Here is a 72,089-nt window from a genome sequence, read left to right as displayed (position 1 = left end):
TCTGGCACATATGGCATGTTTTACAAAACTGCACCATGTCCTTGAAAAGACCTGGCCAGTAATAATGTTGACTTATACGTGATTCGGTCTTCCAGATCCCCATATATCCTGCTATAGGAATTTCATGCGCTAACTTTAATATTTCTCAGCGATACATAGGCAGTACCTCTTCGAACAACCATCCATTCTTTGTCTAAAGGTCTGTGAGGTGGTCTCCACTTCCTCATCAGAACCCCATCTTTAACATAATAGACTTTCAAAACTCCTTTAGCCTCAGCTTGTCAGAGCTGATTGTGCCACTTTGTTTAACTCTAGATTAGCTTGCTGAGCTGTGATCAGAGAAGATTTATTAAATATTTCATTTGTATTATCTAAATCCCCAAAGAAAGTTTCATATATTCGACTGGTTAACTGGGGAAAAAAAGGATTTTTGATTACAGCTGTTACAAAGAAATAGAAGGATTAAATAAAATATATAACTTAGGCTGCAACGATATGGAAGGAGGTCCTTTTATTTTGGCAAGGTGTCCAAAGTGGAATAGGTGGCTGCCAGTAGGAATCTTTCCAGGCGATGGTGAAGAAGAGTCTGCTTTGGTAGGTGTTCAAAGAAATTAAACTACAGAAAGCTTCACAGAGATCTTACAGCAGGTGAGCAGCAACAAAGGTTTCAGTTCTCACACATTTGATGCAAAATCCTTTTAAGGATGCAAGGTTTCTGCAAATATTCAGGATGCTTTCAAACTACAGGAGACAAGAGTACAACGTCATACAGGCTTTTGCTTTTCAAGAGCAAGGATTCTTCAGAGAGAGGTAATAGTGGTCTAGATTTTCTTCGCTTGGTAGATCAATATGCAGATCTCCAACTGCCTCCTTTAGTCCAAAAACCAACTGGCTTTTAACAGTTCAAAGTGCAACGAAACTTTTTCCAGGCAAGTCCCATGATAATCATAAACTCTGTCTTGTCACAACAAAACCCACCACTAGGTTCACTTGAAATCATATGTTTTCCAGTAGAAACTCATCTACTGGTCAACCTTTTGTTGAATTTCCTTAAAAAAAAACCCAAAGGTCAGCCTCTTCAGTTTTAAAATATAGATTCCAGATGAATCAGTGTCCACAATCTAACTATAATTTCTGATCTGATCTGATGAAGGGTCACTGACCTGAAATGTTAACTCTACTTCGCTCTTCACAGATGCTGCCAGACCTGAGTATTTCCAGCATTCCTTGTTATAATTGCGCAAAGATAGGAGGCAGGTCAGAAGATCGGACAGAATATAAAAAACAGCAAAGAATGACTAAAAGATTGATAAGGAAGGTAAAATTAGAGTACGAGAGAAAGCTAGCTAGAAATGTAAACACAGTTAGTAAGACATCATCGATATTTTAAAAAGATGTGTTAACAAAGTGAGCGTTGGTACTATAGAAAGTGAGTTTAGGGAATTAATAATGGATAATAAGGAGAAGGCAGATGAACTGAACACATATTTTGCATTGGTCTTCACTATTGAGGATATAGGTAACATCCCAGTATTAACTGTAAGTCAGGAAATGGAAGGGAGGGAAGAACTCAAGAAAATTACAATCACCAGGGAAGTGGTACTGAACAAATTGTTGGAGCTGCGGGCTGACAAGTCCCCGAGTCCTGATGGACTTCATCCCAGGGTATTAAAAGTAGTGGCTAATGAGATGGTTGATACATTATTTTTAATTTTCCAAAATTCCTTAGATTTGGGGAAGGTTCCGTTAGATTGGAAAATAGCAAATGTTACCCCTTTATTCAAAAAGGGAGACAGAAAGCAGGAAACTACAGGCCAGTTAGCTTAACATCTGACTTAGGGAAAATGTTAGAAGCTATTATTAAAGACGGTATAGCAGGGCATTTAGAAAAATTCAAGGTAATCAGGCAGAGTCAACATGGTTTTGTGAAAGGGAAATCATGTTTAACCAATTTATTGGCGTTCTTTGAGGGAGTTACATGTGCTGAGGATAAAGGGGAACTGGTGGATGTATTGTACTTAGCTTTGCAGAAGACATTTGATAAGGTGCCACATCAAAGGTAATTGCAGAAAATAAAAGCTCATGGTGAAGGGGGTAACAATTTGGAATAGATAGAAGATTGGCTAGCTAACAGGAAACAGAGAGTAGGCATAAATGGGTCATTTTCTGGTTGTCCAGATGTAACGAGTGGTGGGCCACAGGGATCTGTGCTGGGGCATCAACTTTTTACAATTTATATAAATGACTGAGATGAAGGGACCAAAGGAATGTTTGCTAAATTTGCTGATGACACAAAGACAGGTAGGAAAGTAATAAAAAGAAATGCTTTCCGAGTGAGTGGAGGTGTTCTGCAAAGTGATCACCCAATCTGTGTTGGTCTTCCCAAAAGCATGACTCCGAGTTTCCAGTTGCTTGCCATTTCAACACCCCACCCTGCTCTCATGCGTACATATCTGTCCTGGGCTTGCTGCACTGTTCCAGTGAACACCAACACAAGCTGGAGGAATAGCATCTCATTTACCGATTAGGCACTCTACAGTCTACCGCATTGAACACGGAGTTCAATAATTTCGGAGCAGGACGGCTCCCCCCTTTTATTTTTTTAAAATTATTTGTTTATTTTATTTTAATTTGTTTCATCATTTTTTTTTTTAGCCATGTGCCGACCCACTTTTTTTTTCATGTTTGTGCTTTGGGCCAGGGCTGTTCATTTTTCTGTCATTTAACACCCTCTCTGCAGTAACACTTTGTCTTTCAGCACACCATTAACACACCCTTTGTCTTTACTCCATGACCTTCTGGTCAGTTATTCTGTGTGACCCTCTGCCCTATCACCACCTTTCCTTGTGTTATCTTTTGCCACACCCCTGCTTTATTTGCTTAAAACCCATTACATTTCTAACATTTGCCAGTTCTGATGAAGGGTCACTGACCTGAAACATTAACTCTGCTTCTCTCTCCACAGATGCTGCCAGACCTGCTGAGTAATTCCAGCATTTCTTGTTTTGATTTCAAATTTCCAGCATCTGCAGTATTTTGCTTTTATTTTAGGTAGGAAAGTAATTTGGGAAGACAACATAAAGGGGGCCTCAAAGCAATATAGATAAGTTAAGTGAGTGGGCAGAGACCTGGCAAATGGAGTATAATGTGGGAAAGTGGGAAATTATCCACTGACAGGAAGAATAAAAAAAGCATATGATCTAAATGGTAAGAGATTGCAGAGCTCTGAGAAGCAGAGGGATCTGGGTGTTCTAGTGTATGAATCGCAAAAGGTTAGTATGCAGGTACGTCACGTAATTAGGAAAGCTAATAGAATGTTATTGTTTATCACGAGGGGAATTGAATACAGACGTAGGGAGGTTATGCTTCAGCTGTATAGGGCATTGTTGTGATCACATCTGGAGTACGGTGTACAGTACTAGTCCCCTTATTTCAGGAAGGATGTAAATGCATTGGAGGCAGTACAGAGGTTTACTAGACTAATAGCTGGAATGGGTGGGCTGTCTTATGAGGAAAGATTGGACAGGCTAGGCTTGTAACCACTGAAATTTAGAAGAGTAAAAGACGACTTGATTGAAATATATAAGATCCTGAGGGGTCTTGACAAGGTGGATGTGGAAAGGATGTTTCCTCTTGTGGGAGAATCTAGAACAAGGGGTCACTGTTTAAAAATAAGGGGTCGCCCATTTGAGACAGAGATGAGGAGAACTTTTTTCTCTCAGAGGTTCGTGAGTCTTTGGAATTCCCTTCCTCAAAAGGCAGAGGTAGATAGATTCTTGATAAGGAAGGGTGAAAAGTAATCAGAGGTAGGTGGAAATGTGGAGTAATCAGTTCAGCCATGAACTTGTTGAATGGCAGAGCAGGCTCGAAGGGCCGAGTGGCCTACTCCTGCTCTTAATTTGTATGTTCCCAGAAGGTTAACTGCCATGGATCTCCACCTCTGTCTGGCCTGTGCTGTCTTTACACATTATGCATAGCTCAACTGCATCCAGTCCATTATATGTCATCCCATTTTCTTCTCTACTTCTCTCTCCTTTGCTTTCCCTCGATCTTTCATTCCAATCCAAACTTTATATATACTTGATGCATCAGAAGCATTAGATTTATGATTAAAAAGAATGCAAAACGCAGAGAGGCAATATTTAGACATTTAGCTGAATTGTTCTGAGAATCAATCCTTTCGTCCATGCTTACAAGACACTGAGCCGGATCTTGTGCACATTTGGAAGGCGGGGGAGGTAGGGCGGCGGCCGGATTATCGGAGCGGAACTGTCCACCATGGAACCCAATGCTGGGATTCCTGTTTCCGATCTTCCTGTGGGCAGGACAGGCAGACGACGACCTTCCTGCCCAGAGGCCAATTCAGGCCCTTACGTGGCCTATTATCGGCCAATTAATTAATTTTATTTTTTATTTTTATTTAGAGATCCAGCACTGAAACAGGCCCTTCGGCCCACCGAGTCTGTGCCGACCAACAACCACCCATTTATACTAACCTTACAGTAATCCCATATTCCCTATCACCTCCCTACACTAGGGGCAATTTACAATGGCCAATTTACCTATCACCTGCAAGTCTTTGGATATGGGAGGAAACCGGAGCACCTGGCGAAAACCCACGCAGACACAGGGAGAACTTGCAAACTCCGCTCAGGCAGTACCCAGAATCGAACCCGGGTCCCTGGAGCTGTGAGGCTGCGGTGCTAACCACTGCGCCACTGTGCCGCCCAGATTAAGGGTCTCTACCCACTGCTGCTGGGATCCTGGGGGTGGTGGGGGAGGTCTCTCTTTCGTGGGCAATTTGTAGCCTATTTTTTATTTTTTTTTTGGTATTTGTGGCCTATGGAGGACCCTCCTGGGAACTGTACCCCTCAGGCCCCCCTCCCTCCCTCTAGACTGAACAACCCACCCCCACTTTGCTGGGGTGTTCTTTTTTCCGGGGTTCCAACCCTGGGCTTGGGTCCGAGGCCTCTGCAGTACAAGCAGTGACCACCGCTGCCAGTGGTGCTGCCAAACCTGCTGAGCTGCCAGCCATCTGATTGGCCGGGAGCTCTTGGAGATGGGATCCCCATCCCTTTAAAGACTTTATAGGGACCAGGATCCTGCATCCTAAAACATTGAAACCAAAAAGACCAGAGGATCCGGTGGGTGAGGGGCTGACAAAATGCAAAGCCAGGGCCCCTACCTTTTCAGCATGGTGCGAAGAGTACCATCTCCTGCACAAAATCCAGCCCATCATGTCTGAAGTTGAAAAGATTGAAAACAAGGCAGCTATTATTCGAAGAGAAGTCAGAATGCATTTTAAAGCTGACAATGGAAAAAGATTAAAGACATTACAATAATCCAACAAGTGGTTTATCAGACATAGCAGCAGTGTCTGTGGGCGAAGGTTGGAACCCTCCTGATATATATAATTATCCCTGTGGAGATACATGGCAGAATATAACGTTTTATGTCCTAACTGCGAACCCATGACTTATCCTTTACTATTTCCATACAGGAAACATGGGTGGTCGGTTCACTTGGAACACAAGGAAGAGCGAAGTACAGCAGTCAGAAACAAGGTAACAAGGTAATTTTATGAATGCAGACTTGCTGTAGGGAAAAGCTTCAACATACTTCATTGTAGTGGAAAACTTTCAGCAGTATATTGTCAATACTTATAATTAAGCCTATTGCCTTCAACTTTATCAAATACAATCAGAACTGTTTATGGGTTGAGCTTTATCAGGGCCGGTTAGATTATGTGCATAACAGAGCAGCCATATGCCACACTAAGCCTGGCAATGTTTATTTAGCCATCGACATTTCAAGGCAGCCAGAGAGCAATACAGCAGAATTATCAAGATGCCATAGCAATTCTAAGAAAATTTTGGAAGCCAGATCTATTAATTACATTTACTTGCAATCCAAGATGGACTGAAATTGCTGAAAGCATTGAACTTCATGAATCTCCAGGACATAGGCCACATATTGTAAGAGTTTTTCACGTGAATCTAAAACAGCTGCTTCATGATTTAATAAAACACACTCGGGAACACATACATTTTTGTATGTACTCAAATTTCACTAAAGAGGGCTTCCACATGCCCATACTTATAAACGAAGTAAAAGACAAAATACGCAACTAGGATCGACAAAATTGTTACAGTAGAATTCCCCAAGCAAAAAGGAAGGCCCTTTAAGATTGTTAAAGCGAACACTGTATACGGCACTTGTGGTACTCTCAATCCTAATTCACCATGTTTGCGGGGTGATCAATGCAGTAAAAAATTTCCAAAAGAATTTATAAACAAAACCAAAGAACTCTCATAGTTATCTCCAATATAGGCGACGCAATATAAACATGACAATAAAAGTTGGAAAATATGGACTTGATAATTGTTGGGTAGTACTTTAAAACCCGTACTTAATCTTCAACATTAACTGGAGTATCATATTTTAAGTTTGTTCATCTTATGAAAGTGATTCGTTATTGTGAAAAATTATTTTTAAAGGAATTTATGGTTAAGCTGAATAAATGTTGGAATAGGTTTTTAAAAAAAAAAAGCCATCAAGAGGACACTGAGGGAGCCGGGTTGGAGATGGAGTGGAAACCCTGGTAACGGGGCAGAAAAGCGACAAGCTCTCCTTTGCTTGGACAAGCCCAGTAGTAGCAGAACATCAGGGATGGGAAGAAAGACTGACAAGCTTTCTGGTTGTGTGTCAGCGTGTATGTGGTTTTACCTTCTGGAAGGAGATGAAGTCAAGTCTGAAGAAAAAGTAAAGAAAGACTACAACCCAGCACGCTTTCCAGAAACTCCCAAGATCCTGTGAAGTCCACTGTATCAATTCATCTTATTTCCTGTATTTCGAGAAAGCCTGCTAAAAATAATTCTCAACGCTGCCTGAAGAGAACTGTTCTAAAGATTTCAGTGACCTGCCTGCATGTGCTCAGAAGTTAGACTGTATGCCAGTTTGGAACAACATATCGCATCTGCTGTTTCCATCAAAAACTAGCAAGTAGTTAACGCAAATGCTTTTTGTCTGTAACAGAGCTCTGCTCTAAAAATCCTTTTTTTTTGGTTAACTGGTGTATGTGTGTGAGTGTACGAAGGGACTAAGGTAAAAAGGGACTTTAAAATGTCATGTTGGGTTTTTACTTCAGTACTAGTTAAAACTTGTTTTATAATAAACTTAATTTTGTTGTTCAGTATAGAAACCTGGTTAATATGAGCTATTCTGGTAAAAATAGTGTATCTGATTGACTGTTTCAGTAAGTGGGAAAATTTAAAAAATATATTGTGATCTGTGGAGAAGTGGGACTGAATTAACAGTGCACTCCTCCTGCCTTGGTCGTAACAATCTATAAAAAGCGTGAAGTACCTATACAAGTATGTTCACAAGGGACATGACTATGCAAGTATAGAAATGAGAACACACAGAGGAAAATGGTGAATTGATATGGAATGAAGCCACAACATATTTGGATGCCAGTTATGTTTGTGGCCCCGAAGTGATATGGAGACTGTTGGAAAACAAAATGCATGATCAATCTCATACAATCAGAATGCCTGTACATTTACCTGACATGCAAGCAGTTTACTTTCAAGAAAACCATGAACAAGAAGCCATCGCATGAGCAGCAAACAAGAAAACAATGACAATATATCTGTGCATGAGATACCAAATCACTATTTGATAAACAGCAAGGCATTTGGAAGAAACGCAAGCAAGAAGGTAAATCAGTAATAGGAAGAATGATTACAGTGGGCCCAAAAGGTGAAGAACGTTACTTTTTAAGAATGGTGTTGTTACATGTTAAGGATGCAAAATCGTTCCAGGATCTGTTAGGAAACCGAATGGTGAACAAAAAAGTACGTTCTACGTACAAGTATGCAGCGATTAAATAATGTCTTTTGGATGATAATTCTGAATGTGAAAATACTTCATTATATGCAAATTTGCATTCAATGTCTTCTCAGATTAGGACATTTTTCACTATTTGCATTTTTAGCAATCATAAAAGATCCTCTAACGTATGGAATATGTTTAAGCAGGCAATGAGTGAAGACTTTTTAAACACTTAGAAGAAACAGCTTATTCTCATTCACTTTATCAAATTCAGGAATTTTTAAAGTGCAATAATACTTATTTACAAAACCTTGGATTGCCAGCATGCACTTTGACTAATGCATTACTCAATGCAGAATACTTCGAGACATTTTGGAAGAGGAAGCTAAAGGCAATCTGGATAAAGAAAAACTTAATCATAATCTAAAGGCGATTGTTGGTGTGCTCTTCCATTCCGTCTACAGTAAAATGGCAGAACCCTTAGGAGTATTGACAGGCAGAGAGATCTGGGCGTACAGGCCCACAGGTCACTGAAAGTGGCAACGCAGGTGGATAAGGTAGTCAAGAAGGCATACGGCATGCTTGCCTTCATCGGTCGGGGCATAGAGTATAAAAATTGGCAAGTCATGTTGCAGCTGTACAGAACCTTAGTTAGGCCACACTTAGAATATTGCGTGCAATTCTGGTCGCCACACTACCAGAAGGACGTGGAGGCTTTGGAGAGGGTACAGAGGAGGTTTACCAGGATGTTGCCTGGTCTGGAGGGCATTAGCTATGAGGAGAGGTTGGAAAAACTTGGATTGTTTTCACTGGAACGACGGAGGTGGAGGGGCGGCATGATAGAGGTTTACAAAGTTATGAGCGGCATGGACAGAGTGGATAGTCAGAAGCTTTTTCCCAGGGTGGAAGAGTCAGTTACTAGGGGACATAGATTTAAGGTGCGAGGAGCAAAGTTTAGAGGGGATGTGCGAGGCAAGTTTTTTTTTTTACACAGAGGGTGGTGAGTGCCTGGAACTTGCTGCCAGGGGAGGTGGTGGAAGCAGATACAATAGCGACGTTTAACAGACATCTTGACAAATATATGAATAGGAAGGGAACAGAGGGATATGGGCCCCGGAAGTGCAGAAGGTGTTAGTTTAGGCAGGCATCAAGATCGGCGCAGGCTTGGAGGGCCGAATGGCCTGTTCCTGTGCAGTACTGTTCTTTGTTTTGTTTTGAGGAAGCAAACCATTTGTTTTGGATGGTCCCACGGGAACAAGGAAAACCTTTGTTTACAACACTCTGATACATATGATACAAGGGAAAGGAGATGTAGTTTTGCCTTGTGCTCCAACTGGCATAGCTTCTACTCTTCTCATTGGAGGTCAAACAGCACATTTGCTTTTTAAAATTCCAATTAAACATGCAAACTGAAAGCAACTTCTAGAGAAGCAGAACTCATTAGGAAATCAAAGCTTATTATATGGGATGAAACTTCAATGATGCAAACATATTGCTTCCTCGCGGTTGACCATTTACTTAAAGATTTAATGAATAAAGATATTATACTCGGAGGGAAAATTATTTTGCTGGGAGGTGATTTTCGACAGCTCCTGCCAGTTAGAGTGTTGAGAGGATATATTTTAGGAAGTTGTATTAACAAAAGTAATATATGGCTACAATTGAGGAAATTCAAACAAACAAAATGAGAGTAGCACCCAATGGAAAAGCATTTGCATGTTGGCTTCTTAAACTAAGGGATGGAAATTTGGGAGATTTAATTGAAATACAGTGGAATTGTTTTTTGGAGGAGTAAATTTGTGTTGGTTTCCCATTTGGTGAAAGCACTGATGTATTCAATACCACTCATTATTTGAAAACTATTCTTTGCGCGAAAAATGAAGAATGAAAAGGGTTGAGAAAAACTGTCAGGTGAATTAAAATACATCAGCATCAACTCTGTAGATAAAGATGATAATAGTCTGAATCCTCCAGAGTTTCTACACAGTCCAATTCCAATGGGCATACCACCGCACAAACTTAGAATGAAGGAAAGAACAGTTACAATGTTGATACAAAACTTGAATCCTAAACAAGAACTTTGTCATGGACCAAGATTGGTAGTTAGGAAGCTTTTTTCTTCGATGATTGATGCTGAAATTATAACAGGCAGATTTCAGGGAAATAGAATGTTTATTCTTCGAATAATATTGAGCCTATCAGATGTAAACCTGCCTTTTCAACTCAGGAGAAAGCAGTCCCCGATTAGACTTGCATATTTAATGACAATGACCAGGTCACAAGACCAGACTCTTGACAAAACCTGTATTTATTTTCCTCGGCCTGTTTTTACACATGAACAGCTTTACGCCGTCCTTATCCAGTCTGGCTTACATGTGACTTCAGACCCACAGCAATGCTCTCTGAAATGGCCTAGCAAGCCACTCAGTTGTATCAAAAATCTTAGGAAAAGTTGAACAATAAAACCCAGACGGACCACCTGGCATAGACCTTGGCAATGGAAACATCAAAGGTACACACTGCCCAGTCGATCCTGCAAAGTTCTCCTCACTAACATCTGACGACCTGTCCCACAGACTAGTCAAGCAACAGTCTAACAGTCATACTCTCAGAATCATACCTTACAGCTGATGTCCCAGACTCCTCCACCATCATCCCTGGGTGTGTCTGTCCCACCAGAGGTGGTGGCACAGTGGTATACAGTCAGGAGCGCATGGCCCTGGGAGTCTCATGGCATCAGTTCAAAGATGGCAAGGAAACATCCTGATTACCACCTACAACCTTCCTCAGCTGATGAATCAGTATTCCATGTCGAACACAACTTGGAAGAAGCACTGAGGGTAGCAAGGACAAAGAATAAACTCTGGATGGGGGATGGGTGAACATCAATGTCCATCACCAAGAGTGGCTCCGCAGCACCACTACTGATCAAGCTGGCTGAGTCCTGAAGGACATATCTACCAGACTGGACCTGCGGCAGGTAGTGAAAGAACCAAGAGGGAAAAACCTACCTGACCTAGCCCTCACCAATCTACCTGTTGCAGATGCATCTGTTCATGACAGTGTTGGTCAGAGTGACCACTGCACAGTCCTTTTTTTATTCATTCATGGGATGTGGGCATCGCTGGCTAGGACAGTATTTATTCCCCATCCCTAATTGCCCTTGAGAAGGTTGTGGTGAGTCACCTTCTTGGACTGCTGTACTCTTGCAGAGACAAAGTCCCGTCTCAACATGATGCAGGGTGTCCTCAGTGTGAAGAACTTAACATAAGAAATAGGAGTAGGAGTAGCTCAAATGGCCCCTCGAGCCTACTCCACCATTCAATACAATCATGACTGATCTTCTGCCTCAACTCCACTTTCCACCTCGCTCCCCATATCCCTTGATTCTCTGAGTGACCAAAGATCTGTCTATCTTAGCCTTAAATATATTCAATGATAGAGCATCCAAAACCTGCTTGGGTAGAGAATTCCAAAGATTCACAACCCTTTCAGTGAAGACATTTCTTCTCATCTCTAACTGATTGGTCCCTTATCCTGAGACTGTGCTCCCGTGTTCTAGATTCCCCAGCCAAGGAAAACAACCTCTCAGCATCTACCCTGCCAAGTATGCTGTGTGGTATTACCACCGTGCTAAATGGGATAGATTCAGAACAGATCAAGCAGCTCAAAACTGGACATCCATGAGGCGCTGTGGACTGTGAGCAGCAGCAGAACTGTACTCAACCACAATCAGCAACCTCGTGGCCTGGCATATCCCCCACTCTACCATTACCATTAAGCCAGAGGACCAACCCTGGTTCAAAGAAGAGTGTAAGACAGCATGCCAGGAGCAGCACCAAGCATACCATAAAAATGAAGTGCCAACCTGGTGAAGCTACAACACAGGACTAAGCAGCATGCAATAGAGTTAAGTGACCCCACAACCTATGGATTAGATCAAAGCTCTGCAGTTCTGCCACATCCAGTCGTGAATGGTGGTAGACACTTAAATAACTAACCGAGGAGGCTTCACAAACATCCCCATCCTCAATGATGGGGGAGCCCAGCAAGTCAGTGAAAAAGGCAGGCTTGAAGCATTTGCAACCATCTTTAGCCAGAAGTGCCGAGTGGATGATTAATCTCATCCTCTCCCTGAGGTGCCCAGCTGTCAGTCTTCAGTCAATTTGATTCACTTTACACAAGATCAAGAAATGGCTGAAGACACTGGATACAGCAAAGGCTGACAACATCCCAGCTGTAGTACCGAAGATAAAAACAAAAATGCTGGAAATACTGGAAGATTCCATGGCAATATATAAAGATCAGGGGAGTTCTGAATGCAACAAAAACAGAAAGTGCTGGAAATACTCAGCAGGTCTGGCAGCATCTGTGGAGAGAGAAACAGAGTTAACGTTTCAGGTCAGTGACCTTTCATCAGAACTGGCAAAGGTTAGAAATGTAATAAGTTTTAAGCAAATAAAGCGGGGGTGAGGCAAAAGATATCACAAGGGAAGGTGTTGATAGGACAGAGGGTCACAGAGAATAATTGGCCAGGTGGTCATGGAGCAAAGACAAAGTGTGTGTTAATGGTGTGCTGAAAGACAAAGCGTTAGTGCAGAGAGGGTGTTAAATGACGAATAATGAACAGCCCTGGCTAAAAGCACAAACATGAAAAAATAAGTGGGCAGGCACATGGTAAAAAAATGAAGAAACAAACTAAAATAAAATTAAAATAAAAAGGAAAAAATGAAAAATAAAAATTAAATAGGGGGGGCCAGTCATGCTCTGAAATTATTAAACTCAATGTTCAGTCCAGTAGGCTGTAGAGTGCCTAATCGGTAAATCAGATGCTGTTCCTTGAGCTTGCGTTGATGTTCACTGGAACACTGCAGCAAGCCCAGGACAGAGATGTGGGCATGAGAGCAAGGGAGTGTGTTGAAATGGCAAGCGAGAGGAAGCTCGGGGTCATGTTTTCGAACTGATCGAAGGTGTTCCGCAAAGCAGTAGCCTAATCTGCGTTTGGTCTCCCCAAGGTAGAGGAGACCGCATTGTGAGCAGCGAATACAGTATACTAAACTGAAAGAAGTACAAGTAAACCATTGCTTGACCTAAAAGGAGTGTTTGGGACCTTGGATAGTGAGGAGAGAAGAGGTAAAAGGGCAGGTGTTACATCTCCTGTGATTGCATGGGAAGGGGATGAGGTGTCACGGGTAATGGAGGAGTGGACCAGGGTGTCGTGGAGGGAACAATCCCTTCAGAATGCTGACAGTAAAGGGGAGAGGAAGATGTGTTTGGTAGTGGCATCACACTGGGCGTGGCAGAAATGGCAGAGGATGATCATTTGGATGTGGAGGCTGGTGGGATGGAGTGAGGACAAGGGGAACTCTGTCACGGTTCTGGGAGGGAGGGGAAGGAGTGGGGGCAGAGGTGTGGTAATTTGGCCGGACACTGTTGAGGGCTCTGTCAACCACAGTGTGGGGGGTGGGGGGGAGCGGTTGGACAGAATCCTCGGTTGGGGAAAAAGGAAGACACATCAGAAGAGCTGTTGTGGACGGTTGCATCAACAGAGCAGATGCGTCGGAGACGGAGAAACTGGGAAAATGGAATGGAGTCCTTACAGGAGGTAAGGTGTGAAGAAGTGTAGTCGAGGTAGCTGTGGGACCCGGTGGGCTTATAATGAATATTAGTAGACAGTCTATCCCCAGAGATGGAGACAGAGAAGTCGAGAAAGGGAAGGGAAGTGTTGGAGATGGACCATATAAAGGCGAGAGGAGGGTGGAAATTAGAAGCAAAGTTGATAAAGTTTTCCAGTTCGGGGCGGGAGCAGGAAACAGCACTGATATAGTCACCAATGCACCAGAAAGAGTGTTGGGGGAAGGGGCCCCCCCGAGTAGGACTGGAAGGAATGTTCGACAAATCCCACAAAAAGACAGTCATAACTAGGACCCATGCAGCTACCCAAAGCAACACCTTTTACTTGAAGGAAGTGAGTGGAGTTGAAGGAGAAGTTGTTTAATGTGAGAACAAGTTCAGCCAGGCACAGGAGGGTGGTGGTGGATGGGAACTGGTTGGGCCTCTGTTCAAGGAAAAAGTAGAGAGCCCTCAAACCATCCTGGTGGGGAATGGAGGTGTAGAGAGAGTACCGAAGACATGTGCTCCAGAATTAGCCGTGCCCCTAGTCAAGCTATTCCAGTAGTTACAACACTGACATCTACCCGACAATGTGAAAAATTGCCCAGATATGTCCTGTCCACATAAAAATGGACAAATCCAATCTAGCCAATTACCACCCCCTAAGTCTACTCTCACCTTCCATCACTTTGCTGATGATGGTCAATGACAGCGCTATCAAGCAGCACTTACTTTGGGTTCTGCCAGGGCCACAGCTCCAGACCTCATTAGAGCCTTAGTCCAAACATGGACAAAACAGCTGAACTCCAGAGGCGGGGTGAGAGTGACCGCCCTGGACATCACGGCAGCATTTCACCAAGTGCGGCATCAATGGGCCATAGCAAAATTGAAATCAAAGGAAATCAGGGGAAAAACTTGGATTCATACCTAGCACAAAGGAAGACGGTTGTGGTTATGGGAACATGAAGGCCAATCATCTCAGCCCCAGGACATCCTTGCAGGAATTCCTTAGGGTAATATCCCTGGCCCAAACATCTTCAGCTGTTTCATCAATAACTTTCCCTCCATGATAATGTCAGAAGTGGGGATGTTTGCTGATGATTGCAGAGTGTTCAGTAACATTCGCCACTCCGCAGATATTGAAGCAGTCTGTGCTCTTATGCAGCAACATTGAGGCGTGGGCTGAGAAGTGGCAAGTAACATTCGTGCCACAGTCATGTCACACAAGTGGCAGGCAATAACCATCTCCAACAAGAGAGAATCTAACCATCTCCCTTTGAAGTTCAAGGGCATTATCATTGCTGAATCCCCCATCATCTTGGGTGTAACCACTGACCAGAAATTTAACTGGACCAGCCATATTAATACTGTGGCTGCAAGAGCAGGTCAGAGGCTGGGAATTCTCTGGCAAGTAATTCACCTCCTGACTCCCCAAAGCCTGACCACCATCGACAAGGCACGTCAGGAGTGTGATGAAATACTCTCCATTTGCCTGGATGAGTGCGGCTCCACTCAAGAAGCTTTACACCATCCAGGACAAATCAGCTCCCTTGATCAGCAGCTCATCCACCACATTAAACATTCACCGCCCTCCATCACCAGTGCATACCATCTATAAGACAAACTACAGCAACTCACAAAGCCTCCTTTGACAGTGCCTTCCAAACCCCCAATCTCTACCACTTAGAAGAACTAGGGCAGCAGATGCATGGGAACACTGCAAGCTACGCACCATCCTGACTTGGAATTATGTCGCTGCGTCAAAAATATGGAACTCCCTTCCTCGTAGCACTGTAGGTGTTCCTACCCTACGTGGACTGCCCCAGTTCAAGAATGTGGCTCACCACTACCACCTTCTCAAGGACAAATAGGGATGGGCAACGAATACTGGCCTCGCCAGAGACATTCACATCCATGAAAGAATAAAAAAAATCAATTTACTCACTGTTTATGGAAATATGTGCAGAATTGACTATTCTACATTTCCAACTGATTGATAACAGGCCATTTGCCTCTATAAACCAAACCATAATATTTTGTGATGGCATTTCATAATTCAGTAAACAGTCTCAAAGGTAACAAACCTGCCGCAGAAATCAGTTTAAAAAAAGGTTTGAATCTATGGGTTAAAAAAACATATTAAAGCATTACTGTATTTTTATTTTAAAAATTCCAGAATGGAGGCAAATTTTGTAAATTTAAAATACAATTAAGGGCAATTAGCAAAATGAAATTAAGTAGGGGTGGGTAGAAAGAGAAACTGAAAATGTGATTCAGGATCCTTACAATGAAGATATGAAAATCACTGTACTTTAAATAAGATTAGGTGATTAAGATTAATTCTCTGTGTAACTGTTAACTTGCCCAGAAATAAAGCAAATGAATTTTCAGTTTCATGCAGCAGCATTGAAAATATCAAAACTTTTGTGAGGAAGTACATCAGACGTTCCAGCAATGTCACAAGCAATTCTTACTCAGACTGATTATTTCAATAATGGGAAAACAATCTTTGGCTGCTGGGACCATGACAGCTAAAAACAAAAGGACTGGTAATACAAAATTATTACCGTTAGGATGGTGTCAGCCACAGTACCTGATAAAGTAATCCCCTGCACTTCTACCAGTGGAACGGAGTCATGATAAATTCACTAGTAGGTTATGATGAGCCTTAAACCTTCAGATAGACCTTAGACATCTGGTTGGGACACATTCTACAACATTGCTTGCAGACTTACAATTTGTATCCATCTATTAAGATACTCTTTAATATCATGTCTATGGAAGTAATACAACTATGATTTCCCATTAACATTTCCACACACATGGTCAATTTGCACCTCACAGTACAGCCTAACCAGTTAACTCAGTGAAGGTCACTACAGCACTTGTCATCTGTCATAGTGATGTCTATTCATCACTGTGGCAGCATGAAAGATTCCTCCTGGAGATGGTATCCATAACACATGTACATTTGAAATCAACTTACTGGATATTGACAAACCCGATTATGAAATTCAGAAATCAACACCTCTCAATAAGGAAAATAAGTTGGCATTGCCCTTTTACCAAATAAGTAATTTGTTGTATCAACTTGGATTTTATGCCTAGCGCCCAGAGCATTCTTGTACAAAAGTTTTTGCCATTTTTCCATAAGTGCATGACATAGACCATGAAATTATATCAGTGTTTAGGAACAGCTGTATGCAAAACTCATACCAACACAAATCAGAAGTATAGGCATGACAAGTTCAGTTTACCTTAAAAAATTGAATTTTGGAGTGACACTGGATATTTCTCCACAAACACAAAAACAATAGCCATACAGAGCACATTTAAGATGCTTATCTTTAAAAAGTATCTATATTTAGTGACAATTTAGTTTGGCACATTTGATCCTTTCAGGCAGGTTCCAACCTCCGTTTCTTCATAAACTGCCCCAGTCGGAAAGGACTGGACTCCACTGGGAAGAAAAAAGAAAGGCTGCATTTCAGATCCATTTTACTGAAACGAACTTTGAATTTACTCTAGCTAACAATTAATTACTGCAATCACTTATTTAGATTCAGAGTTCTATTTTAGGACTAGGGCTCAATCACACTCCTCAAACAGCATGGAGAAAATACTTCCGTTAAGAAACAATGTAGTATGTTAAATTTTAAAGTATCACTTAAATGGCACAATCAATATAACATTAAAAAAAGACAATATTCTCAAAGTCTTGGACTTCTCCAATTGGAGTATTGCATCCAGTTTCAGTCACCACACTTCAGGAAGGGTGTGAGGGCCCTTGAGAGGGTGCAGAGGAGATTTACCAGAATGGTAATTTACCAGAGATGGAGAATTTTAGTTACAAGTTTAGTTTGGAAAACTGGGTTTGTTCACCTTGGAATAAAGGAGATTGAGGGGAGATTTAATAGAAGTGTACAAGATTATTACAGGTTTACATAAGATAGACAAGGAAAAACTATTCCCATTAACAAATGGTACAACAACTAGGGACACAGATTGAAAGTTTTGGGCAAAAGATGCAGGGGGAATTTGAGGAAGCGCTTTTTTTTTTTATACACAGGTGATAATGACCTGGAACTCGCTGCCCACAAGGGTGGTGGAAGGAGAGACGATCAATGACCCCTCAATGAAGCTGGATGGCCACCTGACAGAAATAGACTTGCTGGGCTATGGGGATCGAGCCGGGGAGTGGGACTGACTGCATAGCTCTGTGGAGAGCCAGCATGGACTCGATGGCCTTCTGTGCCATAAATAAATGACTATTGGGAAAAAATGTAAAGAATATAAAAATTATTAGGGTCATGGGCATGCTACCTACTCAGTTAGGGAATGTTGACTTGCAAACTGTATGGAAAGCAAACCATAAATAGAGACAAAAATAAAATTAAAATGGGTGTCAATTTTTTTAAAAAAGACATCCATTCCATTCATTACCAATGGCAGCAGGATCCAGAACCAGATGACACCAATTTAAGATGATTGGCAAAAAAAAAAGCAACGACATGAGAAAAAGCTTTTTTAATGAGTGTGCGTTTGGGATTTGAATACACTACCTGAGAGTGCAGTGGAGGCAGATTCAATTGAGACCTTCAAAAGAGAACTGGATACTTATCTGAAGAGAAAAAAATTGCAGGGCTACAGGGAAAAGGCAGGGAAGTGGGACCAGGTGATTTGCTCTTGGTGAGCTGGCACAGATACAACAGGCTGAATAGTGCCGTAACCATTCTATAATACCATGATTGCAATACTAATCCAGAAAGAACTTAGCATCGACTATTTGTACTTGCAAAATGCTGGATAAACAGAATTTGCATTAATGAATGACCAAGTAAACTTTGGGTTGCAACACTATTTGGCATTCTACCTCATGTATGAGCTTTGAGCTGCACACTCCGGGCTGGATTTTGTTTTCCTGGTGGCTGGCATAAAAAATGGCAGCCAACACCACCGCAATCTTGAACCCAACGGCTCATTAGAATATGCAGGGGGGCAGCCTTGGTGACGACATGAACGACGTCAACTGTCTCTGTGCAGGTGCCATTTTTAAAGGGCTGCAAGTCCCGTGTAGAGAATGCAGAACTGCTCCCTCTCACTACACCGAAAATAAATATTTGCACCCCTCCTACCACACTAAAATTGCAGCGTTAACACCTTCTCCCCACCTCAACTTCACAAAGTGCACACATCACCCCATTTCTCCCACCCGAGGTTGGGAAGGGGGGGAACCCAGCATTTGTCGATTAGTTAATCGACAAATGTTGGGTTCCCCCCCTTCCCAACCTCGGTGGCGCTAGCTTTCCCTGGACGGGAAAGTGAAGGCGTGTGTGTTCCGGTCGCGCTGAAGATTTATTTATTTATTTTTTTATTTAGAGATACAGCACTGAAACAGGCCCTTCGGCCCACCGAGTCTGTGCCGACCATCAACCACCCATTTATACTAATCCTACACTAATCCCATATTCCTACCACATCCCCACCTTCTCTATATTCCCCTACCATCTACCTATACTAGGGGCAATTTATAATGGCCAATTTACCTATCAATCTGCAAGTCTTTGGCTGTGGGAGGAAACCGGAGCACCCGGCGAAAACCCACGCGGTTCACAGGGAGAACTTGCAAACTCCGCACAGGCAGTACCCAGAATTGAACCCGGGTCGCTGGAGCTGTGAGGCTGCGGTGCTAACCACCGTGTCACTGTGCCGCCCTAAGATCTGGAACACTATGGATTTTAATTCATGCAAACATCTGAGTTAAACATTTAAAGTCAGGTCCTGTCGTAGAGCGGCGGAGGGCCCGCCCTCTCCCCCCCCCCCCCCCCACTGGGAAGATCAGGCCTGGCAATCATGACATCGGGTTCCATGGCGTGCTGCTGCCACTCAGATCTTTTGGTTCCTTAGCATGATGCAGCCTTGCTACCCATTGTCAGCAATTTCCTCCCTTGATGATTTCTGCATATTGAACCACCTATTTATTTTAATGCAAGTACCTTTGGTTGAGTCGGATGCTTCAACTTTGAGGCAAGCAGAATTGTGGTCAACAGTTACAAGTGGCTCTGTGCCATGTCACAGAAATTAACCCATTCTTACTTGCTCTGTGTTGGTATGCATTGTGTGGTTGTTGTACAGATGGTTGTTTAAGAAAATTTATCTTCTGTGGAGTCATACTCCTGGTCATCATGTGGTGCTGGCCTGTGGGAGGTGTAGATGGAGCTTGTTCCTTGTAAGGGGGAGTTGAATTGCTCCCAACACCACCACCATCCAGAGGAATATCCCAGAGTTCAGGATCATCTGTTGGTTCAAAACAAAAAGGTTACACCTTGCTTTTTCCCCCTGGAATTGACTTTACATCACCTCCTGGAGCATAAATCATTACTGACGTTCATAGGAACAAAAAGAAAACACTTCATGCAATGAAAAATCTGCTTCGTTACATTTTACTTTCTCCCACCATCTCCTCGCCTAAGCCCCCTTCTTTGATGTAGTTAATCCCTGCCTCAACTAAGATACAGTAATATGTGACAGAAAACTGGAAACAGTTCTCAGCTTGGACTCTCTGCATCTAACGTGCATCTCTAATCACCACACGAGAGTGCAGTAACCAATACCGTTTTCACAATGCCCTTTGACAACTGAGCTGATGTTGCAAAATATACTGAAAGATCAAATAGCAGTTACTGAATTAGCTAAAATCTCAAGATTCTTTTTTTCCCCACAGACCCAATCAAATTTTCCTCTGACAAACACAATCTACAGCATCTTTCAAATGCTTGAGATCTGCTTTTATTACTTACCCAACATTGAAAGAAATTTGGCTGGTTTACTCTGACAGCCAACTGTATATATCAAGCACTCAGCTTATTGGCACCATTTACAACGAAATTTTCAATTAAATTGGTGGTAAAAGGAGCATCCGTCGCTGACTGCATTGGTAGCTGTTACAGTGACCGGCTGGAAACTTCACTCATTTAAACAGTTTGAGAGTGTTAATACCACGTGCTCTTCAAAATATATGACAAATTAAAATTAGAATTTAACAACTTCTTTTTTTCTTTTGGGCCTCCTTATCTCGAGAGACAATGGATACGCGCCTGGAGGTGGTCAGTGGTTTGTGAAGCAGCGCCTGGAGTGGCTATAAAGGCCAATTCTGGAGTGACAGGCTCTTCCACAGGTGCTGCAGAGAAATTTGTTTGTTGGGGCTGTTGCACAGTTGGCTCTCCCCTTGCGCCTCTGTCTTTTTTCCTGCCAACTACTAAGTCTCTTCGACTCGCCACAATTTAGCCCTGTCTTTATGGCTGCCCGCCAGCTCTGGCGAATGCTGGCAACTGACTCCCACGACTTGTGATCAATGTCACACGATTTCATGTCGCGTTTGCAGACGTCTTTATAACGGAGACATGGACGGCCGGTGGGTCTGATACCAGTGGCGAGCTCGCTGTACAATGTGTCTTTGGGGATCCTGCCATCTTCCATGCGGCTCACATGGCCAAGCCATCTCAAGCGCCGCTGACTCAGTAGTGTGTATAAGCTGGGGATGTTGGCCGCTTCAAGGACTTCTGTGTTGGAGATATAGTCCTGCCACCTGATGCCAAGTATTCTCCGAAGGCAGCGAAGATGGAATGAATTGAGACGTCGCTCTTGGCTGGCATACGTTGTCCAGGCCTCGCTGCCGTAGAGCAAGGTACTGAGGACACAGGCCTGATACACTCGGACTTTTGTGTTCCGTGTCAGTGCGCCATTTTCCCACACTCTCTTGGCCAGTCTGGACATAGCAGTGGAAGCCTTACCCATGCGCTTGTTGATTTCTGCATCTAGAGACAGGTTACTGGTGATAGTTGAGCCTAGGTAGGTGAACTCTTGAACCACTTCCAGAGCGTGGTCGCCAATATTGATGGATGGAGCATTTCTGACATCCTGCCCCATGATGTTCGTTTTCTTGAGGCTGATGGTTAGGCCAAATTCATTGCAGGCAGACGCAAACCTGTCGATGAGACTCTGCAGGCATTCTTCAGTGTGAGATGTTAAAGCAGCATCGTCAGCAAAGAGGAGTTCTCTGATGAGGACTTTCCGTACTTTGGACTTCGCTCTTAGACGGGCAAGGTTGAACAACCTGCCCCCTGATCTTGTGTGGAGGAAAATTCCTTCTTCAGAGGATTTGAACGCATGTGAAAGCAGCAGGGAGAAGAAAATCCCAAAAAGTGTGGGTGCGAGAACACAGCCCTGTTTCACACCACTCAGGATAGGAAAGGGCTCTGATGAGGAGCCACCATGTTGAATTGTGCCTTTCATATTGTCATGGAATGAGGTGATGATACTTAGTAGCTTTGGTGGACATCCGATCTTTTCTAGTAGTCTGAAGAGACCACGTCTGCTGACGAGGTCAAAGGCTTTGGTGAGATCAATGAAAGCAATGTAGAGGGGCATCTGTTGTTCACGGCATTTCTCCTGTATCTGACGAAGGGAGAACAGCATGTCAATAGTCGATCTCTCTGCACGAAAGCCACACTGTGCCTCAGGGTAGACGCGCTCGGCCAGCTTCTGGAGCCTGTTCAGAGCGACTCGAGCAAAGACTTTCCCCACGGTAGTTGTTGCAGTCACCGCGGTCACCTTTGTTTTTATAGAGGGTGATGATGTTGACATCGCGCATGTCCTGGGGTACTGCTCCCTCGTCCCAGCACAGGCATAGCAGTTCATGTAGTGCTGAGAGTATAGCAGGCTTGGCACTCTTGATTATTTCAGGGGTAATGCTGTCCTTCCCAGGGGCTTTTCCGCTGGCTAGGGAATCAATGGCATCACTGAGTTCCGATTTGGTTAACAACTTAATACCCATCATCCAATCCAGATCGGTCCCTTACACTAGCCTACCTGGCTAAACTTGCTATAATACAGCCCTTGCCCTAGCCCTGAATTCACATCTTTCTCTAGTTTCTCTCCTATCGCCCCTCATACTTTCTCTGATCTCATGAGACCCACCTCCTGGTCCCTCGATCCTATTCCCACGAAACTGCTGATCCTGGTTCCTTTTTTAGTCGATATTGTTAACAGTTATTTCTTCAGGTGCTGCGTCTTTCTTTTAAATCTGCCACAATCACCACTCCCTTCAAAAAACCAACTCTGGACATCGCTGCCTTTGCAAACTACCATCCCACCTCCCTTTCCTTTCCAAAGTCCTTGAACGTGCTGTCGCCTTCCAATTCCATTACCATCATTCCCGGAACAATCAGGTTTCTGCCCCACTACAAAAACGAAACACTCCTCAAAGTCACAACTGACATCCCAAGCGACTATGAAAAAGATAAATTTTTTCCTCTTCGTCCTGTCTGCAGCCTTTGAAAAGAATGACCACATCATCGTCCTCCAACGTTTCTCCACTGTCGTCGAGCTGGATGGGAGTGCTCTCACTTGATTCCATTCTTATCTATCTAATCGTAGCTACAGAATCACTTGCAATGGCTTCTCCTCCTACTCCTGCACCGTTACCTCTAGTGTACCCAAATGATCTATCCTTGGCCCCCTGCTATTTCTCATCTACATGCTGCCCCTTGGTGAGATCATCTGAAAGCACAGCGTTAGTTTTCACATATATGCTCACGACACTCAACGCTATCTCACCACCACTTCTCTCGACTCCTCCACTGTTGCTAAATTACCAGATTGTTTATCCAACATCCAGTACTGGATGAGCAGAAATTTCCTTCAGTTAAATATTGGGAAGACTGAAGTCATTGTTTACAGTCCCGTTCCAAACTGTTCCCTAGCTACCGACTCCATCCCTCTCCCAGGGAACAGTCTGAGATTAAGCCAGTCTGTTCACAACCTTGATGTCACATTTGACCCTGTGATGAGCTTCCAACCTCATACTTATGTCAGCACTAAGATCACCTATTTCCACCTCTAACACTGCCTGACTTTGGCCAAGTCTCAGCTCATTTGCTGCTGAAACTCTCATTCATGCCATAGTTTCCTCTAGGTTTGACGATTCCAACACACTCCTGGCTGGTCTCCCACATTCTACCCTCTAAATTTGAGGTCATCCAAAACTCTGCTGCCTGTGTCTTAACTCACACTAAGTCCCATTCCCATGTCTTGATTTTAAAATTCTCATCCTTGTTTCCAAACCTCTCCATGGCCTCGCCCCTCCCTACCGCTAATCTCCTCTTGCCCCACAACCCTCCAAGATATCTGTGCTCCTCTAATTCTAGCCTTTCGAGCATCCCTGATTTTAAACACTCCACCATTGGTGGCTGCGCCTTCAGTTGCCTCGGCCCCAAGCTCTTGAATACACTATCTACACTTCGCTGCCTCGCTTTCCTCCCTTAATAAACTCCTTAAAACCTACCTCTTTGACCAAGCTTTTGGTCATCTGACCGAATAGTTCCTTCTGTGTCATAATTTGTTCTATAATACTCCTGTGATGTGCCTTGGGACGCTATATTACGTTAAAGACACTTTACAAATACAAGTTATGATCAGTGTATCCTTTGATTTGGCATCATGGGAGATCTGCTAGTATAATAAAAATCTTATGTCTCGCATGAAGAACGAGTAACAAGTTACAATCAATTCTCACGAACTAACTTCAGAACCCTCCTTGTCAACAAGAATAATAATAAAAATATACCACTCTCTCGATCATGGATACAATTAACTTTTCCTGGTCAGCCTTCTGTTTCTGACTGGCTTTGGGCTTAAGATGAGCAAGGTTGACTAGACTTCCACCACAGATATAATTTAGATCTATCATTGTGTAATGAGAGAGGGTTACTTTGTAATTTCATAGTAAAAAGGTCCCTTGGGAAAAAGTGATGATACAAATGAATTCCATATTAAGTTTCAGAGCCACATACTCCAGTCCCAAACAAGAATTTTAAACTTAAACATAGCCAATTACATAGCTGTGAGGGGAGAGCTGGCTGAGGTTGTCTGGGTAATTAGACTGAAAGGTCTGTCAGTAAATTAACAGTGAGAAACGTCTAAAGAAATTATTCAAAATTTTCATAAAAAGACACTATTAAAAAAACAAAAACTCAGCTAGAAAGATCCATCTGTGGTTTACTACGGAAATTAAGGATAGTATTAGATTAAAAGAGGCTTATGAAAAATAGTAGTAAGCCTGAGGATTGGGAGTTTTTTTTTTTAGAAACCAGCAAAGGGTGACCAAAATGTTGCTAAAAAAGGAACAAAAGAGAGTAAACTAGGCAGGAATATAAAAATAGAATGAAAGAGCTTTTACAAGTATATAAAAAGTAGAAGTAGCTGTAAACATTGGTCCCTTAGATGCAGAGACAGGAGAAATTATCATAGGAAATAAGGAAATGGCAGAGACCTTGAACAAATATTGTGCAAGTGTCTTTCACATAGAAGACACAAATTACATACCAGAAACAGAGGGTAACCAAGGAGGGGCGAACAGTGAGGAATTTAAAGTAATTACCAGCAGAGAAAAAGTATTGAACAAACTTAAGGAACTAAAAAGCTGACAAATCCCCAGGAGCTGATGGCCTGCATCCAAGGGTTCTAAAAGTGGTAGTTGCAGAGATAGTGGATGCACTGGTTGTGATTTTCCAAAATTCCCTCAATTCTAGAACAGTGCCAGCGAATTGGAAGTTAACAAATATAACACCGTTATTCAAGAAAGGAGGGAGAGAGAAAACAGAGAACTACAGACCAGTTAGTCTCACATCAGTCATTGGGAAAATGTTGGAATCTATTAAGGAAGTCTTAATGCACTTAAAAAAAAATCGTAGTTTGATCCAACAAAGTCAACATGGTTTTACGAAAGGGAAATCAGTTTGACAAATTTTATTAGAGTTTTTTTGAGGATGTAACCAGTAGGGTAGATAAAGGAGAGTTTAGTAGATGTAGCATGTTTGGATTTCCAAAAGGCATTCGATAAGGCACCACATAAAAAGCTAATACACAAGATAAGGGCTCATGGAGTTGGGGGTAATATATTAGCAAGGATAGAGGATTGGATAATGGACAGCAAGCAGAGTGTAGAGGTAAACAGGGCATTTTCAAGTAAGCAGCTGTGACTAGTAGATTGCCGCAAGGATCAGTGCTAGGGCCTCAGCTATTTACAGTCTAAATTAATGATTTTGACAAAGAGACCGAGAGTAATGTATCCAAGTTTGCTGGCGATACAAACAAAGCTAGGCGGAAATGTATCCTGGGAGGAGGACAAAGAGATATAGACAGGTTAAGTGAGTGGGTAACATGGTGGCAGATGGAGTCTAATGTGGGGAAGTATCAGGTTATTCACTTTGGTACCAAGAATAGAAAAGGATTTTTTTTTTTTTAAAAGGCGTGAAACTTGTAAATCTTAATGCTGAGAAAGACTTTGGCATCCTTGTGCAAGGAACACAAAGTTAGCATGGAGCTACCAGAAACAATTTGGAAGGCAAATTTTATGTAGGCCTTTATTGCAAGGGGACTGGAGTTCCAAGATTAAGGAAGTCTTGCTACAATTGTACAGGGCTTTGATGACATCACACTCAGAATGTTGTGCAGAGTTTTGGTCTCCATATTTAAGGAAGGATATACTTGCCTTGGTGGCAGTACAGGCAAGGTTCACTAGATTGATTCCTGGGATGAGAGGGTTGTCCTATGATGAAAGGCTCAGTAAATTGTGCCTATACTCTTTATAATTTAGAAGAACGAGAGGTGATATTGAAATATACAAGATTCTCAAGGGGTTGACAGGGTCGACACTGAGAGGTTGTTTCCCCTGGCTGGGGAATCTAGAACACGGGGACAGACTCAGGGTAAGGGATCGATCATTTAGGACCTAGATGAGGAAAGATTTCTTCATGCTGAGGGTTGTGAATCCTGGAACTCTACCTCAGAAGGTTGTGGACACTCCATTGCTGAATATATTCAAGGCCGAGATAGACAGATTTTTGATCTCTCTGTGAATCAAGAGATATGGGGAGCAGGCGTGAAAGCGGAGTTGAGGCAGAAGATTGGCCATGGACACCTGACATGGGAAGTCTCCAACTGGCTTCTGACAAATGGTTAGCCTTTGATTTCTCAGAGCAGACATACCTTTATAGTTTAAGGCTTCTGAATAGAAATACCTCTTAAAAATTATGTTTCCCTTTAATTTTTCTCAATAAAAGGAAAAGGCCACTGTACTGATGAAAAGCATTGAATCAAAACCTACCAGCCAGGAACTTGTCTTCAGCAATGTATACCTCAGAGCTGACTGGTGTGCTGTGATTAACCTGTGGTGTTGATTTAGACTTCCCAGCTGCCAGCATAAGTAGGGGAAAAGCAATTTAAGTTAAATCAGTATGTGCAAGTAAATAAAAACATTAAAAGACAAATGTTATTTTCAGAGAAGCATTAGAGGGACACAAATAGAGGAAATCATAGAATGTGGGAAAATAATTCATGGTAGTGATTCCCCACACAGTTAATTCCTCATCTCCAAAGAACCACCATTGGAAAATCCTGCACTATAAAATTTTGTACATATTTTTACTGGTCTTCAGTTTAAATATAGAAATAATTCAAGGATTCCATCATTGTAGAGGCTTGTTGTGGGCAAGCCCACCGGTTTGCTATATTAATGGGACATAATTGCAAGAGTGATCCTAAAAATCTGACAAAAGTTTGGCATCCTATGCAATAAAGGAACTTGATTTTTTCAGTAATCCTTTAAAGAATCCTGGATTCTGAGCAACCCCATAACCTCATGAAAGTAAAGCTCAAATCACAGGCCCTTGGTCTTCATAGATCAGGTACAATGCTAATTGCTTTGCAAAGCTTGCATCTCAGGCAGTGATGCAGATGGTGTCTAGAGGTTTGTAGGCTCGTACATCATGCTCTCCCTAAGATGTACTGTACTTGGGCTGGGGGTGGGGGGAAGAGGGGAGAGAAAGGAAAGAGGAGAAATGGTAACAAAATACATTAAACAATGAAATATTGCTTGCATTGTAGAAACACAATTTTTTTAAACTTTTAAAAAATGTTGTAAATAAGGCTTTTGAATGCAACATATATGAAAACATAAACTTTAAAGCCTGACTGCATAGATTTAATGTGCAGCCAGGATTTCCAAGATCAAGGAAGAGTTTTTTTTCTATTTTATATAGCTGATATTTGGAGGGGGTCAAGGAGGGTAGGGTAGGTAGATTAATCTAATATACAGTAAAACCAGAGTTGATTGTTAATCTTAAAATTAATGCTACTTACAAGCATGTCACTCCCATTAATTCTAAACTATGGAGAATATCAAGAAATCTCAAATGATCTCATGCCCACTAAGTAAATTATGCTTTTGTACAGGTTATGATTCTCTCTCATTTGACCTTTGCTAATGATTTTTTAAAAATCATACATCCCATTTATATATATATATATATATATATATATATATATGACAAGACAACCCCTGGTCAACATCATCATTTTATGTTTGGTAGAAAATTCTGGAACATTTCATTGCAGTGCTCATTCTCTGTCCAGAGCCCTCCAATCAGACTTCCAACTCATTCAACACTGAAACAGAACTTGTCAGTCATTGCTATCTTGTGCCTGTGAATATAGATCACTGTTTCTTCTTCTCTCTGCACCTTATTTACTGCTTTATCACTATCAAGCACTCCATCCTTCATGAACATCTCTTCTGCACCATTCAGCTAAGTGACAGAGCTCTCTCCTGATTTCACTCATACCTGTTGCAATAGACACTACAATCTGTCAAATGAATTCTTCTCCCCTGCAGTCAACTTTAAGCACCCTAATGTTGTAGTCTCTTCATTTATGCGCTACCCCTTGGTGATGGTATCCAGAAGTATGATGTCAGCTTTCACATTTATGCTGACGACACCCAACTCCATTTAACAGCTCCCTAACTGACCCAACTATGTTGCAACCCAATTGACTATAAAATACCTGGATGAGCCAAAATTTCTTCGGTCATAATGCAGGCAAAGTCGAAACCACCACCTTCAAGTCCCACAAACACCTCTTTGTCTCCAGCCTGGACTCCATCTCCCTCCTCAGGTTTAACAAAGAACCTCAGTGTACTGCTCAACCCCACGATCAGCTTCCTTCTCTATATCTGATCTGTCACTAAGGTTGCTTTTAAAAAAAAATAACTGTTCTTGGAACATGGGCAATGCTTTGTTGCCCATGAAGCATGAAGAGCCAACCACATGGTGTGGATTTGAGTCATATGTTAGTCAGATCAGGTAAGAGTGGCAAGTTTCCTTCCCTGAAGGACAATGAACCATTTGGTTTTTTACAACAAACCAACAGATTTCATGGTCATTTTATCTGCTGCCAGCTCACAAGTTAACAAATGCTCTTCACTGAATTCAATTTCCCCATTCCCTTCCGCCAACATCAATGGGTGCTCACTGCAAATTCCTACCTTGCATTTCTACCTTGCCATTAAGAACCTCAAGAACCCCCTTTGACCATCTTGGTATATTCCTTCCTCCTCCACCAATTATCCACTTCGTCGTAAAGTGCTCTGATATATAACTCTGTATCCGATGAGCATTATAGAAATCTAAGTTGCTGTGTTACTTACAGGGCAAATAATTTCACATTGTTAAATCATATGGTAATGGTACAATATCAAATTTGTTTCACCTAATTGATTATAACTCAGATTAAAAATCGTTCACAATAATTTTTCAGGTACACTTCTGTTTCAAATTAGAATGATTTGTTATTTACTTTATTTTGAACGTATAGTTGAAATTTGAGGTAGTTACTTGACATTAATACACAGGACAGTTTTGAGTTTTTTTAAATTTAAAAAACCTAAAAGCAGCTTCTGACAGTTTCGATGGATGTACTTTTTGCACAGGTGGAATTTAAAGTACCTGGGTGGTTTCTTGCTTGTATTTCAGTGGAACTACCAGTGTTCTGTGGCTGTGTCTTGACTTTCTTTGCCATCTGTTCTCTGAACTGTTGTTGGAGTTGCTTCTGTCGAAGTTTCCGTCGGTATGTGGGATCCAACTCCTGTTCCTTTGGCAGGGTAGTCAGGTCAGTGCTGTAATCCGTACTTCTGTGTAAATAGAGAGTCCATACAATTAGTTTCTTCAGATACTCCTCCTCTTCCCTCCCCAACAATCCAAGGATAGATATAGTCCATTTTTCTCACAGGCTCATCAAGAGAGAAGCTATTTTTCCATTTATGCCATTTTAAACTGATTGGTAAGGTGGTGTGCAACAGTGGTTCTAATATGTGGAATCCAGTTCCTATTCTTGTGGCAGGGTAATTTCGTTAGTGCTTTAATTTGTATTGCAACAACAATCTTTCTGATTTTACCCTTCTGCATTGAAGTGCCTGGTCAATGTGTGGATATCATGAAACCTGCAAAAGAGAGTGCCAAACATGCATGTTGCCAATCTACCACTGTGCGGAGGTACTTGACTGTATTCCTGGTCTATCTCTGTACTTTTTTTTATATCAGAAATCTAGGACTGATCATAGAACTATACAACATAGAAAGATTACACTGATATTGACATCTAAATATCAGCTAATTATGTATTTTCTTTAGCTAAATAAATTGAAAAATATCCAAGGATAATGAATAGGATGATGCAACAAAAAGGAGTGCATAATGCAGTTAGTTAGCCGACTATTTGAAAATCAATATAGGAATGTATCAGTTTGAAACTCTTAAATGATTTTTAAAAAAAATTGGTTTGAATTTCCAAACAGTTTAATCAGGCTTCCAGAGTGGGAAAAGTAGTGTGTATTAACTTAGTTCCGAATATTACAATCTTATTTTGCACACTCAAATTAGAAGAATGTCTACCATAAATATGTAACTATTTTATATGACCCTTAGTAGTTTATCTTTCGTAAAATAAGCTTGAAACCTTAAACTTTGAGATCTGATGTGATGTTCTAAGACTTTCAAAGACTGAAGTGAGATCTTGTGCAGTAAAGCCTGGCTACTTGACCCGAACCTGACTACATGTGTCGGGTTCGGGTCGGGGCGGGTCTGTGTTCTGCATCCAGCATTCGGGTTCAGGTCGGGCTGGACTGTACTGTTTCATATTGTTTTCATTTTAATCTACATTTAATCTAATATGTTTGTTATTTTCGGGTCCGTTCGGGCATTTAAAAAAATTAAAGGACTTGAGCCCGGGTCGGGTTTTAATTTTATACCCGAGCCAGGCTTTGTTGTGGAGGCATAGTCCAATAGCTAAAAATTAACAGATAGGGTTTGCTGTTTCGTCCCCAGTATGTTATCAAAGGTTTACCAAAACCTCAAGAATATGATTGTACTCTCGAAGTTATCAGTTGTTGGGACTTGCCCATAAAAGTTATGGAACATAGGGATCTAACTATACAACAGATCATTTGGGTCAATAGATCTGTCATTGTTTATGCTCCACTCTCCTTACTGCATCTCACCCTAACAACGTATTCTTCTATCCCTTTCCCCCTCATCTATCTATCTAGCTTCCTCATATATGACAAAGTAATCCATAGCAAGGTGGATAGAACATACCCAAGGCATTATACAAGGCAATATTAGAGGATAAGTAGACTGCACAATCACACTATTGTAGAAAAGTTATCAAGAGAGGTAAAATGTTATTAAACAGATCTTCTCACACTTTGTTCTCTCAAGAAATTTCATAAGGGGACAATTAAACTGGGCTAGCACCAGAAAACAAGCATCATAGATTGTCAAAAACCTCATGTCGTTCAGGAAGGGAATCCTTTTACCTTATGAAGTAACAGCGCAAAGTATAACCAAGTTCAATAGTAAGGGAAGATAATCAAACAGTAAAGCCAAGTGATCAAACCTGGTTCAATGGAGAGCGTAGAAGGCTGTCTCACACCGTAGAACAAAGTATCAAACCAGTGAAGCTACGACACAGGGTTAGCTACATGCTAAACACCAAAAGAAATATGATCTGAACTAGCAGAAACCCGCAAAACATGCGCGATCAAATTAGTATATTTATTGCAATAGTACTTCTTTAAACACAGTATTTCTAGTTATTCTTCGCACTTTGGACAAAGCTACATACAGCTGTCCATATGTAAGAACAGACCGAGGAATATAAATACAAGTTTGTCAAGAGAATGGCCTTGTGACTTGTTTATAGTCATAGAATATGAAAGTTTAATTGGGAACTGTTTTCTCCCGAGTTGAAAAGAACGCAAGAAATATGAGCTGGAGTAGGCCATTTGGCCCCTCAAGCTTGCTCTGCCATTCAATAAGATCATGGCTGATCTGATTGTGGCCTCAACTCCACTTTCCTGCCTGCACTCCCCCGTAACCCTTTACTCCCTTCTAGAATACAAAGCTGTCCAGCTCAGCCTTGAATATATTCAATAACTCAGCCTCCACTGCTCTCTGGGGTAGAGAATGCCAAAGAAACCCTCAGAAGAAATACCTCTATCTCCATCTTAAATGGGAAACCCCTTATTTTGAAACTGTGTCCTTTAGTTCTAGGTTCCCCCATGAGAGGAAACATCCTCTCAGATCTTATACGTTTCAATAAGATCATCTCTCATTCTTCTAAACTCCGATAGGCATAGGCCCAACTTGCTCAATCTTTCCTTATAAGGCAACCCCTTCATCCACAGAATCAACCTAGTGAACCTTCTCTGAATTACCCCCAATGCAAGTATATCCCTCCTTAAGTAAGGAGGCCAAAACTGTACTCAGTTATCTAGGTGTGGTCTCACCAACGCCCTGTACAATTGTAGCAAGACTTCCCCACTTTTATACTCCACCCCCCTTGCAATAAAGGCCAACATTCCATTTGCCTTCCTAATTACTTGCTGTACCTGCATGCTAACATTTTCGTGATTCATGTGCGAGGACACCCAGATCCCTCCATACTGCAGCAAGTAGTAGTCTCTTTCCATCTAAATAATATTCTGCTTTACTATTCTTGCTGCCAAAGTGGACAATCTCATATTTTTCCACGTTATACTCCATCTGCCAAATTTTTGCCCACTCACTTAACCTATCTATATCCCTTTGCAGACTTTGTGCCGTCCTCGTAACTTGCCTTCCCAACTATTTGTATCAGCAGCAAATGTGGCTACAAAAGGCAGATTAAGATCTCATGGGCTCAAAATTATTCCAGGAGCAGACACTCTATTTCCTTGAAAACTGCCTATTGTAATTTCAGCATCTATCAAAGAAAACAGCTTCTAACTACCAGTCTTGTTTCATGACAAAGCCCTGGTTTAGGATTCAAGTTTTGCAGCAACTTAATAACTACTCCTTCCTTGAGTCTAAGTCTGTGCGGTGGTGTGCCCATTGGAGTTAGACTGTGTAGAAACTGGGTATAGACTGTTAACATCATCTTGGTCTATAGAAACAACGCTGATGTGTTCTTTTAACTCAGCTGACAGCTTTTCTAGAACTTTTTCATTCTAACCTTGTCCGGACAGACAAAACGGATATTGTTATTAATAGATTGTGAAGGAATTCCTGTTTATCACAGTGGATTGATAACCAAGTTACGTCAATGATCTTTGGATCGTAACTAGGCCACCAGAGGTGCGTACCAAGAGAGATTCTAGGATGAGAAGTTCACAGAGTTAGAAAGCTTTCAGCACAGATGTCAATGTATGATCAGATACTTCAATAATAAGACAAGCAATAGAGCACTTATGTTAATCTTAGATTTATTCAATCACTTAATGCTTGAAATTTAAATAAACACCAACCGTGAAAAACTACATATTCCTTCTACCACATCTTCCTTCCTTTCTGCCAACACGCCTTTAACACCTTCGTCTGGGGAATGTGAAGCAGGAGCAGGCAGAGGATGGAATTGAGCCTGTAACATGCTGCTGTATCTGGCTTTCTGAACCATGGGTTCATCATCCCTTCTTTTAGCATCAGTCAACTGAAAATCTGATTGCTAATAAAGAAAAAACATAACAATGTTTGTAAAAAAACACACGTAAAGTAAGTGAATCAGATCTATTTGGCTACAAAACTGTAATTGTTCCTTGAGATGCCAAAGGTCCTTTCTACTTTTGTTCATCTCAATTCCAAGGAAATGTTAGACATAGGCAGCCTTAAATTATTCAGTTGAACTTTCCCTTTCTTAGCAGAAAAATACAACCACAACGCCGGTGCTGGGCCAAAGAATTCCTATATTCTGTCTTGGTCTGTGATCAGTTAATTTCAGATAGGACTCCATTTGAGGTGCCCGTTACTGGCCTCAGAATTTATAAGCCTGGAAGGGTTAAAAAGGCCATTCAAAGATCACAGTTGTGATCGCTACCCAGTGGCCACTAAGTACCTCTATGCGGATTTTGAGACGAGGACAGGACAATGCATAGCTTATATATAGCCCAATAGACTAATAACCTGCTGACACTGTAAATTCAAGTGAAGCACTGATGAGATTGAGGGTGGTTGGTGCCTAGAAATTGGACCCATAGCACAAATCACTGCCTTCAGGACAGAAAAAGACATTGGAAAAAAGTAATTCAGTTTAACGTAATTATGTATAGAGCTTTCTGGTCTAATCTGCTTCATATTCTTTGCAGATAATTGAACAAAATGTTTTACAGCCAAGGGGAATGTTAAAGCAGAACTACTCTACCCATCTGGTTCTTTTCAGAAGGTGGGGGAAAAACATGGCTACATGCAGGCTAAAGTTACACAATGGGGTTGTTATTGCCCTAGACAAGTTAAAATATTTAATGGGGAGCAAGAAATAACTTCATCCAAAATCTAAGCTTATAGAAGACAAGAAAAAGTGGCTTACTGCAAACAAAAAGATCTTTGTCAACATCTTACAACAAACAAGGTGATTAGATTACATCTGCACACTAATAGGGTTAATTAAGGAAAGTCAGCATGGATTTCTTAAGGGAAAATCATATTTAACTAACTTGTTGGAGTTTTTTGAGGAGGTAACAGAGAGGGTTGATGAGGGCAATGCTGTTTATGTGGTGTACATGGACTTTCAAAAGGCATTTGATACAGTGCCACACAACAGACTTGAGAGCAAACTTATAGCTGATGGAATAAAAGGGACAGTAGCAACATGGATACAGAATTGGCTGAATGACGGGAAACAAAGAGTAGTGGTTAACGGATGTTTTTCAGGTTGGAGGAAGGTTTGTAGTGGAGTTCCCCAGGGGTCAGTGTTGGGACCCTTGCTTTTCCTGATATATATTAACGATCTCGACGTGCAGGACACAATTTCAAAGTTTGCAGATGATATGAACCTTGGAAGCATTGTGAACTGTGAGGAGGATAGTGTAGAACTTCAAATGGACATAGATAAGTTGGTGGAATGGGAAGACAGGTGGCAGATGAAGTTCAGTGCACAGAAATGTGAAGTGATTCATTTTGGTAGGAAGAACACGGACAGACAATATAAAATAAAGGCTACAATTCTAAAGTGGGGGGGGGGGAAACGCAGGAGCAGAAGGACCTGGGCGTATATGTGCATAAGTCATTGATGGTGACAGGATAGGTTGGGAGAGCGGTTCATAAAGCATACAGTATCCTGGGCCTTATTAATAGGGGCATAGAGTACAAGAGAAAGGAAATTATGTTGAACTTGTTTGGCACTAGCTCGGCCTCAGCTGGAGTATTGCGTCCAGTTCTGGGCATCACACTTTAGCAAAGACGTGAGGGCATTGGAGAGAGTACAGAAAAGATTCATGAGAATGGTCCCAGGAATGAGGAACTTCAGTTATGAAGATAGATTGGAGAAGTTAGGACTGTTTTCCTTGAAGAGAAAGCCGAGAAGTGACTTGATAGAGATATTCAAAATCACAAGGGGGTCTGGACAGAGTAGATAGAGAGAAATTGCTCCATTCATGAAATGATCGAGAACGAGAGGGCACAGATCTGAAGTATTTGCTAAGAAAAGCAACATGAGGAGAAACTTTTTCATGCAGCAAGAGGTTAAGATCTGGAATGGACTGCCTGGGAGTGTGGTGGAGACAAGTTCAATTGAAGCATTCAAAAGGGAATTAGACTGCTAAATGAAAAGGAAGAATGTGCAGGGTTATGGGGAGAAGGCGGAGGAACGGAACTGAGTGAATGGCTCTTTTAGAGAGCCGGTGTGAACACGATGGACCGAATGGCTTTCTTCTACACTGTAACAGTTCTGCGATTCTTTGAACTATTCAGCTTGTTGAAGGCACTCTATTCCACACAGTATAAGCTGCCCGAGTAAGCTACTCAAGCTGTCACTCCATTTAGTACCCACCACTTACAGCATCCATACTTATCATGGGCAGCCACCTATGTTGGACAAATAGTGTTAAACATTTGCCAATTACAAAGACAGCACTAATCACATATTAAGCATGCCAGCTATTTTGCACTGTTTAACAGGTGCTTGCATCAGTTTGTACTCGTTAATCCCCTGTATTTGTGAAATCGATCCTCTGATTTGGTAACTGGATTCATCAAAGATATCGAAATAGAACTGTGAAGGGGGAAAAGACTGAATTTATAGGCTGCCATTTAAGCTTTAGCATCTGAATACTTTTCTATTTCAGCTGGTCAAGAATATGTTCAGTCAGGTTGAGCAACAAAATTAGGAGGGTTAACAATGAGATTGAAATAAGCAGGCTACTACTATTAAGGTTTAATTGGCCATTGCTTAAAGCAGGCAAATCATGTTATTACCAATGCGCCCGCTATAAGTGGTGGGGACTATGTCACAGAGCAATCCCTTAATTATGGCAATTCTTCCAAACAAATCCTCACCTGTCGGGGGAGTTTATTAACTAATCGCAGATACTCTTTATCCAGAATACAATTACCCAAGACATTGCCAAAGGATCTGAAAAGCAAAATATAATGAAGTGAGTATTCTGCCTTTTACATTGCTTTTGAATCAGTTAGAAACCATTGCTAACTTTCCATTGAATTGCTGTATGCATTTCCCAGCCGTTGTTATTCTATTAATTATTCCACAATCATTTATTCAATCCTGTCCTTGCTCAATATTAGCAATTAACAATAAAAGTAACCCAGGTAAAGTAACACATACAGCAGAGGTCCCAGTAGAATAATTTTGAACTGTTGAGAAATTAGAGACATAGCCATTTACGGCACAGAGAGGCGCCATTCGGCCTGGGTCCATGCTGGCTCTCCACGAAGCTATCTAGTCAGTCTGTTCAACATCTATCCCTCGTCTCACACTCTCCTATCCCCATTACAAAGCTTGATAAATTACTTTAGACAACAGCAGATTGTTTAAGATTTTATGAATCAGCTCCAAATTCATACCTATTCATTACAATGAAACTGTATTCCTAGTTCACATTTGGGTTGATGATAGCATTTTCCTAGATGAGGAGCACACATCTGACCTTCCCCCACAGCATGATTCATTTGTTTTAGGTCAGTACTTAATAGTTCTGACCGTACTTTGTGCCATTTTCTTCTTTTTGTCTCCTCTGAAATTGAACCTGGGACATACTAGTCTGTATGCCATTGAATTACACCAAGTGGGACACTGAGGAACATAGCAAACATTTCTAGCATCACTCATGCATGTATGCATACATTATTGGGGCAGGGGAGGAGAGAAAGGAAAGAGAAAAAAATAATAAAAATTCATGCAACATCTAAGGGAAAAATATCTTCCGCTAGAATGCTTGAATCTAACACGAGTCTGAAAGCCTTCCAATTTCAGAGACAACAAATAGTGGCTTGACTTTAAATAAATATAACTTAAAATATGACTTAATTGGTTAGCTGTTGGAACTCTGGCAATGGTTGCTACATGACACTAAAGAGGCAAGTGGTTAAATACTTGAGAGATCTCTTCAGTCCATCAGTGACTGCTTCCTTCCTGGCCTTCTCCAGTGACAATGCCTTGGATTTCAGTCCCTCACTCACTCCATAACCAACATCTTCATGGAAAGACCCATCCTGATTTTCAAAAACAAAATATGACAATTGCAGTATTACATCCACTATAATTAGCAAAAGATATCAGAACAAGATAGTTAATTTTCCTTCTTCATATCCGTAAAATAGACCCAGAATTTTAACAAACATCTATACCTTGAGTTGGACCTTAATAAATGCACTGACGCCCACATAGAATTTTCCATTAATGAGATCCACAAAATCTGAAACAAAGAAATCAAATAACTAAATTAAAGGAAAAAAAAGACAGGCATTTATATGGCCACTTTCACGACCACTGGATATCCCAAAGCATTTACAGCCAATGAAGTACTTTTGAAGTGTCATCACAGTTGTAATATAGGAAATGTGGCAGCCAATTTGTGCACCGCAAGATCCCACAAACAGCAATGTGATAAAAACCAGATAATTTGTTCTTCTGATGTTGATTGAGGAATAAATATTAGCCAGGACACCAGGGATAACTTCCTTGCTCTTCTTTGAAACAGTGTCATGGGATCCTTTACGTCCACTTGAGAGCGCAGATGGGGCCATGGTTTAACATCTCATCCGAAGGACGGTACCTCTGACAGTGCAGCACTCCCTCAAGTACTGCACTGGCCTGCCAGCCCAGATTGTTGTGCTCAAGTCCTGGAGTGGGACTTGAACCCACAACTTTCTGACTCAGAGGCGAGGGTGCAATCAAATTAGTCACGGATGACTTTAAAGCACAATTTTAAAGTAGTGGTGGCTATTTCAGTTACATCCACAGACTTAGACTGGTTTTAACCATGTCAATATTTTAAATGTTCACTGGATTTTGTGTTGCATTTCTCTGGAGAAATCTGAACCCGATGTCGGACTTAGCAAACTTGTAATTAGGTTCCAGGTTTGAACTCTAGCTGGTTAATCCATCCATTAACTTTATTAGGAACATCATCAAGTCACTGCCACAATCAATTCTGTTATTAACAAACCCCTGAAATTAATAATCCTTCATTTCCAAACAACCATTTTGCTAAGAACTAAAACAAAACCACTTGTACTTACCAACATTTTGTTGTGTGATAGAATGGGACCATCCATTATATCCAAAGAGTTCATTAGCTAGGTTGACAATCCTGTGACCCTCAATGTAGCAGACCTGACAACGTAGCAATCAGGATAAATTGAGTGAATTAGTGGCAATTGGGAAAATGTTTACATATAACTTGCATAGGAGTCAGACAGACCACAAGTGGATGAAGGTTTTTTTTTCCTCTCAAGCTGCTGCAGGGGATAGGTTGCTTCAAGAAGCAGGTGAAGGAGCAAGGTTGCATGGACAATGATCAGCCTGAAGTTCTTCTTTTAGGTTGCTGTGGGGGAATAAGGTGGTTCATTGGGCAGGGCATAGAAAGGCAATGGTGATGTGGTATGGGGACAGAGATGCTCAAGGTATGGACAATGCAAATAAAAGGAGATGTTATAGTAGCAATAAAGCTTATACACACTACTGAGTCAGCGGCGCTTGAGATGGCTTGGCCATGTGAGCCACATGGAAGAGGGCAGGATCCCCAAAGACACATTGTACAGCGAGCTCGCCACTGGTATCAGACCCACCGGCCTTCCATGTCTCCGCTTTAAAGACGTCTGCAAACGCGACATGAAGTCCTGCGACATTGATCACAAGTCGTGGGAGTCAGTTGCCAGCGTTCGCCAGAGCTGGCGGGCAGCCATAAAGGCAGGGCTAAAGTGTGGCGAGTCGAAGAGACTTAGCAGTTGGCAGGAAAAAAGACAGAGGTGCAAGGGGAGAGCCAACTGTGTAACAGCCCCGACAAACAAATTTTTCTGCAGCACCTGTGGAAGAGCCCGTCACTCTAGAATTGGCCTTTATAGCCACTCCAGGTGCTGCTCCACACACCACTGACCACCTCCAGGGGCTTACCCATTGTCTCTCGAGATAAGGAGGCCAAAGAAGAAGAAGAAAGAGAAATAGGGTTCTGAGGCCGATCTGTAACATGACAGATTAGATCCAGATTTCGTACAGCGAGTATGAGTGTGGCATATAGGTTGTGGGAAAAGTAGGTGATCGACATGGAGTTGGTGAGGGAAATGACAGAAAGCCTCTGGCTGCTTGGGCAAATAAAAGGACAGATGGGTAGGGCTGGCGTTTTTGGGGTAATGATGGGGTATAATGTACAGAGGTGAGTGGTTACAGAGGTGGAGATAGCAAAAGTGTGTGTGGGGTTGGCCTTAGGGAGGGTAAGGTGGAAAAATGGAATGTGACGAGAGGTGAAGTGAAGTAGGTTCTGTCTGCTCATCCAGAAGTGGAAATATTCAGCGCCAAGGGGATGAATAGAGGGATAGGACATGACAGTGCAAGGGAACTAGCACTGAGGTAGGATTCAGGACATCTTGGCCTTAAGGAACAAATGTTGAGTTAATGGTTGCAGTTAGAATCATAGAATCTTATAGCACAGAAGGAGGCCATTTGGCCCATCATCCCTGTACTGGCTGTTTTGAAAGAGCGGTCTAATTTTGTCCTACACTTCACCTTTTCATCCCCATAATCCTGCAAAATCTTCAAGTACACGTCTAATTGTATTTTGAAAGTTTCTATTGAATATGATTCCACCATCCTTTCGGGTAGTGTGCTCCAGATCTTAACGACCCTCTATGTCTCTCCATTTTACCTATAGTTCTTTTGCCAATTATTTTAAATCTATGAGCTCTGTTTACCGATCCAGAGGAAATAGTTTCTCCCGACTTGCTCCATCAAAAACTTTTATAACTTTGAATACCTCTATTAAGCCTCCCTTAACCTTCTCTCCTCGAAGGAGAATAATCTCAGCTGCTCCAATCTCCATCACTGGTATCATCTTGGTAAATCTCCTCCAAACCCTCTCCAAGGTCTTGGCATCCTTCCTGAAGTGTGGTGCCCAGAATTGGACTCTAACAGACTTAACCAGAGGTTTGTAAAGATTAAGCATGACTTCCTTGTTTTTGTATTTAGTGTATCTATTTATGAAGCCAAGTATCCCACAGGCTTTCTTAAATACCTTATCAACTAGTTGGATGGAGAAGGTGAGGGGATGATGATGGGTGAAAACAGAAGGTGGTTAGATTCTGCAGCATATGGATATGCCGGGTATAAATAAATGGGGACAGGAATATGTATGCAAAAGCAAAAAAGCAGCAAAGAAAGGGCAGGACAAGTAGAGCTTATGGGAAAATGACAAGTGGAAAATAGAACAGGAACTGGAGGACGCACAGAACAGCTGGCATGCAGAGTCACGTGGGGGTACGGCAAGGTGAAGAATGTGGGAACCAAGGAGAGAAGAGTGTGGACAGTAAGGGAGATTTTGTAGTAAACCTGTAATACATAACTAAAACTACAAAATCAGCACTGGAAAGATATGGAAGAACTGGGCATTTTAAAATCTGCTGGATTGCTGAGCGCAACAGAAATTCTCCATTCAGTGCCTAGTTTAATTTCAGTGAGCATGTTTTTCTATATTCTTAATTAAAAGAGCCAGCTGATCAGAAGTGGCAGAGAAGCAGGGCCAGAAGTGAGGAGAAGCATGACCAACCATTTGATGAGTGGAAAGGAAACTAGCAGAGGAGCAGCGATGAGTCAAGAGGCTAACACTGTGCAGTATCAACAAAGCAGAATTAGCAGTTAAGGATGTCAGGGTAGAACAGAGAACCAGACTGTGATGGCACAATCTCACTGTTGGGTCTGGGACTGGAGTCAGCGCACAAAGGAAAAGGACAGGAAAGTGGGTGGTACAATGAGCAGTTAATTTAAAGGTGGAGGGCAAGAGGCAGACATGGGTCCCAAGACACACTGATGAACAATCTGAGCAGCTCAAAGCAAAGGGTGAGACAGGCAGGCAGGCAATGCACAGAACAGTGAGAGACCTGGTGATAGTAAACAATGAAACAAAAGTTATCTTCTGGCAGCAAAATAGCACAGCATGAGTCACAAAGGTTTTAAAAAAAAAAAAATGGGCATAGTGGGGGGTGGGGGGAAGTTATGTCTGGAGTGGGAAGGCCAGATACAGATGGGGTGGTGGGGCAAATGTGCAGGTTATGAGAAATAGCATGAGTCATCCCAGTCATGGATGAGCTGGACAAACAGCCAACAAAATCAGAACTCAGTAAAGCCATTGATTCTCTAGCCAACGGAAAACCCCTGAAAAGCACGGCATTACCCCTGAAATAATCAAGTGTGACAAGCCTGCTATACTCTCAGCACTCCGTGAACTGCTTTGCCTGTGCTGGGATGAGGGAGCAGTACCACAGGACATGTGCGATGCCTATATCATCACCCTCTATAAGAACAAGGGTGACCACGGTAACTGCAACAACTACTGCAAAATCTCCTTGCTCAGCACAGTGGGGAAAGCCTTCGCTCGAGTTGTTTTAAACAGACTCCAGAAGCTGGCTGAGCATATCTACCCAGAGGCACAGTGCGCTTTCGAGCAGAGAGATCCACCATTGACATGCTTTTCTTTCTTCACCAGCTACAGGAGAAATGCCGCGAACAACAGATGCCCCTCTTCATTGCCTTCATAGATCTCACCAAAACCTTTGACCTAGTCAGCAGACGTGGTCTCTTCAGACTACTAGCAAAGATCGGATGTCCACCAAAGTTACCAAGTCTCATCACCTCGTTCCATGACAATATGAAAGGCACAATTCAGCATAATGGTGCCTCATTAGACCCCGCTTCCCATCCTGAGTGGTGTGAAACAGGGCTGTGTTCTCGCACCTACACGGTTTGGGATCTTCTTCTCACTGCTGCTCTCACATGCGTTCAAGTCTTCAGAAGAAGGAATTTTCCTCTACATACATCAGATGGCAGATTGTTCAACCTTGCCCATCTTAGAGCGAAGACCAAAGTATGGAAAGTCCTCATCAGGAAACTCCTCTTTGCTGACGATGCTGCATTAACATCCCACACGGAAGAGTGTCTGCAGACACTCATCGACAGGCTTGTGGCTGCCTGCAACAAATTTGGCCTCCCATCAGTTTCAAGAAAATGATCATGGGACAGGATGACAGAAATGCTCCATCCATCAATATCGGCGACCACGCTCTGGAAGTGGCTCAAGAGTTCACCTACCTAGGGTAAACCATCACCATTAACCTGTTTCTAGATGCAGAAATCAACAAGCGCATGGGAAAGGCGTCCGCTGCTATGTCCAGACTGGCCAAGAGGGTGTGGTGCACTGACACGGAACACAAAAGTCCGAGTGTTTCAAGGTCCTCAGTACCTTGCTCTACAGCAGCGAGGCCTGGACAACGTACGTCAGCCAAGAGCGATGTGTTTCATCTTTGCTGTCTCCGGAGAATCCTTAGCATCAGGTGGCAGGACCGTATCTCCAAAGCAAAAGTCCTTGAGGCAGCCAACATCTCCAGCATGTACACCCTACTGAGCCAGCAGCGTTCGAGATGGCTTGGCCACATGAAAGATGGCAGGATCCCCATGGAGGTATTGTACAGCGAGCTCATCATTGGTATCAGACTCACCAGCTGTCCATGTCTCCGCTTTAAAGGCTTTTCAAACGCGACATGAAGTCCTGCGATACTGACCACAAGGCATGGGAGCCAGTTGTCAGCGATCGCCAGAGCTGGCGGACAGCTATAAAGGCAGGGATGAAGAGAGGCGAGTCGAAGAAACTCAGCAATTGGCAGGAAAGGAGACAGAAGTGTAAGGAGAGAACCAACTGTGTAACAGCCCCAACAACCAACTTCATCTGCAGCACCTGTGGAAGAGTCTGTCACTCTAGAATTGGCCTTTATACCCACACCAGGTGCTGCTCCACAAACCACTGACCACCTCTAGGCGCTTACCCATTGTCTCTCGAGACAAGGAGGCCAAAAGGAAAGGTGGGGCAAGTGTGCAGATTATGAGAAATAGTAGGAGTTTTTTTAAAATTTGAAAAATAGGTTTTAAAATCACGAAAATAATATAGAACTTGTGAATCAACAAGGTGTTGTTGTGAAAACATAGAAAATTGCTCCAAGTGGCATCTGGTGGCCAGAGCCTGGAACTGCAGGTAAACACAAACCAAGCTTTTAAACAAAGAATTGCAGTATCAGTCTTTTGTGACCGAAACACATGGCCCGACTGTTGTAAACTGGAAAACCATATCAAAGAGACACTTATCAGAGGTAAGAACAAAGGCAAGGAAGTTATCTGAGCTGGGGTGGGTGGCTAAACCTTCCCAGACCCAAATTCTTATCGGTGGGGTACATCAGGAACTAGATATGCTTAATGGCACTGGGCTGGGGTACTTTGGTGGAGGGGTTCCATCATAATAAGATGCTGCATTATGCTCACTGGAGATGGAGAAGGGGTTGGGAGCTGCATCATTTCTATTCAGTTGTTTCAAGCAAGGGAGGGAAATAAGTGGTCTCCTGTTGGGCAAGTATTCCATTTTTTGAGGAAGCTGCAGTAGAAACAGCACATCAAAGGTTGAGAGCCACCAAAGTTCACAGAATTAGAGGTTGAAGCATGTTTTGAAGCCCAGTATCAGAATTACTTAATTTCATTATTTCACTGATTTTAGCAAAATTTTCGTTATTGCAAAGATGCTTACTGGAACAGGGAGAGTTTTTCAGCAAGTGAGATGGGCGAATCAGGTCAGATGCTGAGGGAAAACAATTCAAATATGATGGAGATTGCTTTAGGAGGTTTGTGTCTGCAAATCAAGAACAATTCACAATTTTTTTTAATACTATTTTGTTTTTCGTTGAAGATAAAGAAAAACTGTTGAAACCCTACAAGTTCTTTCTGCTGTGTTGGACACCTGGGTGGCTGGATGTGTGGAAGACAAGTTATGACACACTTGACATTGAAAACTTCTGACAGGACCACCTATAGTTAGAGCTGGTATTGAAGGAATATAATGGGTTTGCCTATAGAACAAAGGTTATCATGAAAATTTACCATGAAACACATGCCCCATGTATCTCCTTTAACAGATCTATATGTAACACTTTACTTTGTTCTATGATATTACATTGGACAGATTTCTGATTAGTCACATCTGTGGCATGTTTGTTCAGCTCCATGTAAAATAACTTACAGAGCATAACTTAATGCATCAATTTACCTTTTGCCCCCCGGCTGCTGGACGTTGACTGATGTATTCTGGACCTAGACGCCTCTGCAATGCATTCTGGATTGCCTGATATTCCTCAGCAGTGTACTGATACTGCAATGAACAGAAATTATAGCAGCAGTTAATTTGGCATAGTTCATCTGGTGTATGCATTTGTTCTTGTTTAAAAGAAATAGCAAGTTTCATTTTTAAGTTTTAAAATGTAGTACCTTACTTCCTAATGGCTTAGCAAAAAAATGAACTCTATAGTGCATCACATTCAGATGGGGCTAGGTGTCACAGATTTCATTCAGAGTTCATTCATCTCAAATGCATTGACAGTAGGATACTGCTACTGACCTCTTGGGTCAGAGACAGATCACTGTGCAGGCAACAATCCCTGCTGGGCTGGCCTCAGATGCGATGGCCTTTCACAGTTAACTAACATGCTGACACATACCTTTGATTTTCTACATGAAGACTGAATATTTGGGTGAGCTACTGGAGTGAAACCACAACACACAGTATCAAACCCTCATATAAATCAGTGCCATCAGGAGAGGGGAGTTTGGGAAGAAAAGTCAGAGGGACAGGATAAGAAAAGCAATTTTTATAGGCTTTCTACAGAGTAAGTCTTTTTATTGAATATTGTTAGCATCAGCTAAAGATTGCCTTGATTAATGCATGCAGAAAGCCATCTTTGTCTCCATTATTATCTCATGTTTACAGGATGGTGGCACAGGAAGCGTTACTATCAGGTACTGTCTGTTTCTGCCTATTGTGGAATATGCAGAAGTCAGCAAATGGCTGCTTGTCTTGGGAGACATTGAAATGATTGACAGGAGAACTCAAGAGTGCTCAAGGCCGAGACTTAAATCATGTATGTTAGAATGTTCTCGGAGTGACACTGGACTGCTCAAGTATTACCACAAGGCCCTTCAAGAGTGTACCTCAGAACGTTGCTTGTGTTAAACTTTGCTGGGTTGTGTTTTAACATATTAGTTATTCTAATTGTACCGTTGTATTTTAATATCTTTACTGCTTTTATCGTAACTTAATAAAGCTTTAATACTTTGGAACAAAACACCACCTAGTCTCTTTCTGCAAAGGACCAAACTTCAAATTACTCACAACACGGAACCTCAAAAACAACAATGGGAGTAAGTGGTACCCACATTCCTCCAGAGCAACGGTGCCATCACTTTACTGATGATTGAGAGTAGACTGATGGGGTGGTAATTGGCTGGGTTGGACTTGTCCTCCTTTTTGTGTACAGGACATACTTGGGCAATTTTCCACATTGCTGGGTAGATGCCAGTGTTGTAGCTATACTAGAACAGCTTGGCTAGGGGCGCGGCAAGTTCTGGAGCACTGGTCTTCTGTACTATTGCCAGAATATTGTCAGGTCCCATAAGCTTTGCAGTATCCAGTGCCTTCAGTCATTTCTTCCTACTTGTGAGTGAATTGAATTGGCTGAAGTCTGGCATCTGTAATGCTGGGGACTTCAGGAGGAGGCGGTGATGGATCATCAACTCGACACTTCTGACTGAAGATTGTTGCATATGCTTCTGCCTTATCCTTCGCACTGATGTGCTGGGCTCCCCCTTCATTGAGGATGGGAATATTTGCGGAGCCACCTCCTCCAGTTAGTTGTGTAATTGTCCACCACCATTTACGGCTGGATGTGGCAGGACTGCAGAGCTTAGATCTGATCCATTGGTTATGGGATCGCTTAGCTCTGTCTAATGCATGTTGATTACTCAGTTTGGCATGCAAGTAATCTTCTGTTGTAGCTTCACCAGGCATTTTGAGGTATGCCTGGTGCTGCTCCTGGCATGCCCTCCTGCACTCTTCATTGAATCAGGGTTGGTCTCCTGGCTTGATGATCTGTTCGAAATCTATCCCATTTAGCACGGTGATAGTGCCACACAACACGATGGACGGTATCCTCAATGGGAAGGCGGGACTCCGTCTCCGCAAGCACTGTGCAACGGTCACTCCTACCAATACTGTCATGGACAGATGCATCTGCGGCAGGCAGATTGGTAAGGACGAGGTCAAGTATGTTTTTCCCTCTTGTTGGTTCCCTCAACACCTGCCACAGACCCAGTCTAGCAGCTATGTCCTTTAGGACTTGGCCAGCTCGGTCAGTAGTGGTGCTACCGAGCCACTCTTGAAGTCCCCCACCCAAAGTACATTCTGTGCCCTTGCCACCATCAGTGCTTCCTCCAAGTGGTGCTCAACATGGAGGAGTACTGACTCATCAGCTGAGGGAGGGCGGTAATCAGCAGAAGATTTTTTTGCCCATGTTTGACCTGATAGCAGGAGACTTCACGGGGTCCGGAATTGATGTTGAGGACTCCCAGGGCAACTCCCTGCTGACTGCCTACCACTGTGCCGCCACCTCTGCTGGGTCTGTCCTGCCGGTGGGACAGGACACACCCGGGGATGGTGATGGCAGTGTCTGGGACATTGTCTGTAGGGTATGATTCCGTGAGTATGACTATGTCAGGCTGTCGCTTGATTAGTCTGTGGGACAGCTCTCCCAACTTTGGCACAAGCCCCCAGATGTAAGGAAGGAGGACTTTGCAGGGTCGACAGGGCTGGGTTTGCCGTTGTCGTTTCCGGTGCCTAGGTCGATGCCAGGTGTTCTGTCCAGTTTCATTCCATTTTATTAACTTCGTAGCAGTTAGATACAACTGAGTGGCCTTGCTAGGCCATTTCAGAGGGCATGTAAGAGTCAGCCACATTGCTGTGGGTCTGTAGTCACATGTAGGTCAGATCTGGCAAGGACAGCAGATTTCCTTCCCTAAAGGGCATTAGTGAACCAGACGGGTTTTTACAACAATCGACAATGGTTTCATGGCCATCATTAGATTAGCTTCTTTTTCCAGATTTATTAATTAAATTCAAATTCCACCTTCTGTTCGATGCAGATGTCTGCTGCCTTAAAAAAAATCCTCGGGGAAGTTCCTTCTGCCTTCATGGAACAAATGAGACATTCCACAGTGATATAAACAATAGAAGACTGAATGATTGCCAGACTTTGAAATAGTCCAGTTACTGGATGGAGGTGTCACTACAATGAAAGAATTAAAGACAGGCAGCGTGAAGATGAAGGCACATTTAGAAGATCTGGCTATGACAACCGAAGACAAAATTGAAAAAAGATTGGGCGAATTCAATCCAGGAATAGGAGCTTTAGATGTGATTCGAAGTATCACTGCTACGCTCAAGTGAAGTGCAGTGTTTGAAAATACAAAACTCAAACTGAAGAGTTAGAAAAATTGACTTTTCCTTTTAAAAAGTGGACAATGTGCTGGAAGATGGATGCCGAAGATCAAACCTGTATATGTAAATTGTCTCGAAGAAGGGTCACTGACCCAAAACGTTAAACTCTGCTTCTCTTTCCACAGAAGCTGCCAGACCTGCTGAGTATTTCCAGCATTTCTTGTTTTTATTTCAGATTTCCAGCATCTGCAGTATTTTGCTTTTATTTTTTATGTAAATTGTCTTACTGGCAAGAACAAAAGAATACATTTTAAGTTAAGAGGTGTCAATTACACCCATCCTGAACCCATCAAAAGACATTTTTGAATTGAATGGGTTCTTCTGAAACAATGAAGGTGTGAAGTAGCTGCATCCTGGGCCACTGTGGGTCACCACAGGAAGGGAGATCTAGATCTCTCAACAGAGGCAAGATGAAAGACCATTTTGACTTTAAAAGTAGCTCTCTGGAGAGAGAACCTAGACAAACATCACGAAAGCCTGTCCACCTAAGATCTGGGAGAAATCCAGCAAGTCAAAGAAGATGCCCTGCTGTGAGTTCTACATTTCAACTTGTGCAGCAGAGAACTGAAAGTAATCTCCCATCTCTAGACTGAAGATCTACAAAATGCAGGACAGGAACCTTAAAGGAGAAACTGACCTCCGAGAAGATTCAACAGGTTACCGTGAACCCCGAAAACCTAACTCACTTCAACCCCTTATCTCTTTTCCTCTCCATCTATCTCTTTTTGTGTGTGCGCGTGGGAATGAATGCAAATGCAATTGTGACCTTTTCTGGAGTGAGTGTTTGCTCAATAAAAAAAACTTAGGTTTTCTTTTGGGTTTAAAACAGGTCGGTCTGTTTATTTGACAAGTAAAACATAAAGGGGTTAAAACCCAAGCAACAAAAACACTTGCTGTTGTCAGTTGGGAGTTGAACAGTGGGGACTACCTATACCCCTCACCACGTAGCTGTAACAATCATTATGTGGTGAACTGCTCAAAGTGAAGAGGCAGGGTCCCCTAAATGACAGGACAAAATGAATTCTGAGGAAGAGTATGAAGATAATGATGAATCTGAAAAATTATACTGATCACAAGGAAATGTAGTCCTGTGAGGAATGTCAAACGTGGACTCCCTTAATTGTGTACTAGATAGTGCTTGTACTTCAACCACATATGGGACAGATTAGTTAAAATGTTATCCCGATTCACTAAGTAGCAAGGATCAACACAAGGTTAAGGAATGTAAAAGTACTACTTGCTTTAGGTTTGGTGATGACAACACATTGAGGTCACTAAAAAAAGCTGCAAACATTCCATATAAAATTGCTGGAGTTAGACATTTTCTTAAAGTACTGATATAGCCTCTGGTGAGATACCTACACTGTTAAGTAAACCTTCTCTGAAAAAGGCATAAATGAAACTCGACATGGAGCATGAAGCAATTATTTTTGGCAAGTCAGTTGATTTGCAGTTTACCCAGTCAGGACATTATTGTATCCCCTTAACAGAACCTAATGTTTCTCAGAGTGTTAGACAAGTATTAATGGCATCAGGTGATAAGAACCAGAAAGAGAAAAAAAAAACAAATTGTGATGAACTTAACTTGGCAACCCAACTCGTCAAAGGTTAAAAATCCTACTAAAAGATGTAGGTGTGGTTGATGAAGAGTATACAAAGGTATCAGAAGAGATTAGGGAGAAGTGTGAAATCTGTAAAAAGTATTAGAGGAGGCCACCACGTCCTATTGTAAGCCTGCCATCAGCACGTGACTTTAACAAGGTGGTTGCCATGATCTAAAAGGTATGGGACAAAGACAAAATATTTTCATCCTACATGTTATAGACCTGGAAACCAGATTTAATCTTTCTACAATAATACATAAGAACAGGGTTGTTATTATTAGGGCCCTACCAAATTCACGGCTGTGACAAATTTGTCATGGACTGCAAAATCTCAGGTCCTCTGTGAAATCGGCCATTTTGTGAACTTTGCACGTCTTATTCACTGACAAGGCTCACCTCACTGATTGCCGGTCATGTTGCAAACATCGCGTGTTAGTGATTGACACCAGGCTCAGCTCGCTGGTAGATGAGCGAGGGCGTCCGGTGCAGTTGAAATGGCCGAAAGAAAGCTGGACACTGCTTATTCAGGGCAGGCTGGTAGGCAGAGCTCATGAAGCCGATGCCATGCTTTCTAAAGAGGTTTCTGCAGATTAGGAGATGGCAAAAAGACTATTCTCGCTGTGTATGAGTTAGGCCCTGAAGCTTAACGTCAGAAATTTAGGAACTTATGGAGATTGACTGGGCAGACATATTTAGAATTTGAGAGGGTGAAGCAAATTAATTTTGACCATTGGATACGGGCATTAAGGATAGAAACCATATAGGAGAACCTTCGAGAATTTGATTCTCTTAGAAGAGTTTAAAAACTCCATTCCTTTAGTGAGAATTCATATAGATAACCTGAAAGTCATTGCAGCACAGCAAGCTGATCCAGAGATATAACGAATAGCACAGACGGCTCTGAAAGAAACTGAGGCAAAAGGCGTTCCGGAAGGCTATTATATGGCAAATTGGGTTTTGAGGAGGAAATGGAGACCGCCTCCTAGACCTGCCGATGAAGACTGGACAGTTGTTGAACAGATAGTGGTACTACCTAAATATCGACCAGGATTATTATGGTTAGCACACAACATTCCTTCTGCAAGACATAGGGGAATTCAGAAGACCAAATCACATAAGCAAACATTATTACTGGCCAGATCTTACAAAGGATATGAGACAATTTTGTAGGGTGTGCCATACCTGTCAAATGGTGGGAAAATCACAACCTACAATAAAACCAGGGGATGCAGTATTAGTGTTGTCACCATCACAGGGAGAACCATTACAAGCATGGTTCAGTGGCCCATATGGAGTGATCAAAAGAGTGGGCAAGGTAGATTACTTGACTGACACCCCTGATCGCCAGAAGAACAACCGGTTGTGTCACATTAATATGCTCAAACCACATTACTGCATGGAGGAGGATAAGCCAGTACAGGTAAGTCAGGTAATCGGGACTGTTGAGAAGGAAAAGGATAGTGAGGATGAGGCAGAAGGCGGCCTAGGAAATCCTCAGACTGAACCTCTGTGTTCCCCGAAGAAACAGCCAATTACATACTCTATTTGTCCCCCAGAATAAAGCACACCAACCAGGTTTCTTTAATCAACATTAACTATTTATTATAAAAACAAGTCTTGACCAATAGAGATAAATCTATATACGAAAAGCTAATTTCCGTAGCCCTCATGCACACACACATACATTAAAAAAAAGGATAACCTGGGAAAAAGGGATTTTTGGTTTACAGCTGTTTCCTAGGAATGAAAGGAATAATAAAATAACATAGGTTGTCACGTTCTGGTAGGAAGTTCTTCAGTTTGGTAAGGTGTCAGAGTCGAATAGTTGGATGCCACTCGAAGTCTCTCCAGGCGAGGTTGATGAACAGTCTGTGACGGGTAGGTGTTCAAGGCAATTCAACTGCAGCAGGCTTCACATTAGCAACAAGTCTTAGGTTTTACAGCAGCAAGATAGCAGAAGATTTTTTCAGATTTCTGTATTTTTTAAAATACAGGAGGCAACAGAAACCACACTTGATGCAGAGATTCTTCAGAGACAGAAGGCAATTGGAATCTGCCACCTTTGAAGTACAGGGTTTCTTTTCAAGAGATGCAGGATTCCTTTACAGAGGAAGGCAACACTTTTTCTGGGTCTTCCTCTCTGATCTCCAGGCAGGTCAAAAATCCAATTTCAAATGCCTGCTCTTTGTCTAACTCACTGGCTTTTTAAAGGGTCCAAAGTGAAAGCAAAACCTTCCTAAACAGGTCACATGTCCAGACACAGCATCTCCTTTGTCATTCAAAGAGTTACTCTGAGGTCAAACCCCTTGCTGGTTTCCTTGAAATTGCCTGCTTTCCTGTCCTTGTATACAAAATCAGCTTCCTTTCAAACATCCAAAAATTTCAGCTATTTGCAAGTGTCAATGTCCACTGAAAAATCCTTTATTTTTTAAAAAACACACAGAATTCTAAGTTTTTAACCACAAAACAAAAACCTTCTAACAATACTCATATGAAAACAGTTCATGTAAAGAGTGTTTTAATAATTTTAAGAAAAGAGGTATTTACCTACAGATATCAGTGAAATGCATGCGCCCGGTTTTCACTGCAGTCTGTTTATCCTTGGTAGAAGCATGGAGACAGCAGGAGCCAAAGGAGAATATAGCATGGAGAAAGCACGAGGGAAGCAGAGGGACAGTAGGAGCACTGGGGAAGCACAGCAAGGAGCGAGCACGAGGGGAGTATAGAAAGAGCAGGAACACTGCAGGGGCAGAGAACAGAGAGGGAGCAGGAGCATGGGGAGAGCAGAGTATGGAGAAAACAGGAACAGGAAGAGAGCACTGGGGGACCAGGAAGAAAAGCAGAAGTATGCCTCCAGCTACTGCTCACACTTGACCATGACTCCCTGGGCCACCTGTAAGGCCAGCCCCGAGTCACAGACCTATGGATGACAGAGGTATATAAAATTATGAGAGGCACAAATAGGGTAGATAGCCAGAGTCTGTTTCGCATGGTAGAGGTGACTAAAACGAGAGGGCATAGATTTAAGATGAGAGGGAGGAGGTTTAAAGGGGATCAAAGGGGTAAATTTTTCACACAAAGAATAGTGGGTATCTGGAATGAGCTGCCAGAGGAGGTGGTGGAGGCAGGAACAGCAGCGACATTTAAGAGGCATCTGGACAGGTACTTGAATGAGCAAGGCATAGAGGGATATGGAATTAATGCAGGCAGGTGGGATTAGTATAGATAGGCATCATGGTCGGCATGGACGCGGTGGGCCGAAGGGCCTGTTTCTATGCTGCACGACTCTATGACTCTATTACTCTGCGGACCCCCCAAGGGTGCACAGACTCGAGCTGAGAACCACTGATATTTGCCAACACTTCAGATTTACAAGACACCCTCCCAGGACCAAGGATAAGACATTCCCTTGCAAAAAAAAAGCGAATATGTGTTGCAGAGTTTATATATATCTTACTACATACACTTCATGTCTATAAAACTTTACTTCTAGTGGTCATGTTTTTATAAATTCCAATGTCCACATTTAAAAGGAAATCACCTAAACTGGTTAATCTGTAACTGCATCTTCATGACCAGTTTTGGTGCTGTAGCACACCAGTTCTGCATCTCTCAACACAGCCTACCACAGAGAAACTCCTCTTTAAAAAAACTCAAATTCCTATCATTTTGCTATTTAACCATACTCAAAAGTATTGTATAAAAAGGATAAAAAGTCACTAAAATGGGGCCTAAAATTGTGTTTATGTGCCTTGGTCCCACTATCCTTGCACTCTCTCACTTCATTTGAAGATTACACTTCGGAATAGCCTGTTTGAGTTGTAAAACCGATGTCTTAACTCCCATGTGGAACAACCTTCTAGAATTCTCCTGCAGTCTCAGGAATTAAAGATTAATCTCCTGAACACTGTTATGAGTAACCTAGAAGGAAAAAAATTGTGGCATTAAAACTACTTTTTAAAAAAATCTTTTAACACTTTCATTTATTACTTATAAAAACATTAGAGATGAGAATAGGATTATATTCGCTAAAATTCAGAAGAGTAAGGGGGGGATCTCATAGAAACCTATAAACTTCTAACAGGACTTGACAGGGTAGATGCAGGAAGGATGTTCCCGATGTCCAGAATCAGGGGTGATAGTCTAAGGATATGGGGTAAACCTTTCAGGACTGAGATGAGGAGAAATTTCTTCACCCAGAGAGGTGAACCTGTGGAATTCGCTACCACAGAAAGCAGTTGAGGCCAAAACATTATGTGTTTTCAAGAAGGAGTTAGATATAGCTCTTAGGTTTAAAGGGATCAAAGGATATGGGGAGAAAGCAGGAACAGGTTACTGAGTTGCATGATCAGCCATGATCATAATGAATAGTGGAGCAGGCTCAAAGGGCCAGATGGCCTACTCCTGCTTCTATTTTCTATTTCTTCTATGAGAAAAGCGGTTTGCCAGAGCAGGGTGGTTGAAGGCAAGACGTCATATAATGAAATGTGTAAAAAGTCCACAGTCTGTAACCAGAGTGTAACAGCATAGAATATCGACTAGCTTGTTAAATGTTGCCACATATTGCAACTTGAAACGTTTTGTTTTAGAGAAAGTGTTGTTTTTCAGATAATTTGTATTATAGATGCTAACATATATATGCTAACATTTAAAAGATCCCCCCTCGCCCAACAACCTCACCAAGGAGTAAGGATAAGACGCTCAGACAAATTTTAAAGTAAGTGACGTCCCATTGCAGCGAAGTAGCACCGATTATTTTAATCGGAAAAGGCAAGAGTTGCAAGTTGGGATATAACACCGATAGTTGAGAAAACATGTGCCTGGGGCATTAGGCAGGTTTAACCTTGGTGTCACTAACCTGTCCAAAACACACAGTCGGGGTGGGATAGCTGCAGCGGAGACTCGGCTCATCCCTGGCTTCAGACATCTTCATGCACATAAACAGAAAAAAAAAAACAACACTGTAACTTCCACTAAACAAGCCCGGGAACTGAGTTATACCAAACGTTAAGGTGCAAAACCTGTCGAGAAAAAGTTCTCTTTCTGCTCGTAGCCCCGCCGAGTCAGACATTCAAAAGCGGTTCGCGTCGCTAAGACCGCCGGGAGGAAGGACTGGGTACGGGAGGAATCTTGCATCACAGAGACTGCCGGGAATGAGGTCGGATGGCGGGGTGGGGAGACTCGCAGGGCGGGCTGGGTAAAGAAGCCACCGGAAAAAAATCGACGTGGTGGTTGGAGGAGGGTTTGCGTCAATGGAAGCGACTGTGTAAACTGGTACTTAGAGAGAGAGAGGTACTGGGGTCCGAAATATTTAGATTAAACACCGACTGAAACGTGAAGGTTTCGTATTTGACGGAGATTGCGTTAGTGACAGGTGAGTATGTGCCGAGCAGAAGTAGCAGCGCGCGTCGAGCTCAACTGTCACCCACCTGGAGAAAGTGGAGGATTGGTGTCGGTGTCTGAATATCGCAGCCAGAGGAGGGGATTCAAGGCTTTGACACGCAGTGGGGGTAACGAGAGTGAAATGCCAGTTGTGGTTGGCGCGGACACAACCTGTATGCTTTTCAGGTGGCCACACAAGGGAAGTTTATTTCTTCCCATTTAAGAAAAATGGGAGCCATATCGCGCTTTTTCCAATGAAAGATGCAATGTGCTTCACTTTCTGGGGATTATAAGTTTAATTGCCTATGCTCGGAACTTGTCATTCTCATAAAATCAATCATCAGTTGCCAAATAAATACATGCAATGTGCAGATAATAATGGAAATTTGACTGTGATTGTACAGCTGGCATCTTGATTGAAGGTTTCAGGTGATGTCATAAACCACAAGAATGAAGATTGAGTGATTTGTCTGAACTCCATAGTTAGATTGTAGATTTGGTTTTGTTCCTTTCCATCATTTAAGGTGTACATTGGACACTTCTGTGAAATAGCAGTTATGTGTCTTTTAAAAGAGCTATAATTTTTAAGTTACTGTAATTAGTTTCTGATCAGGTAATGGTATAATCGTTAGGGAGCAAGTGTTCGTAAAATGACATTGAAATATTTACAGGGCATTCTTCAGTAATATCAGATTAGATCTTGTAACATGTTGACTGCAATTTGCAATTAGTAGTTAACAGTTCATTTTGTTAAATTTTAAATTATTCATAATTATAATTTTCCCATTTCTGGTTTAAAAAAGACTAACCAATATTGGTAAAATTTTTAAATGTTCAGTTCCCTAACAATCTTTAATTTATGTTCCCTCCTCTCTGTAGCCTGAAGGTCTTTAAATCACATACTACAAAGGAAATCTAATGGGTCAACATCCTGGAATTCTCTTTTTTTTAAAAAAAAGTAACATAATTTACTCTTGAATTCATTCAATCATTTGTAGATCTACACCTAATTGATAAAGTTTATGACAGCTGTCATGGGTGGTTGACAAAGTTTGGCTCTGGTTGTGTAACTCATGTGTAACAGTTTTTTAATTAACTTTTAAATCACTGTTGGCCAAACACACCAGCACTAGCTCGATCAGAGGGTCCTGAATGCTTGTTGTGAAATTGGTCAGTAAACTATGGACAAAGAGGACATATGTTTGGATGTTTGTTAAATGTATGTATTTTATTTCTTCTCTTGCCAATTCTGTCACCTCCACACCAGAAGACATTCACTCCTTGCTGGGGTGCAATTCTGTGGATACCTCTTGCCTTCTGATCACTTGTGAGCCTAGACTGTTTGACTACAGGGAATCACAGCTGAGCTTAATTCTGGTCCCACCTGGTCTCTGTCCACAGGTCTATTTCCAACAGTGGTTGCTATGTTGAATTCTGGAACAGAATCTACCCCATTTTCCACTTCCTCATGTAGGGGCACTGGGAGCAGTGCTTTGATTACTTAGATAATTTAACTCAGCATGTCAGTTGGAAGCCTTCCTGATTTTTTATGGCTCAACTGTTGACTGGATAAAATTGCCAAGCTGATGGGGAGCCCAATAGTTTATAACTCAGCAAAGAAAGTTTTCAAAATGAGTAATTTTATGTCTTGAATATTTGTCTTTTTAATTGACATTTTCTGATCTAATAAAGCTGCGTACAGAAATGAAAGTTGAACAATGAAAAATTCATAGTGTGATCATGATTTTTAGAATTTTAAAGCCTAGAGGCAGAAAAGTTGGAGAAGTATACCAAAGAGCAAGTAAAACAAGCTAGTATTTCCCCCCTCTCCTTCCCTCACCCCTATGCATTCTCATAAAATAGCCATCAAAACACCATTACATTCACATGTTGTTGCAGCCATAGTCCCAGAGGACCATAGACATCTCTCTCCATTAGAGAGAGACAGTTGGTGATGTATAGCTTGAGGGTCACCACTCCTCAAACTTGGGGTAAGGTGAGGAGGCAGACCTTCATGAACTACCACAGCCGGTATGGGATTGAACCCACGCTGTTGGCATCTTTCTGTATCACACTCTAGTTGTCTAAGGCTGTGTCAAAACCTGTGAAACTCGAGGAATGACAATGGTATATTCATCAGATCTTTACCCTATTGCTACTAAATTCATATGCTTTCAAAAAGAATTTTATAAGTAAGAAAAAAGCTGACTGCTCTCTGGTGCTGAGAATTGAAGAATACCCCATTAGCTGTTAGATTAACACTAGGTTTGTGAATTGTTATAATATTGGCCCTTAGTAATGTAATACTGGAAAGAATGGAACCAACTTATAATGCTCCTCACTGTACAGAAAGATGAACAGAGGAGACAAAATTCACGATGGGTTTTGAGGAAGCTTTTGAAACCATGAAGAAAGTTCCAGAGGGCAGGAATGTGGTGGCTGAAAGAGTAGGTTATACTGAGTAAGCCAGTCAGCAGAGTGGAGGATGTGTCTTGTTATATAGCTGGCAGAGGTAACTAAAGAAGTGTAGGGTAAGACCTTGGAGGATTTGAAGGTGAAAATGTGTGTCTTCAAGTCAATTTGCTGGCGTGCTGGAGCTCAGAAAAGATGAGTGGTCATAGGGGCACCTGACTCTCTGGTTGAAGACACAGGCTGTTGCATTTTAAATAAGTTAGAATTTGAAGGATGGTGGATGATCAGGATTATGTAGAACACCGAGCTTCAAGGTGATGAAGGCATAGATTAGTATTTTGGCAGAAGCTGGATAGAGATGTAGGTGGAAGAAAGATGTCTTATTGCAGAATGGATATGCAGAAAGAAGCGCTGCTTGGTTTTGACCTTTTCAAAAAAAAAGCTTTGCATGTCATGAATTGACGAACTGGTGGTCGATATGAAGATGTGTACTGAATAAATCCTTATAATAGGTAATGTTTTGATAATCTAAAGCCACTATGTGCTGTAACGTTTGGAATGTAATGCCAAAACAGTTATGTAAAATGATGGTACCCAATACATTTTTCTGAAGCTTATAAGAAAGGTTAAAGTAATGCCAGGCTATGGATGTTATATTAATCTGTAGTATATCTTCTTGTATCTTTGTGTATCTGCCAATAATAATTTCAAGATAAATTGCAGGAAGTAGCTTGGAATAAGTATAGATAGGTGACTTCATGAACCATCGGGTGATATAGTGGGTTTGTGGTGCAATTTGGTGCAGGCGCCACACAATTTGGAATTTAGATGCTGAATAACAACACATTCTTTCTACATTTTTGGCATCCTCTTTACCTCCAGCAAAGAAGCAGCAACTCATATGCTTGACTGGAGGGAGAAAATAAATCACATAATGCAATGTTCTTTGGAGAGAATTTAACAAAGGGAGAATCCCATTTCCGAGTTACGACATCCCTGCTGCGCGCACAACAGCTTTTTTCTCCACTGGTTAAACGTTCTGCCATTTCTGTGCATTGGGCCTGTTGTGCGATTTGAGATCCTGGTTCATACTTTTTCTCAGATTTCTGACAACACCTGCAATTTTTGTAAAATTCTTTCCATGGTTGGTATTTTCTCAGAAGCAACACTCATATCGTTGAGAATTAAAACATTTTCTTGATGAGCTATATCAATGCATGTGGTCAGAATTTAACAGAATCAAATTAGTAATGAACATATCTTGGGTTTTAATTTTAAAATTAACAATTTATTACATCAAAAGCCCATTCCTACAGTAGTGTTGAATGGTTGTTTATCAGACTGGAGGGAAGTGTGCAGTGATGTCCATTAGGGGTTGGCTTTTGGAATATTGCTCTCTTTGATTATATATTAATGACCTGGACTTGGGTATCTCGGGCATACTTTCAAAGCTTGCAGATGAAACAAAACTTGGAAATGTAGTAAACAGTGAGATGGATAGTAGGAACAGACTTGGGGAAGACATGAATAGATAGGTAACATGGGTAGACACATGGCACATGAAATTTAACACGGAGAAATGTGAAGTGATTCATTTTTGTAGGAATAATGAAGAGATGCAATATAAATTAAAGGGGATGCAGGGACAGAGAGGCCTGGGAGTGTACGTACAGAAGTCTTTGAAGGTGGCAGGGCAAGTTGAGAAAGCTCCTAAAAGGCATACCTGGCTGGTTTAAAAAAACCCATGATCAGTGGCCTTTGATCCTGTTCGAGGTCATTTTTGAGTAAAATGGCTGTGACCAATATTAGAGCTTCAGGGAGTGCATAACACTGTTCGGGTGATGGTGAAGGATAAGGAAGGAGCTGCACCTGTTAACCGTGCCTTCTTTAAGAAAATCCTTATTGATTGCTGTGGATTCCAAGCTGCAGACATCTTCTGCCTGCAGGACTTCCCCAGCAGTGAATATTTCGATGTGACGTTCAAGAACGTGGCAGGATGCATCAAGTTCCTGAAGGTGTTCAAGGAGAGGGGAAACCAGGCGCCGCTTTCGATCCTCACAATGGAGCCACTCTTCACGCTGCCGTCGCACCGTGACCGGGTGGTGACAATTCACCTCTAAAACCCCCATGTTCCTGTTGTGGATGTACTCGCCTTCATCGTCAGGTAAGTCGAGGTGGCCGGCAGCAGCACTGATGTCAAGGACCCATTTGGGATTTGGACCAGCAAGCGGCAGGTCGAGGTGACCTTGAAGGTCAATGCCAACGGAGCCATCATCCATCCTCCATCCAGCTTCGCTATCGGGGGAAGTCGAGGCTTCTTCGTCTATGCGGGGCAGCCCAGAGTTTGTCGCGCCTGTGGCAAATCTGGTCACATGGCAGCTAACTGCAGCACAGTCGTCTGCAAGAAGGAAGGCCATCAGACCAAGGACTGTAAACAGAGTAGGTGCTGCAACCTGTGTGGTGAGGCAGACCACCTCTACAAAACCTGTCCCAAACGCTGCCTCAGTTATGCTCAGGCGGCAAGGTGCAAGGAAAGGTTGGGAGAAGGAACGGTGAATGCGTCTGGTGCTGGGAAGGAGGCAAACAACCTTCTCCGCAGCGAGGAAAGTGTACCTGAGAAGGAGAAGAAAGGGGAGGCAGCCGCAACCAGCTACCTAACACTTACCGCGTGCTTGGAAACCCCTCCTCTACAGACAGAATCAATGGAGGAGGAGGCAGCAGATGGACAAACTGGTCAGTGGCAAGTGGTACAAAGGAAAACCACAAAGAAAAAACCTCCAGAAAAGGAACGGGCCACCACTCAAACCGGTGGCAAGATGAGGCTACCATCTGGGACAGACTACAGCTCCTCCTCATTGGACGAGGAAGGGCCAGAACGACGGCACTGCAAAAGAAGCGGCAGAACTCGAAGGAGCTGGAAAATAAAGCCCTCCAGCTCCAGGGTGCTGGAAGCTGTGGTGGACCCAGTGCACTCCAGCTCTGAGACACCGAGAGCAAAGCGTCTGGTGCACTCCAGCTCTGGGAAGCCTGGAGCAGTGATGTCTTTGAGGAGGAACAGAGGGGAAAGACACCAACAGCAGAAGACAGCCCAAGCCTTGCCTTCAAGAACGCCCCCCCCCACCGCCGGGATGTCACCCCAGCAGAACAAACCCCCATGAGAAACCAGGAGGGGTTTCTGAGCCCAACGAATGTGAAACTGCTGCGTACACAATGGGTATGCAGGAACAGACCCAAGGACTGGGACTAGCAAGGACAACTGTTGTGGGAAGCAATAACCAACTTTAAAATGGGTATAAAGATTGCTTAGAGTAACGTGCGTAGCATTAAATCCACTACGCAATGTGTTTCAACCTTGGACTACCTCATCAAGGTCAAAGCAGACCTGTTACGTGGAATACCACACCTACAGACAATGGTCGCAATGGTGGTCCTTCTGGTCAAGAGGTAATGATTCCCGTTCCTCCGGCCTGGGTATTCTGCTGCAGGGAGGCAACCTCATCATCTCCGAAGTTAAGGAGGTGGTAGGCGGCTGCATCCTCAAAGCAGATGTAATGTACAACAATGCTCCACTCCGGTTGATCAGTGTGTACACCCCAGCTCAATGCAGCCAGCGACTGACGGTCCTCCAGCAGCTCCCACTGCTACTGGCAACATCCAGACCGGTCATTCGAGGTGGTGACTTCAACTGCATCATTAATGCAGCTTGGATGATCCGGCAGGGATGACAGCAAACTGGACGCTACGTCCAGATTCCTGATGGAAACAGTAAAAGATGCCAAGCTGCACGACATCTTCAACCCTGCAGATGGAGCGCAGCGTAGATACACCTGGTCAAGACTGGATGGGTCTGCCCGTTCCAGGATTGACTTCCTGTTTGTGTCCCGTGCTTTCACGGTCAGATCCACCGACGTCAAGCCAGTGTACTTCTCTGACCACTGCCTCTTACTGGCCGACTGTCACTTTCAGGATGACCAGCGAGTTGACAGGGGGACTTGGAGGCTCAATGCTACACTGCTAACCCCAGAGAACGTTGAGGAACTCAAAAGGGATTACAAAGGTTGGAGAACCATGAAACCCCTCTTTGAGTCTCCGATGCACTGGTGGGAGGCGATCAAGGAGAACATCAAGAGATTCTTCATCTTCAAAGGTGTTCAGAGGGCGAGAGAGTGGGAACTGTCCCGACTCCAGAAAACAATGCAAAATCTGCTCCGGTTGCAGTCGATGGGGGTCGAGGTCAAGGAGGTTCTCCAAGAGGTGAAGAGCCAACAGGCCTCGCTGTTTGCCACGGAGGCCTGCAAGATCATCTTCCGGTCCAAAGTCTGTTCCGTTGAGCAGGATGAGATGTGCTTGCGTTACTTCTTCCAAAAGGTACACGGAGAGAGCTCTGTGATCAGCAGCCTGAAGGAAGAGGATGGCTCGGTAATGTCTTTGCAGTCCTACGTACTAAGGATCAGCAAATCCTTTTATGCTGGGCTGTACAACGTGAAGCCCACGGACAGCACAGCTTCCCAGTCCTTCCTTTCGTCTATCACGGAGGTCTTAGCATGAGGGAGAGACTGGACAAACCTCTAACTCTGGATGAGCTGACAATCGTCGTCAGGTCCTTCGAGACGAGTAAAACCCCTGGAAGCAACGGCTTACCGGTTGAGTTGTATTCGGCTCTGTAGGACTGGGTCGGCCCAGACCTGCAGGAAGTATACAAGAACAATGCTTCTGGCCGGCAGCATGTCAGAATCCATGAGGAAGGGCATCTTCACCCTCATTTACAAGCGGAAGGGGGAGAGGGCGGAAATCAGAAATTGGCGGCCCAGCTCCCTGCTTAATGTTGACTACAAGATTCTGTCCAAAGTCATCGCCAATCGGGTCAAGTCTGCTCTGGAGTTGGTGATTCACCCTGACCAGACGTGCACTGTACCCGACAGGCTCTGATCGTCTTGCGCTACTCAGGGATATGATTGCTTAAGTGCGGGACAGGAGGGTGGACACCTGCCTCATCAGCTTGGACCAGGAAAAGGTTTTTGACAGGATATCGCACACCTACATGATGGATGTGCTGTCCAAAATGGGGTTTGGGGAGGGAATTTGCAATTGGATCAAACTGCTCTACACAAACATCAGTAATGCAGTCTCAGTCAATGGGTGGGAATCAGAAAGTTTCCGGATCCAATCTGGAGTCAGACAGGGCTGTCCTCTCTCCCCTGTCTTGTTTGTTTGCTGTACCGAGCCTTTTGCCGAGTCCATTAGGAAGGATGCGGGCATAAGAGGGGTGACAATCCCAGGCAGCGGAGGCACTCCGGTAAAAACCTCCCTGTACATGGACGACGTCGCTGTCTTCTGCTCAGATCTGCTGTCCCTTCGCAGACTGATGAGCATCTGCGACTAGTTCGAACTGGCTTCGGGAGCCTAAGTTAACCACGGCAAGAGTTCTTTGGGAACTGGGCCGACCGATCCTTTGTCCCCTTCACCGTCAGGTCAGACTACCTGAAGGTGCTGGGAATATGGTTCGGAAGGGTCGGGGCGTGTGCCAAAACCTGGAAGGAGCAAGTAGCCAGGGTACATAATAAACTGAGCATGTGGGAGCTGCGATCTCTCTCCCTTGTGGGTAAGAACCTGGGCATCAGGTGCGAGGCGCTCACGTTGCTGTATGTGCCGCAGGTCTGGCCTATACCCCACTCCTGTGCTCTGGCGGTCACCCAAGCCATTTTCCGCTTTATCTGGAGATCCAAAATGGACGGAGTCCGGAGGGACACTATGTTCAAACCTCTGTATAAAGGTGGGAAAAATGTACTGAACGTCGTCCTCATCCTGATGACCACCTTTGTGTGTGGCTGCATCAAGCTGTGCGTAGAGCCCCAGTACGTAAGCACCAAGTGTCACTATGTGCTGAGGTTCTATCTGTCCCCAGTGTTGAGAAGGATGGTTCTGGTCACATTGCCGCGGAACGCTCCATCCAGTTGGACCGTGCCGTACCACCTATCCTTCGTGGGAAAGTTTCTGCGGGAAACCACCTCTGACCACCAATCCATCAGGCAGTGGTCTGCACGGAATGTCCTCGAGGCCCTAGGGGCAAAGGAGATGGTGAATCCTATCGGATGGTTCCCCGAGCAGACAGCCAAAGTCATTTGGCGGAATGCCTCATCACCAGAACTTTCAAACAAGCACCAAGATGTAGCTTGGCTGGTGGTGAGAAGGGCCCTCCCCGTCAGATCCTTCCTGCATGCCTGGAGTCTCGCCCCCTCCACACGCTGCCCTCGAGGTGGCTTCGGTGGGGAAGAGACAGTTGCCCACCTCCTTCTAGAATGTGTCTTTGCAAAGCAGGTCTGGAAATAGATGCAGTGGGTTTTGTTGAGGTTCATCCCAAGCAGCTCTGTAACACAGGAGTCTGTGCTCTATGGGCAGTTCCCAGGGACACACACTGAGATAAACATCAACTGCTGCTGGAGGACCATCAATTCGGTGAAAGACGCTCTTTGGTCTGCCCGAAACCTGCTGGTCTTCCAGCGTAAAGAATTGTCCACGACTGAGTGTTGCAGACTGGCACATTCCAAGGTCCAGGACTATGTGCTGAGGGACACAGTAAAGTTGGGGGCAGGCGCTGCAAAGGCTCAATGGTGTGTAAGGTCCTCCCACCAAAGTGAACTGAGGGGCAGGACTCATGGAAACCCCTCAGGCTGTATACACCAAATATGGGTTTGCTGTAAAATGTACATGGCAAGTAGAATGGAAGGGTTGTGAGGCAACTTCTGTATCGAAGAAAACTGATTTCCATTGCACTTTTTGGAATGTCAGTTTTGTAATGCATTTTTCACAGATTTTTATGAATAAAGTATATTTTTGGAGGAAAAAGAAGCATACCGGATCCTTGATTTTACAGATACATAGCTTTGTTTTTTTTAATCAATTCCATCATCTCATCCCCACCCTCCCTCCTTTCCTCCTCCCCCACCCCTGTGCTGTGATGTTTGGAGTATATCAAGTAGAAATCCCGCACACACTGATTTTTCTGAGGATAAAGTAATCTTGTGATTTCTTTATGGGATGAGATGATTTGAAGAATTAGGTTAATAAGGAATGCATCAATTCATAAACATTCTTAGTGACACTGCTTATTTTAAAAAGGAATATTCTTCCAGATGCTAATTCTGTCTGCATTGTCAGTACAATGGCTGTCACATTTAAGTAGAAATGATTGGTGTAGGGAGGGGGCTTCTGCAGTTTTTTTATTAATCATGGATGTAAGCATTTATTGCCCTTCCCTAATTGCCCTTGAGCAGGTGCTGAGCTGTCCTTTTGAACTATATGGTCTGTGTGGTGAAGGTGCTCCTTGCTGTTAGCTAAGGAGTTCCAGGGGTTTGACCCAGCAATGTGATCTGTTTCCAAGTCCGAATGGTGTGTGACTTGGAGGTGGTGGTGGTCCCATGTGCCTGCTGCCCTTGTCCTTCTAGGCGGTAGAGGTGGGTTTTTTTGGGGGGGCGGGGGAGGATGCTGTTCAAGTCTTGGCCAATTGCTGCAGTGCATCCTGTAGATGGTGCACACTGCAGACATGGAGCATTGGTGGAGGGAGTGAATGTTCAGGGTGGTGGATGAGGTGTCAATCAAAAAGGCTGCCTTGTCCTGGATGGTGTCAAGCTTCTTGTGGTGTTAGAGCTGCACTCATGAGCAAGTGGAGAGGATTCCATCACCCACCTGATTTGTGCCTTATAGATGGTGGGCAGGCTTTGGGGAGCTGGGAGGCGAGTTGCTTGCTGCAGAATGCCCAGCCTCTGTCTGACCTGCCCTTGTAGCTACAGTATTTGTGGTTGGTCTAGTTAATTTTCTGGCCATTGGTGACCCCCAGGATATTTGGTGGATGTTGAACAATGGTAATGACCTTGAATCTCAAGGGGAGATAGCTAGACCTTTTGTTGAAGACAGTCATTGCCTGGCCTATGTATTAATATTTATTTGGGTTTTATATGTTTTTTCTCCCTATGATGTAAGTTAATGCAGGCTTCTTGTATGATTTTGCAATAACTTGCATTTATATATTGTCCTTCACATAGGAAATGGCCCAATACAAAATATAGCATAATATTTCTTTCATCCCTGTACCTGCTGTTATTGGAAATGCTGAGCTCCTGCAATGTAGTACAGAAAGCAGTCTGACTCATAAAGCAACTTGAGCATCAGGGATAGGCTTATTACTGTACTATCAATACCAAAACACACAACATAATGTGAAATTCAGCATTTTAGTTTTGCTTTTCTTCCATTTTGTTTTAACTTGTTGAGCAGCACCATCCTAATATTCACTATTTAGTGTTATAAGTAATTTTTAAAGTGTTCCGCTTCTCAGATGAAAAACAGTTAGTTTGCTTGCAGTCCTTTGCACATGTAACATAGGAACATAGGAGCAGGAGTAGGCCATTCAGTTCATTGGGCCTGCCCCGCCATTCAATACGATCATGACTGATCATCCACTTCAATGACTTTTTCCCACACTATCCCCATATCCCTTTATGTCATTCATATTTAGAAATCTGTCAATCTCTGCTTTAAACATACTCAATGACTGAGCTTCCACAACCCTCCGAATAAAGAAATTTCTCCTCACCTCTGTCCTAAGTGGCTTCCCCCTTATTTTGAAATTGTGTCCCCTGGTTCTAGACTCCCTGAGGGGAGGCAGTGGCGTAGTGATACTGTCACTGGACTAGTAACCTGGAGACCCAGGGTATTGCTCTGGGGACGTGGGTTCAAATCCCACCACAGTAGAAGGTGGAATTTGAATACAATTAATAAATCTGAAATTAAAAAGCTAGTCTAATGATGGCCATGAAACCATTGTCAATTGTTGTAAAAATCCATCTGGTTCACTAATGTCCATTCGGGAAGGAAATCTGCTGTCCTTACCTGGTCTGGCCTACATGCGACTCCAGACCCACAGCAATGTGGTTGACTCTTACATGCCCTCTGAAATGGCCGAGCAAGCCACTCAATTGTATCTAACCGCTGCAAAGTCAATTAAAAAGAATGAAAACGGATGGACCACCCGGCATCGACCTAGGCACTGGAAACAACAACGGCAAACCCAGCCCTGTAGACCCTGCAAAGTCCTCCTTACTAACATCTGGGGGCTTGTGCCAAAGTTGGGAGAGCTGTCCCACAGACTAGTCAAGCAACAGCCTGACATAGTCATACTCATGGAATCATACCTGACAGACAATGTCCCAGACACTGCCATCACCATCCCCGGGTATGTCCTGTCCCACCGGCAGGACAGACCCACCAGAGGTGGTGGCACAGTGGTATACAGTCGGGAGGGAGTTGCCCTGGGAATTCTCAACATCGACTCTGGACCCCATGAAGTCTCATGGCATTAGGTCAAACATGGACAAGGAAACCTCCTGCTGATTACCACCTACCGCCCTCCCTCAGCTGATGAGTCAGTTCTCCTCCATGTTGAACAACATTTGGAGGAAGCACTGAGGGTGGCAAGGGCACAGAATGTACTCTGGGTGGGGGACTTCAATGTGCATTATCAAGAGTGGCTCGGTAGCACCACTACTGACCGAGCTGGCTGAGTCCCAAAGGACATAGCTGCTAGACTGGGTGTGCGGCAGGTGTTGAGGGAACAAATGAGGGAAAAACATACTTGACCTTGTCCTCACCAATCTGCCTGCCGCAGAATTATCTGTCCATGACAGTATTTGTAGGAGTGACCACTGCACAGTCCTTGTGGAGACGAAGTCCCACCTTCACATTGAGGATACCCTCCATCGTGTTGTGTGGCACTGCCACCGTGCTAAATGGGATAGATATCGAACAGATCTAGCAATGCAAAACTGGGTATCCATGAGGCACTGTGGGCAATCAGCAGCAGCAGAATTGTACTCAACCACAATCTGTAACCTCATGGCCCAGCATATCCCTCACTCTACCATTGCCATCAAGCCAGGAGACCAACACTGGTTCAATGAAGAGTGCAGGAGGGCATGCCAGGAGCAGCACCAGGCATACCTCAAAATGAGGTGTCAATCAGGTGAAGCTACAACACAGGACTATCTGTGTGCCAAACTGTGTAAGCAGCATGTGATAGACAGAGCAAAGCAATCCCATAACCAACGGATCAGATCTAAGCTCTGTGGTCCTGCCACATCCAGCTGTGAATGGTGGTGGACAATTAAACAACTAACTGGAGGAGGTGGCTCCACAAATATCGCCATCCTCAATGATGGGGGAGCCCAGCACATCAGTGCGACAGATAAGGCAGAAACATTTGCAACAATCTTCAGCCAGAAGTGCCGATTTGATGATCCATCTCGGCCTCCTTCTGTTATCCCCAGCATCACAGATGCCAGACTTCAGCCAATTCAATTCACTCACAAGTAGGAAGAAATGACTGAAGGCACTGGATACTGCAAAGGCTATGGGCCCTGACAATATTCCGGCAATAGTACTAAAGACCAGTGCTCCAGAGCCTGCTGTGCCCCTAGCCAAACTGTTCCAGTACAGCTACAACACTGGCATCTACCTTGCAATGTGGAAAATTGCCCAGGTATGTCCTGTACAAAAAAAACAGGACAAATCCAACCCGATCAATTACTGCCTCATCAGCCTACTCTCAATCATCAGTAAAGTGATGGAAGGTGTCATCAACAGTGCCATCAAGCGGCACTTGCTTAGCAATAACCTGCTCAGTGACGCTCAGTTGGGGTTCCGCCAGGGCCACTCAGCTCCTGACCTCATTACAGCCTTGGTTCAAACATGGACAAAAGAGCTGAACTCAAGAGGTTAGATTAGATTAGAGATACAGCACTGAAACAGGCCCTTCGGCCCACCGAGTCTGTGCCGAATATCAACCACCCATTTATACTAATCCTACACTAATCCCATATTCCTACCAAACATCCCCACCTGTCCCTATATTTCCCTACCACCTACCTATACTAGTGACGATTTATAATGGCCAATTTACCTATCAACCTGCAAGTCTTTTGGCTTGTGGGAGGAAACCGGAGCACCCGGAGAAAACCCACGCAGACACAGGGAGAACTTGCAAACTGCACACAGGCAGTACCCGGAATCGAACCCGGGTCCCTGGTGAGGTGAGAGTGACTGCCCTTGACATCAAGGAGCCCCAGCAAAACTGAAGTCAATTGGAATCGGGGAAAACTCTCCAGTGGTTGGAGTCATACCTAACGCAAAGGAAGATGTTTGTGGTTGTTGGAGGTCAATCATCTGAGCTCCAGGACATCACTGCAGGAGTTCCTCAGGGTAGTGTCCTCGGCCCAAGCGTCTTTAGCTACTTCATCAATGACCTTCCTTCAATCATAAGGTCAGAAGTGGGGATGTTCGCTGCTGATTGCACAATGTTCAGCACCATTCGCAACTTCTCAGATACTGAAGCAGTCCGTGTAGAAATGCAACAAGACTTGTGCAATATCCAGGCTTGGGCTGATAAGTGGCAAGTAATATTCGCATCACACAAGTGCCAGGCACTGACCATCTCCAACAAGAGAGAATCTAACCATCTCCCCTTGACGTTCAGTGGCGTTACGATCGCTGAAACCCCCACTATCAACATCCTAGGGGCTACCATTGACCAGAAACTGAACTGGAGTAGCCATATAAATTCCGTAGCTACAAGAGCGCAGGTCAGAGGCTAGGAATCCTGCGGCAATTAACTCACATCCTGACTCCCCAAAGCTTGTCCACCATCTACAAGGCACAAGTCAGGAGTGTGATGGAATACTCTCCACTTGCCTGGATGGGTGCAGCTCCAACAACACTCAAGAAACTTGACACCATCCAGGACAAAACAACCCGCTTGATTGGCACCCCATCCACAAACATTCCCTCTACCACCGACGCACAGTGGCAGCAGTGTGTACCATCTACAAGATGCACTGCAGCAACGCACCAAAGCTCCTTAGACAGCACCTTCCAAACCCACGACGTCTACCAACTAGAAGGACAAGGGCAGCAAATGCATGGCAACGCCACCACCTGCAAGTTCCCTTCCAAGTCTCACACCATCCTGACTTGGAACTATATCCCCGTTCCTTCACTGTCGCTGGGTCAAAATCCTGGAACTCCCTAACAGCATTGTGGGTGTACCTACCCCATATGGACTACAGGATTCAAGAAGGCAGCTCACCACCACCTTCTCAAGGGCAGTTAGGGATGGGCAATAAATGCTGACCTAGCCAGCGATGCCCACATGCCATGAATGAATAAAAACAAAACAGGGGACATCTTAGCTGCATCTACCCTGTCTATCTCTTTTAAGTATTTTGTAGGTTTTAATGAGATCACCTCTCATTCTTCGAAACTCTAGATAATACAGGTCCAGTTTCCCCAATCTCCTTTCATAGGACAGTCCGAACACCCCAGGAACAAGCCTGGTGAACCTTCATTGCACTCCCTCTATGGCAGTCATATCCTTCCTAAGGTAAGGGGACCAAACTGCACACGGGACTCGAGGTGCGGTCTCACCAAGGTTCTATACAATTGAAGCAAGACTTCACTGCTCCTGTACTCACATCCTCTTGTGATAAAAGTTAACATACCATTAGCCTTCTTAATTGCTTGCTGCACCTGCATGTTAACTTTCAGTGACTTAATGATGAGGGCACCCAGGTCCCTTTGTACATCTACACTTTCTAATCTCTTACCATTTAAGAAATACTCTGCACATCTGGTCCTCCAACCAAAATGGATAACTTCACATTTTTCCACATTATATTCCATCTGCCACGTTCTTGCCCACTCACTAAGTCCAAATCCCCTTCAAGCCACTTTGCATCTTCCTCACAACAGACATTCCCACCTAGTTTTGTAACATCTGCGAACTGGGAAATATTACATTTGGTCCCCACATCCAAATCATTGATATATATTGTGAACAGCTGAGGCCCAAGTACTGATCCTTGTGGTACCGCACTAGTCACAGCCTGCCAGCACGAGAATGACCCGTTTATTCCTACTCTCTGTTTTTTGCCTGTTAACCAATCCTTAATCCATGGCAGTATATTATCTCTTATCCCATGTGCTTTAATTTGCAAACCAACCTCTTGGGGACTTTATCAAAAGCCTTCTGAAAATCCAAGTATACTACGTCCACTGACTTCCCTTTATCAATTCTGCTGGTAACATCCTCAAAAAAAACTCTGACCGGTTCGTCAAACATGATTTCCCATTCATAAATCCATGTTGACTATGCCCAATTAGATCATTATTATCCAGGTGTCCATTTATCACATCCTTTAGAATAGATTCTGACATTTTCCCTACTACTGATGTCAGGCTAACTGGTTACTGTGCATATCTGCTCACCCAATCAGTATATTCACTGAGGGTTTAATTGTTCTGAAAAATTTCTTGATTGAATCATGAAAGCTAACTTTCTAATTGAAGCTAAATCTTAAGTAGATTAAAGTAATTCTAAACAGAGGAAAAAAACTCCAGATACCCAAATGTAATGAAATAAATACTCAAAAAGAAATAAAACAATTGGAAACAATGTCATTTTCAGAAGAACTTTAATGAAAACCAGATCTGCCAATTAATTAATTTTTGGCTAATGGGTCCAGGTCGCCAAACAAAATCATTTTTGATTAGGTTCTCAATTTGATGTTTAAGGATTTTAACAGTTTTGAGAGGCATCAAGCACCCAGCGCACAAACTATGAAGATTTAATGAATTACAATAAAACTATTGTACAACAATTTATTTAACTGTAGCTAACAGCTTGGGCAACTGCAGACACATTATTTTTCCAAGTTGCCTACAATTTTCAGCTGTTGTTTCTATTTGAGATCAGTTGATTCAGAAAAAATAAATAGAATAGGAAGAGTTTGAAAAGTACCTGGTGTTTTTGAAGTCCCTGACTTTGTGTTCTGCTTACTGGGGAGAGAAATGTATTTTGGAGTGGCATGTGGTAGGAGACTAATCCTGTTGCAGCAAAGGAATAGAGTCATAGAGTCATACAGCCCAGAAACAGGCCCTTCAGCCCATCGTGTCTGTGCCAGCCATCAAGCACCTATCTATTCTAATCCCATTTTCCAGCATTTGGCCCGTAGCCTTGTATGCTGTGGCATTTCAAGTGCTCATCTAAATACTACTAAAATGTTGTGAGGGTTCCTGCCTCTACCACCCATTCAGGCAGTGTGTTCCAGATTCCAACCACCCTCTGGTGAAAATTTTTTCCTCAAATCCCCTCTAAACCTCCTGCCCCTTTGCTTAAATCTATGCCCCTGGTTATTGACTCCTCTGCTAAGGGAAAAGGTTGCTTCCTATCTATGCCCCTCATAATTTTATATACCTCAATCAGGTCCCCCCCCTCAGCCTTCTCTGCTCCAAGGAAAACAACCCTAGCCTATCCAGTCTCTCTTCATAGCTGAAATGCTCCAGCCCAGGCAACATCCTGGTGAATCTCCTCTGCACCCTCTCCAGTACAGTCACATCCTTCCTATAGTGTGGTGCCCAGAACTGTACACAGTACTCCAGCTGTGGCCTCACTAGCGTTTTATACAGCTCCATCATAACCTCCCTGCTCTTATATTCTATGCCTCGGTTATTAAAGGCAAGTATCCCATATGCTTATACTGCTTATGCTGCTGCCTTCAGTGATCTATGGACAAGTACACCAAGGTCCCTCTGACCCTGTACTTCCTAGGGTCCTACCATACATTGCATATTCCCTTCCCTTGTTATTCCTCCCAAAATGCATCACCTCACACTTCTCAGGATTAAATTCCATTTGCCACTGCTCCGCCCATCTTACCAGCCCATCTATATCGTCCTGTAATCTAAGGCTTTCCTCCTCGCTATTTACGACACCACGAATTTTCATGTCATCTGCAAATTTACTGATCATACCTCCTATATTCACGTTTAAATCATTAATGTACACTACAAACAGCAAGAGTCCCAGCACCAATCCCTGCAGGTTTTAAATCATTACTTTTCATCTGTGTTCACTATGGAGAAGGACGATGTAGGTGTAGATATCAGGGAGGGGGACTGTG

The 72,089-nt window shown here is 43.1% G+C and overlaps 1 protein-coding gene across 3 annotated transcripts; it reads right to left on the bottom strand.

Annotated features, from left to right (window-relative positions):
• Positions 1-14,298: 14,298 nt before the first annotated feature.
• Positions 14,299-54,391, bottom strand: rad52 (RAD52 homolog, DNA repair protein). Of its 3 annotated transcripts, XM_068050780.1 has the most exons (12): positions 54,309-54,391; positions 54,146-54,214; positions 44,405-44,506; positions 38,352-38,445; positions 37,458-37,525; positions 37,204-37,322; positions 36,150-36,225; positions 33,128-33,324; positions 29,292-29,476; positions 26,615-26,701; positions 19,543-19,743; positions 15,579-16,906 (listed from the first exon to the last, which is right to left on the bottom strand). In XM_068050780.1, the coding sequence occupies exons 2-12, from the start codon at positions 54,212-54,214 to the stop codon at positions 16,845-16,847; spliced, it is 1,260 nt and encodes a 419-aa protein (XP_067906881.1). In that variant the 5' UTR covers positions 54,309-54,391; the 3' UTR covers positions 15,579-16,844. The 3 variants fall into 3 exon arrangements, with proteins under 3 accessions (XP_067906880.1, XP_067906881.1, XP_067906879.1); XM_068050778.1 differs by having other exon boundaries at positions 54,146-54,377; XM_068050779.1 differs by lacking the exon at positions 26,615-26,701 and having other exon boundaries at positions 14,299-16,906; positions 54,146-54,377.
• Positions 54,392-72,089: the final 17,698 nt, after the last annotated feature.

This window comes from Heterodontus francisci, chromosome 18, assembly GCF_036365525.1.
Source record: "Heterodontus francisci isolate sHetFra1 chromosome 18, sHetFra1.hap1, whole genome shotgun sequence".
Lineage (NCBI taxonomy): Eukaryota > Metazoa > Chordata > Chondrichthyes > Heterodontiformes > Heterodontidae > Heterodontus > Heterodontus francisci.
This window is presented reverse-complemented; position numbering and strand designations above follow the sequence as displayed.

Excerpts from the sequence above, each read along its gene's own strand:
- rad52 (XM_068050778.1), bottom strand. The coding sequence starts at position 54,358 with ATGTCTGACTCGGCGGGGCTACGAGCAGAAAGAGAACTTTTTCTCGAC. Across the intron at positions 36,226-37,203 it reads GGACTGAAGAGATCTCTCAA|ATCCTTTGGCAATGTCTTGG; the intron begins GTATTTAACCAC and ends TTTGCTTTTCAG. Across the intron at positions 29,477-33,127 it reads GGAATATGTAGTTTTTCACG|AAGTACGGATTACAGCACTG; the intron begins GTTGGTGTTTAT and ends CTATTTACACAG.